Source organism: Channa argus, chromosome 11 (assembly GCF_033026475.1).
Source record: "Channa argus isolate prfri chromosome 11, Channa argus male v1.0, whole genome shotgun sequence".
NCBI lineage: Eukaryota > Metazoa > Chordata > Actinopteri > Anabantiformes > Channidae > Channa > Channa argus.
This window is the reverse complement of record NC_090207.1, coordinates 26,170,043-26,227,813: the sequence shown is the minus strand read 5'-3', so window position 1 is coordinate 26,227,813 and position 57,771 is coordinate 26,170,043. Positions and strand designations below refer to the sequence as shown.

General features: G+C 38.8%; 3 protein-coding genes across 6 annotated transcripts; 1 reads left to right on the top strand and 2 right to left on the bottom strand.

Annotated features, from left to right (window-relative positions):
* Window positions 1–2,146: 2,146 nt before the first annotated feature.
* On the bottom strand, window positions 2,147–30,934 carry zfr (zinc finger RNA binding protein). Of its 4 annotated transcripts, none has more exons than XM_067520782.1 (20): window positions 30,800–30,934; window positions 30,533–30,614; window positions 27,587–27,869; window positions 24,340–24,478; window positions 22,822–23,040; window positions 21,415–21,650; window positions 20,903–21,106; window positions 20,282–20,600; window positions 18,381–18,574; window positions 18,144–18,263; window positions 17,697–17,842; window positions 13,820–13,985; window positions 12,629–12,831; window positions 12,272–12,422; window positions 11,896–12,037; window positions 9,803–9,900; window positions 8,878–8,973; window positions 7,055–7,166; window positions 5,044–5,141; window positions 2,147–3,302 (listed from the first exon to the last, which is right to left on the bottom strand). In XM_067520782.1, the coding sequence occupies exons 1-20, from the start codon at window positions 30,834–30,836 to the stop codon at window positions 3,120–3,122; spliced, it is 3,228 nt and encodes a 1,075-aa protein (XP_067376883.1). In that variant the 5' UTR covers window positions 30,837–30,934; the 3' UTR covers window positions 2,147–3,119. The 4 variants fall into 4 exon arrangements, 3 of the variants coding, with proteins under 3 accessions (XP_067376883.1, XP_067376884.1, XP_067376885.1); XM_067520783.1 differs by having other exon boundaries at window positions 27,587–27,866; XR_010915525.1 differs by lacking the exons at window positions 2,147–3,302; window positions 5,044–5,141; window positions 9,803–9,900 and having other exon boundaries at window positions 7,150–7,166.
* Window positions 30,935–34,539: 3,605 nt separating this feature from the next.
* On the top strand, window positions 34,540–35,844 carry uqcc3 (ubiquinol-cytochrome c reductase complex assembly factor 3). Its single transcript, XM_067521750.1, has 2 exons — window positions 34,540–34,798; window positions 35,643–35,844. The coding sequence occupies exons 1-2, from the start codon at window positions 34,682–34,684 to the stop codon at window positions 35,772–35,774; spliced, it is 249 nt and encodes an 82-aa protein (XP_067377851.1). The 5' UTR covers window positions 34,540–34,681; the 3' UTR covers window positions 35,775–35,844.
* Window positions 35,845–36,662: 818 nt separating this feature from the next.
* On the bottom strand, window positions 36,663–41,893 carry sub1b (SUB1 regulator of transcription b). The gene is made up of 5 exons (XM_067521749.1): window positions 41,808–41,893; window positions 40,663–40,732; window positions 38,892–39,011; window positions 38,315–38,423; window positions 36,663–37,036 (listed from the first exon to the last, which is right to left on the bottom strand). Exons 2-5 carry the CDS (start codon window positions 40,729–40,731, stop codon window positions 36,957–36,959), a joined length of 378 nt encoding a protein of 125 aa, XP_067377850.1. The 5' UTR covers window position 40,732; window positions 41,808–41,893; the 3' UTR covers window positions 36,663–36,956.
* Window positions 41,894–57,771: the final 15,878 nt, after the last annotated feature.

Sequence of the window (57,771 nt, the reverse complement as noted above, 5' to 3'; positions counted from 1 at the left end):
TAGTGATGTAAATCAAATTTGCTTGAGTTAAGGTAAATCCTTCATAGCAACCTTGGAAAATATTGGCACTGTACTGTGCTGGTGGGTCTGTAGTTACTGCCAATGACACAATTGTTTGAAAATATAGTAAATATACTATATTTAAAATGGAAATTAATTAGATGAGTAAATAATGTTGCTCACTAGCAGTGACAGTTTTTCTTATTGACAGAAACAGGTTGCAAACTTTTTGTGTTTACTTGAAAATAAACTGAAGCAAAAATGTCTAACACCTTATTTGACCTCATTAGAATATGCAAACATCTTTATCAAATTGTTTCCAAGCCAAATCTAGATTTTATTGCGAGCTCAGCAAATGCTTGATACACTCTGAATGTAAATAACTTTGGTATCACTTCATTTTTAACTTAAATTTAACTTTCCCCATCACTTAAAACAATAGTTTGTGCCTTATACACCAAAGAATTTAGTCCAATACTTTGACTTGTTTTACTTAAAAGTTTCCCTGATGGACCAGATGCCCCAAAGCAAAAGATTTGTGGTTGTATCTGCCTACGGCTTTATTTATTTATTATCTATATAAGTATAAAGAGATGTCCAAAGACTACAAAGATTCAAGATTTGAACAACTTGTTTAATCCTAGAGGGAAATAGCTTTGCTGTGACAGCGGCTTCTACATGCAAACAACTCGATAAGAACTGTTAGTCTGTGTCAGCCACCTTCGTTTTGCTACCACCGGAAAAAAAAACTTCTCCATTCCCCGTCAGATGCAGGTTGATTAAACGGGGTTTCCTGCTCATCAGAGTCCAATGTTACAGAGAAATCTTGTTTTGGAATAGATGCACCATTTCCTTCATACATTTTTATTCTTTCAGCACTAGATTTATTGCCTCAGCAGAAGTAGGTTTTTAGAGTAACAAATCTTAAATAATGGTTCACAGCACCTTTCCTGATAGATAACCTGCACAACGAGTTGTTGCTAAATGAGAGATTCAAAAAAAGACAGGTTATTTCCTGTCTTTTATACTCTTTATTTTTGTCCCATAGACACTGAACAACATTGACTAGGTTCTGTGTTAGCAGCTCATTTATTGCAGCCTCATCGACTGCTCTCTCTAGGACAAACTGACATTTCCAATAAAATAAGTTAGTAAGTACATGATTTAGGATTTACTTAAAGTATTGAAAGTAAAAGTACTCAATTTTTTTTTGTCCTCCCGGTTCCTCTCTGTGGACCAGTGCTCCTTTATTATAAAGCAGTCATCTTAAACCAGAGGGTCTGTGATTTGACTCCTTGTCCCTCCTGACTACAAGTGTCCTTAGGGAAGATGCTGAACCCCAAGTTGTCTTTAGTGTGTAATAGGTTGCTTGGGGATAAATAAATCTACCAGTGGTTTTAATAGTTGGAATAACCCCTATAAGTATCATAATGGGAGATCATGAAATACCGGGAACATGAGCTAAAAACAAAAACCACCACATCAAATTGAATAAGCTGCCAATCAGAAACTATTTGACAAATGAAAAAGCTGTTTTCAAGCATGGTAGGACAAAGCCTCAAGTTTTTTCCCCCACCACCGACTGTAAGTGAAAAACCCACGACAGTAGAAAGTTCTGACACCGTAGCACACCCATTTGTGTAGTAGCACAAAATCCGGCATGCCTGAGCCCCTGCGTACACATTCCCCATGTTCAGTTGAGAAAAAAATAAAATAAAATAAAAGCAAAAAACAGAAGTCTCCATTACTGTTATATTGTAACAAAAATTTAATGTTGAGAAGAAGTGAATGAACAGTGATTACAAGGTAAAGGGGTCCGAGTACTGAATATTCTGAAGCCACTCTAGGTGGTGAGGTGTGCTGTGACCTCATGTGGTAGGGCCTTCTGCCAAGGACAATGTCAGAACACAATTGTAAAAACGTGGATGAATGAATGAATGAATGAATGAATGTTATCCTTGTGCAATTTTTTTTGATGGCCCAAAATCTGTCTACAGGACAATCAGCATAAAAACGCTACAATTTATTGCAGTGTTTTCTCTGAGCCAATTTCTAATATTTTTGGTAAAGCACAAGGCTGACACAGCAGAAAAGTTGACTAATATACAACTTTTATGTTAGCAAACATCAAAGAAAAAGCCAACTCTTCAATCTAAAATCGTATTTATTCTGCTACTGGAACTGTAAAGCAGAACGCAGAGAAAAAAAAAAAGCCATCATTCACAACAGAACAGAAGCTGAAGGGCAATTACATAACCATCCCTTCCATTCTCAGTCAGGGTTTTTATTTCCAGTATTTAATTTAGCACCTAGCCAAGGTAAAAGGCAAGCAATCCAATCAAGTTCTCTGTTAACCAGAAAAACAAAAAAAGTCAAAACTGCAACGTGGATATGGCCATGTTTACCACAAACAAAACCTATTATCCATTTAAAGTATATACAAATACTTTCATATATGAAAATGAAGAGACAAAACTACATTTAGGGCTGACAACTTCATTACTAACAAATATTTACCAGTTAAAGTTCTGAGTCTTTGTGCAATGCCTCATAGGTGTTTTATTTTAAATGTAGTCTAACATTGAGACATAATAATAGGACCACGGCATCAAACATCACTTGCATCGAGCATACTCAAAAAAAAAACAAACAAAAAAAACATTAAAGATTCCATTGGCCAAATTAGTGCTTCACAATAACAGTTCACACCTGAATGCAACTTTACAGATGAATGAAGGCATTGACGTTGGTCACTGCGGTTTTCTTGATCTGCAACACAGAGCAACCTTGTTCCGTTTTTTGATTCTATTTTTTCCACCTTCTCCCTCAGCTTAAAATCAAACAAACACAGGTAAGATGGGAGGAACAGCAGATTAAATAAGCCACTTCATTTAATACTTCTATTTAAGAAGCACATAAGGTAAAACAGCTTCATGTAGCACAGAGAGCTCTGAAATCTACAACTAAAACAGTACACAAATTGATGTTTGTGTAATACCAAGTGAGGCTGCAATAACAATGATACATCTGTAGCTTAAAAATAAAATAGTACACAGGAGAAAGAGCACAACATGTTAGTACATTTGTGTATGTAGATTACTTTAAATTAATGAACAAGTTTAGAAACTATCATAATCTTTCTTGTCTTTTTTGCCTTCACCCTCGAAGCTGTCTGTCCCATCACTGTTGTCTCTGCGACGCTTGCGGCTGTTGCGGATGTTGAAGCGAGCATTCATCTGCGGCAGAGGGTCCATACCCAAAACTTTATGGATCTGACGGAATGCCAGCAGCCTCAAAGCAAACTGTGGAGATACATCAAGCACATTTTAAAATAGTTACCAAACAACAAAATCTGCAATATGCACATTGCTTTTCAAAGCATTGTCAGCTATTTACATTGTTTACCAGCTGAAGCAACATCTCATTTCTTCATTTCTATAAAGTTTCAGCATTTCCCCTTTAATAGTACAATCATGGTGAGCCACCATGCTAACGAGCCCCCCTAAAAATCTAATCCTGTCCAATATACACCCATTTACAAATAATTTGCATTGGAAGCCTCTTTCAGGTGCCTTCATCTGCATTTCTGCTTCAATGAGTTTTGCTTCTAATGGTTTTGGTAAGAAAAGCGAACAAATTAAGGAACACATGAAAAAAGAGTGACCTGGGAATAGCACTTTGAATGGATTGCATGCATACAGTGTGGTTTATGGAAATGAGGTGTTATGCTCCATGATATTTCACCCAGGCTTCTCCAGGTAACAGTCATTTTTTAAAGACCTATTTTTTTTATATACTATATATTAACGACACTGAGTAATCGTCATACGCAATCTGTGCTATAATAACGTTTAAGTTTTCTTTTTCTGGACTGTTCCCTTTCAGGGGATACCACAGCGAATCCTCTGGCTTAATCTAACCCCATCCTCTTCACTTTTCTTCTCCCAACTACCTTCATGATTAATGCAAAAAGAAAAAACTGGCGAGTCCAGCGTTGTCGTACCACTTAAACACCTTTTATTTCATTCTAGCTGATAATCGTATTAAACACAACACACCTGACACTTTTCTCCACCCATTCCAACCCTGCTTGCTCCCTGCTCTCGGTACAGATCACAATGTCATCTGCAAACATCATAGTCCATGGAGATTCCTGTCTAACCTCATCTGTCAGACTGTCCATCACCAGAGCAAACAAGAAGGGGCTCAGAGCTGATCCTTGATGCAGACCCACCTCCACCTTGAACTCCTCTGTCACACCTACACCACCTCACCACAGCTCTCATACATGTCCTGCACCACTCTAACATACTTCTCTGCTGCTCCAGATCACCTCTACCTTCACCTTACGCCGCATCTCCCTGTACTCCTGTCCACTGTCTTCAGTCCTCTCAGTGTCCCACTTCTTCTTATCTAAACTCTTTCCCTGTATACACTCCTCACCAATCACCAAGTCTACTTGTCTACTTTTCTCTTTCCCGACAACACACCAAGTTAGCTCCAGTTGTCCTGTCATCTGGAAGCACCTCCTGACCACCCAGAGCCTGTTACAGCTCGTCCCTGAAAACTAAACATTTCTTTTTCAACTTCCACCACATCACCCTACCATTTCCGTTCTCTTTAGAAAGTCTACCACTATCTGTCCTTCTGTGTTCCTGTCCTGAAGACCAAACCTGCCCATCACATTCTCATCACCTCTGTTCCCTTCACCAATATGTAAATTAAAGTCTGCATCAACCATAACAACTTTTAAAGTAAACATGAGATTTCTCCATAATTCAAAATAATGTTAGTAAAATGTCAAATTTGACAAATAATTAACGTAAGCAGGGCACCATCCAATTTTTTATTTGTTCGAACTTCTACTGTTAGTTGGTTTTACTTGGCCTTTGCATTGAAATTACAAACCAAAAAGCTTGTGTTACATGATTAATAAACCATTTTACTGCGTGTATGCAAAACCATTCTCTTGCAATCGTGCCTAAAAACTTAATAGGAGAAACACTGAGTTTGATAATTTATGTATAATACAAGAGCTTGTACTTGGGCACTTGAAGTAATGTCTTCTCTCTGTTGTTCTCCCATAGGTGTCAGTGTATCCACAGGCTTCTTTTCACAAGGATCTATCAACCCTGGACCACCTATTAAAAGAAATCAAACTTCATTAGGTCACATTTCATTTGAGTTTTTTGCATCAATACACTGGAGGTCTAAAACTATTTGGCCAGTTTTGGCCAGTCCAAACATTTATCAGGATTTCACATTAAATACATCTTTTCACAAAGCTAAGCAATACTTGAAAGTTGATTCTTAGTAAGGCATAAATGAAAATTCTTGAAATGAGAACTCTTTCCTCTACTCGTCCTACAGTAGTGCAAATACCAAACAAACAAAAAAAAATAAAAAACCAAGACACACACCCACATAGTCATTCCACCACAAGATCAGAAAAGCATCGATGTTTAGATAGATTTCCCTGCAAATGCTAAACTTGTAACCATAGACTTGACATTTGTTTCATTTAAATTATACTTACAGTGCCTGAAGTCATGGATGGCATTTACTTTTTGATGAACACTTGTGAATTTAGATGTGCCTACGTCTACCGTTCTACTTTCCCATAACACCTGTGACACTCAAGGACATTAGTCAAGTTCATTTCCTCTGCAAATAACTCTTGGAAATTTATCAAGAGATTTTTTTGTCCCTTTTTTCCTCCAGGGCCAAAAAAGGCAATAAGAAAGACTCTGCATTGACCATGATTCATCAGCTTTTTGACCAGCAGAAATCTTTCTTCAAAGACTTATTGGAGAAACAAAAGAGAAAACTCCACTTTTCCTGGACTTTACTCATCTAAGGTTTGAAAGTATAACGAGAGATTCACTGCAGTTAAGAAATAGTCTACAGTCCTCATAAGGGAATCTAGATGACTTTTATAAAAAAGAGCTCTGAACATTCCATTCCATATACATTTTAAGTGAGATTGTCTCAGCTATTGAAGGGTAGTTGATGAACCATCATCTTTGAGGAAGAAATTGGGTCAGGGAAAAAAAAAAAAAAAAAAAAAAAAAAATCTTAAATTATACTGAGAACACAAACACAACTGATTTTTTTTTTCATCACTTTCTAGATGTGTTATTATCCTTTTTGTTGAGGATACCAATATCATATTGTCACATACAGATCCAAATATTTGGATAAAGAAAATACTAATGAGGAAATATAAGATTGTTTCACGTTATCAAGCTTTCAATAAACATCAAAGTCAGGCACATTCCCTAATAATTACAACAGGATAGTGGGAATCATAATAAGGTACTGGAGGAGTGCAGATTACCCAGGTTTCGTTAGAAATTAAATTGGAAAAAGCTTATTGACATCTTAAGAAAAAATGTTAAATAATTGTGAATCATCGGGAAACTATGTTAATCGGGTTTTGCAGACATTATTCATTATTGAACAATAACCAAGAATGCTGCACAACTTTGAAATCAAGCTGAATTTATTTAAATTCTTACAATAAAACGTTTAGAAGTGAAAACCTTTGCATTGCTGCAGTTCTGGTCTGTCAGCCTGACTATATGTGGATATTGACAACACCTCTCGGCATTTAAATAAGCTTTGAAATATAAAGTCAATAACAATTTCAGATCATTTGTTAGAAGCCTCTTGGTACAGGATATTGTGATATCATTTGACAGATACAGAATACTAAAGTGAATATTGCCAAAATCATTACTGCTAGAGATTTGTAAAAATAAGCCTTCAATACTTCGTTCACAATGTATCACTGGTTTGTTTCATTGATAATTTCTCTCCTTTTCTGTGAAAGCTTTGAATTATGATTAATAAACAATTTTTTTTGTTGTTTTAAACAGATGAATCCTCATTAACATAAGCCTGCAGCTTGCGACATCTTGCCATGTGGTTAAAAATGATAATAAAAACGGAAAATAAGCATTAAACGATACTTTCACAGCAATAGGTGGTTAGATTACAATGCAGTTTGTGGTCCACAGACAGAACTACATTTGTGTTAAGTCCAAACACTTACCAGGCAGTAAGATTCCAGAGGAAATACATTCAAATACACGCCTCAACGCATCACCTGGGCTGAGGGGGGCTGAGGCGCTACTGATGGCCTTCTCAACAAGCAGCTCCATGGCCTGAATTGAGTGAACAGTAAAAATTAATTAGTTGCCTGGGAAAACATGTGTGTTTTGGATTTGAAAACACAATTAAAGAGTAATTGGTTAAAAACCAAAGCTAAATAGTCCCACAAAAATACCATATTTGCACTAACATGTTTATGGTATCCCTACATGTTCATGATTAGTTAGGGCTGGGTGGTACATTGACTTTAAGATATATCCCAGTTGAAAATATAGTGACATAAGATGAGACAATACTGTTTACGTCAGTAGTTTTATGCCTTCCACAACCCCCTCTCCCCTCTTACAATCTGTGTGACACCTGCAACATCCCCCTCTGCTTGCACAGCTCTAGTCACTTGCATGTTCTCCTGCAACATGGAGAAGTACACTGAGCTGATCCTCGCACCTGATTTTGCCGGGTTGTATTCTCCTTAAGAATGCACATCTCAGTCATTCCGAAACAGAGCTTTTCATTCCAGGAATCTTAATAGCAATACATCCGTTTGGATTTTGGTTACTTTTCACAAGAGAACTTCTTCCTGCCTCTGTTCTTTGTTACATGTCTATCAAGGAGTTTAAAGAAAGTCTGCTTGTGCTCATAACTGCTTCTGACTTTGTCATACAACTACTAGGAATGATGTCAGTGGGGCACATAACATGCTTTTTCCTTTCATCCTCCTCCACTTACAACAGTTACAGAGATGGGTCACCCGCGTTGAACTTATGTGTCACCTCAACAGGGTCACATTAGCCACTATTTATTACTCTACATGTTTAGCTGGTGTGCCTTGCAGCCTGGGTAGCAGGGTTGCTGCTATGCAGAGCTACATCACATCTTTGTATTTACAACTGCATCTCTGAGATGAAGCTTTGTGACTAGTGGTATAAAAACCGTGGCTGTTTCTCCACATACATGTGTATAGAAAATAACAGCATTTTGGCCTCATGCTGATCAATGACTTTCCCTATTCACATGGACAGCAAGATGGCTACGGCTGTCTTGTTGTCCACCAACCACACATTGAATTCTCTAGATACTTGGGAAGTGGGCTATGTTGTTCATACCTCAAAAGTAGTTCCTAAAAAAGTTGTAATTTCAAGACCTAAATTAAAATTTACACTGGATTCTCTTTTAATAACCTCTTGTAATTGTCAAGCACCTGGTTCAGTCATGTGATACCAAACCCACAAGCTAGCTAAAATTAAAATCCAGGCAGAGTATCTAGTAATCCCCACAAAAGCAATGAAAACTGTTCTGTTTCCAACATTCTTTCTTTGTGAAGTGGGGTTTTCTGCAGTGACTACAACCCAAAAAAAGTTGAGTAGTACACTGGAAATGAACACATTTCGGGTGCCGAAATGTGTTCCACTAATGTACCACTAGATGGGACAGTGTTTTTACAGATTGACAGGCTCAGCGCTCCCAACGGTTTTCCTTTATTGGTCGGTGGTATTTTTATGCACTTCGTTTAGCTTAACACTTGTAACCCACCTACTGGACCTGGTTAAAATGCAGGCATTAAAAAAAAAAAAAAAAAACTAATCAAAAAGCTTCTAGTGCAAGTTCCTGTGTTTCAGACACCATCACAATTTTGCTTGACTATGTTTGGTTAACACCCTCTTTGGCACTAGAGGTTGCAGTCATTTCTTGTCAAGGACAACCTGGTGGCACAGTGCATAAAAACCTTTTAATGCTTAAATGTCATGCTAATATAACACTTACCCATCCTGGAAAGGGTGACCAGGTAGGCACTCGCTGACAGAGGTCTCGCAGGATTCTGATGATGATCACACAGGACTGAAGTCCATTGGCCCTAGCCTTTTAATGCAATAAAGTTAGGTTTATGAAGTGATCAACAGTGACAAAGAGATGGCCCAAACAAGTGAATGAGTTCTGTCATCGAGGTCCAAACACTACTGTGCTTAATGGAAGCTTGAGTTTGGTTTGACGTGCGAATGAGCCATTTCAAGTCTGCAATCAGCTGCCATTCCCAGTAGTCTTGTACCTCATAGTTAGTAAGGGAGTTCAAAGTTTGCAAGATGCACAAGAAATGAGGACTTTTCTTGTCATCTTCTAAACCCTGACCCCAGTTTTTTCCAGGTATCTCACAAACAGATACTTAAAAGTACAAGAGTCCACCTGAGGAGAGTATAGGGACTGAAAGAGCCAAGGAAATCTGCTTTACTTTGTCTGTGCTTCTGCTCAGGTAGCAGAATCACAGAAAACTACTCAGATATTCCTCTTTCCTCTCAATCCCCATTCTACCAAAAACATACAATAAAAACAATACAAATGCACACAACTTTGTGCAAGTTATTGTGCAGCCTTATGGAATCACGTGTGACTACAATGCAGTACTTTGTAAGTTAAAATGGCAATACAAGGATGCCAGATGTTTTCTAGAGTATTTGTTACCACATACGAGCTTTCAGATTAACTCAGATTTCTAATCAATGTGTACAATGGACATTAATCCGATCCTAGTAGTAATAAGCGGCATCCTTGAATATATATATATTTTTTGCTTTAAATATTAGTTTTTCTTGCTTTTTGAAAATGAAACCAAATGTGTAAAACACAAACAAATGGATAAACAAATAATGCATCTCATAAGGCTACAATAAGAAAGAAAAATGATGTTCCGAACCTGGAACCACTTAGCGTGGCGCAGAGCAGCCAGAGCGTCAAGGCATTTTTGCCTGTCCAAGACGTCCGCTGGGTCTTTCACCATACCCGAGGTTACATCTAAAAATGGATTTCAAGTGTCAAAATGGTGATGAGGAATGGGTGTTTGACCAGGTCAGCGAGGCTGGCAAAGAACAAACACATTGCCACACATACCAGTTTTTTTTTTTTTTTTCCCATAACCTACAATTGGTTGCTCATTCTTGAAAATTATTATTAAATTATTGGAAATTAAAAATCTGCCTACACAAGCCTAATAGTATCATTTCACATTGCCAAACTAAGTGAATATAAGCAGATTGACCGTGTACAACATGTTAAGCCATACTATTCTCCAAAGTGATATAAATTTACTGACTCAACACTGAAGACTAATGAATGGATGTATCTGGAAAGCAGGGATGCAACTAGTTTTCATGGGTTACTCTCAAATGTTTTGAAGCCAATACCATTTTATCAGGTAAGTGTCTTTGTATAGCTTATCGTAAACTTAGGCAGCACAACAGGGATTCAAATTGTACTGTACATTTTTCTTAACGCAAGCGTTGGGGCAAAGCTTGGTCCAGAGAGAAAGGAATGGCTAAAAGAGTGTGACCTGATAAAAACATGGCATGGCAATAGTAGGTGTGGCAAAGTTTTTGGGATGTGAGAAAACCTTGGTCAAAAATCCTTCCGAAGCTGTTGGGCCTTACTAAACCTCTGATGGGAGACAAAGTGCTGGATTTTTGTCATCTTCAAAGAGATAAGTCTTTGTGCTGGACTTTTAAATACAGCTACAAAAATAAAAAATAAAAATAAAATAGAGGAAGCAATGGGTGCTGAAGAAGAGAAAAAAACAAACATGAGAACTACCAGCAAACAAAAAGCGTTAGGATATCACTGCATGCATTCATCAGTAGGTTGGAATAAGACCGCAACAACATCATTCTATACCAAAGGCTATACTCAGGTCCAACTAAAGATTTATCTGTTGTAACCTTCTTACCTCAACTTCAAACGATACTCCCCTAAGAATCATTTATAATGGTCAGATTTCAAAATTATATGGCTCAGGGTTTATCTGCACCATTCTGTTGTAAATTGAAAAAGAGAAAAATGGTCCATCTTCAAATTATTGGTCATCTTTCCACTGCCAGTGAAAAAAAAAAAACTCAAAGGCTTTTAATTTAGCTCAATTAGGCTAATTATGTCCCGTTGAACCAAATTTCGAGACCTATAATTATGAGAGAAAATGTCAATCAACTCAGGGGAGCACTTCAGAGTAGGGGACCTCAGCATGGTGAACTTCTCACCAGTACACAAAGGAAGATTTGTTTCCTGTGGGACAAATAACATCCAATTCCCTTTGCCTTGGCCAAATCTTGATTTGAGACAGGGCTGAGAACGTTTTTGGCACAATTAACTTGAAATTAAGCTTGAGGAACACAAGTGCCTCCTGCTGTCCATTTGTTCATCTTCTGCTGATATTGCTTTATGTGCTTTTGAAAATATACAGCAATGCATCTCTCCCACTGATTGTAGCTAACAATAAAATGAAAATGAAACAGAATCTACTGGAACACAGGAAACAAAATAGAATCTCACCTGGGAATAACTAGACTTAACACAATGCAAACACTGATCATGCTTTGTTTAAAGGATAAAGATAGCATTTGAGAGGTAAGAGTTACAGAGCAAAAAGCATGAGAGCATTACTGCTGGCACTTGCCATTTCCCTTTTTTCCTCCCCATTTCTACGCAGACCAATGAAATCTAAACAATAAATTGATGCATATCGAGCTATCCTGCGAACCCTGAAATAAAGAGATCACAAGTGACATTATTTAATATGTTAAGCTTGCACTTTCTTAGTTTACCTTGTCATTTTAGATTTCAGAACCCCAAATACATTAAGTGTCAGCTGCCTAGACATGCCTAGAAACCCAACAAAACAATCAGTGGAGTGCCAGCAGGACAGTGCTCTTCAGGGTATCAACCAACATATCGAAATTGATTCTATAAAGAGAAAGACGAGAAAAGAGGTGCAATGGGAAAGACTTTGGTGGGTTTCCCAACCTCCATCCCGGCCATTTTCCTCTCGGATGACAGGTGAAGTCAGTGTGATTGTCACTTGCATCTTTGGCTCGGTACAGGATGTCAGAATGATGGCTGCTTCCTGGATAGATCCTTTGACCTCATATTTTTCTGGTGTTACCATCTGGAAAAATGGTGTAGATGCAAATACATTAACATTATAAAAAGAGAATGCAGCAAAACTCACACATATATATATGTGTGTGTGTTAAGAGGGTATATTGTTGTGCTAGGCTCGGTGTGTAAGCCATTTCATTCACACCAATCATGTACAACTAAATCCAAGGTAAAGAAGTTTGTTGAAAGAATGAGATCGGTGCTTTGGCCATTAAAGAAATGAATATTAGAAAAACAGTACTGTTAGTTGCTTGGGGAGGTGCTCCACAATGCGGGTGAGGAGGCTCTTGGTGGGCTTCTCAGAGCAAAGCAGGACTAGGTTCACATTTTTGTCCCCTCGAAGAAGCAAGCCTTTCGCCAGGACGCCGACCCTCATTACTCCCTTCAGGGCCCTGCACAGTTCCAGGAAAAATGTGAATGAGAAAGAAATGGGAAAATGAATAAATTAATGGATGACATTAAACTACAGACTGAGATAAACCATGCATGCAAGCATACACACGCACATTTTTCTATTCATTAATTTAGCCAAACCTCTGCATCCATCTAAAGCCTTGACACACTGCTGACTAGTTTTAATATGTGTAAGTGCATGTACCTGTCTTTACAAGGTTCTTTCTTTTCTTTGTCCTCTTCCTTAGACTTGTCTTGGTCTGTAATTATGTCTGAGACCAGTTTGAGGGCACGTTCTGTGATTGACACAATCTTCTGGATAGACTGAAGCTCATCTTCTGAGGGGTAGATGGCTGCATGCTTTGTCATGACGTAGCGATCGTCTGATGAATCAGGGCGACGTGGGGGCTGAAAAGCGGAAGGGTGTTCACAAGTCAATTTTGGCTGGATTATAAAGTGTCAACATTTTCCAAAGAAATTAATTCAGTAACACCCTCAAGTCTTACTGATCTTTCATTTATAATAATTTCAGCTTCTGTTTAACACAAGCACCATGCAAATTTAAACCTAGAGTACTTTAAAAATAAACCTATTCAGAGCTGTTATTTGTTCCTAAGTGCTATGAGCAATGCAACACCATGGAACTGAACAAACCAAATGTTAAAATTAGTCACTGACTTTTAAGCTTCAAGGAGTGATTTTTTTCAGAGACAGTGCTTCTATGTTTTACTTGTACACTGTATGGTGTGTTCCTTCTGTCATATTTTATATTATATTGTCAAGGGGATAAAAAGTAAAGCTGTTCAAACCATGTACAACATAACATGAAGTACCATATCATGGAAATAGAAACATGACAGTACATTTATGCTGCAAACTGAATTTGGTGACATTTTTTCTCCTAGTCAGTGAATGCTGAATGTGTATTTTTATATTTATACTTCTAATCTTTTCTTCAAAGGTCAAAGTAAATTAATCAATTCAAAATTATTCATCAGGTAAATAAATCGATTGAAAATAGCAATTTTTTGGTGGCAAAAGTATTACATAGTCACACAGCTTGTTACACTCATTTTAGCAAAATAAGCTGAAAATAGCAGCTTATTAATAGGTTACTATTATTAACAGTTCATTCTAAATAATTATAGATATGCCAGTTACTTATATTTTTGTCAACTCGGAAACTGAGAAAGACCAGCTTTAGCTAGAGACACATTTAAAGAAAGCATCTAATAGCGACTTCTCACAGGTCACTCGAGTTGAGGAAATTATTTAGGTATAAAAAATTATTAGATTAGTCAGTGTTGTTTCTGCAGATAAAGAACCTAGTATCTGTAGTCCAAAAATAATACACTGATACAATACTCAAACTGCATGGACAAAATTCAAGCCCTACCACAGGACCCTGGGGCTGCATGCCAGGCATGCCAGGCCGTACTCCAAGAAGACCAGGTGGGCCAGGGGGACCCTGTGGATACCCTCCATCTGGCATACGACGTCGTTCATCCCAGTGGTGTTGCTCCTCCTCCATACGTCTCCAGTACATGTCTTCTTCATAACGCCTGCAAAACATAAACCACAGCTTGTCACCCTCCCACACACTACATTTACTTTCTACAGGTAGCTAACAAACTCAAAGATCAACAGGGTTCGGCTTGTCGCTTCGGGGGTTGCCACAGCGAAATGTGTTCCTCGCGTTGATTTGAGTTTTACACCAGATGCCCTGCCTGCCACAACCCTCCCATTTTATCTGTGTTCTAGACCGGGGCCACATCTGGTGGGGTGAGCTTTGAACCCACGACACTCTGCATCCCAACCCAATGCTCTACCAAGTTTCTCAGCTGTTTTTCCAGTATTATTATGAAAAATTATAGCAAATCAAGCATTAACTCTCCATGTTTGGACAACTTTTGTACTAGAATGAATAACTTTCCTGTTGTTCTAGCTCATAGTAGCTCTACAATTGCTAAGTTGAACTTAAATGGACTTTGTCCAAAAGGATTCCTCAGTTACAAATAAAAAAAACTGTTCATGCTTTTCAAATGTGTGTGTCCACCAGGTTTCTAGTGGCAGATGTACAATTGTCCACAGGCAGCTCAGAAATTTATGTCTGTGTTGAACGTAAACACAGGGAGTTTCCTTACTTCATTTGCCCGACAAAAACTCGGCGATAATCATGCGCTTTAAAATGCCAAAAAAAGAAGTGATTGAACCCTCTGGAAAGACCTGATGGCACCCTCCGGCACATGGCGCCCACCGAGACAGAAGTGTTTGCTCGCTCGGCGCTCAAATGTCGAATTTTTCCGTCTTTTTTGCGTGTTTTTGTTTTTTCTGCAGTGCACAAATGCCATGCACTGCTAACATACAGACATTACTGGACATCGCCAACTCGCAACATCTTGACCTTACTAGTTTTATTCCGCTGGAGCTACAACTCATTGTTCACTCCCAGAGTCACCACCGAAACCACCCCACGAAAGACCGGGCTTGAGTGAGTTAGCTGACCCCAGGAGAGCACTTCGGAGAGCGAGGCAAGAAGGGAGGGCTCCATGCTAGGGTAAAAGCTCACGCTAGCCGACCACCGCTACCTAGCCTCCTGCTAGCAAATGTGCGGTCTCTGGAAAACAAACTGGAGAAAGCTACGAGCCAGGATTACAACTCAACGGGAAATCAGATAGTGCTGCGCCCTGATTTCCACCGAGACCTGGCTCTAAGACAAAGTCCCAGAGGACACCATTCAGCTACAGACTCACTCTGTTCACCGAGGCGATCGAACAGCCGCGTCCGGTAAGGCTAAAGGGGAAGGTGTGTGTTTGTATATCTAGACACCACGAGTTGTTTACAGACGGTTGATGAGCACTGTTCGCCAGATGTGGAGTTTTTATTGTTTAAGTGCCGTCCTTATTATCTACCGAGGGAATTTACTGCAGTGTTTTTGGCCGCTGTTTACATCCCCCCCACGAGCTAACTCCACGGCAGCACTCAACAAACTCCATGACGTCATCAGCGCGTTAGAAACGGCTCATCCTGACGCTGTTTTTATTGTTGCTGGCGACTTCAACCAGTGTAGTTTACGGACTGTACTCCCTAAATGCCACCGGCATGTGGACATTCCCACCCGTGATAAAAACACACGTGGTGCATACAGGGCTGCACCCCGCCCCCACTTCGGACACTCACATCTCTTTGTTCCTGTACCCTGCTTACAGACAAAGACTGAAACAAACACACCCTTACACCAAACAGGTTAAACTCTGGACCCCAGAGACCGAGAGCAACCCAGCAGGACTGTTTTGCTCTGACAGACTGGGATGTGTTTAAAGCTGCAGCTACTCTGGAGGACTCTTCCATCAGCGTACAGGATTATGTATGTGACTGGGTACTTCAGCACTTGTGTCGATAACATCGTGCCCACCATACAAATCAGGAAGTTTCCAAACCAGAAGCCCTGGATAAGCAGTGAGGGACGTCACATGCTGCGTGCTCGCTCTCTTGCATTTAGACCAGGCAACGAGAGAGTACAAAGCTGTGAAGTATGGACTGAGAAAAGCCATCACAGCGGCCAAGAGGCAGTACAGAGAGAAGCTGGACAGATTCTATTCTACTGCTGACTCGGGGCGGATGTGGCAAGGCCTGCAGCACATCACAGACTACAGGACCACCATCAACAACATCTCAACAGGCAGCCTGCCGGACAACCACAACACATTCTACACCCTCTTTGCAACTACACTGCAGAGAAGGGGCTCACACACACCTGGACGACCCAATCCCCCTCCCCTCCACCAACCGTCTCAACAGCCCAGGTATACAAAGCTCTGAGGAAGATCAACCCCCGCAAAGCAGCAGGACCAGACAACATTCCTGGGTGGGCCTTCAGAGCATGTGCTAATGAGCTGGCTGATGTTCTCACCTCCATCTTCAACCTCTCCCTCAGCCAGTGCACCGTTCCTTTGTGCTTTAAGACCAAGACCATTGTCCCCCTGCCTGAGAAGGGCCCACCCACCTGTTCCGAGAGAGTTGTGCTGGCCCACATTCAGAGCAGCATACCAGACACTGACAGGCCTCAGTCCGTCAGGATTGATAAAAGGACTTCAGCCAGTATCAGCACAAACATTGGCACTCCACAGGGTTGTCTACTCGGCCCCATCCTCTACACCCTGTTCACCTATGACTGACAAGGAAGCATCCTGAAATTCGCTGACTACACCGCAGTGATAGGATGCATCGCTGGCGGTGACAAGGCAGCCTACAGGAGGGATGTGGCCAGTCTGGTGTTATGGTGTGTAGACTACAACCTCACCCTCAACACGGACAAGACGAAGGACATGATAGTGGACATGAGAAAGGAGAGGAGAACGCATCAGCCACTGTTCATCCGGGAGCTTGAAGTGGAGAAGGTAAGCAACTTTAAATACCTGGGTGTCAACATCAGTGAGGACCTCACTTGGACACCTCACATCACACAGCTGGTCAAGAAGGCAAACAGCAGCTGTATTTTCTGAGGAGGCTGAGGAAGTTTTGCATTTTGCCTAAGATCCTCAGCAACTTCTACAGCTGCGTCATCGAGTGTCCTGACCAACTGCATCACTGTGTGGTACAGCAGCACCGCTGTCATGGACGACAAACGCCTGCAGAGAGTGGTGAAGACTGCACAGAACCAGGACTCCACTGCCCTCTCTGTGGAGCAGCTACCACCGCAGAGTCCACAGGAGAGCTGCGTCCATCCTCAAAGACCCCTCCCACCCCCAGCATGGACTGTTCACACGTCTACCCTCAGAACGGAGGTACAGAAGTATGAAATACAGGACTTCAACAACTCTTTCTTCCCCTCTGCCATCAAACTCCTGAACAACTGATAGGAGTTTGCAATCATGGACATAACTGTTTACATTGATTTACATTTTTGCATAGTCATTATTTCAGAACTGCACAACCTCAATGAGAACAGCACTACCTCACTTTTATTCCCTTTATTCCTCTTATGTTTATGCTCTTATTTTACTTTTTTCCATTTTTAATTTACTTTACTGTAAGACATTTATTGTGGACGGCAAAGTAAGAATTTCATTGTGGAGGGACACATGCTTTCTGTCTGTGCATATGACAATAAACACTTTGAATCTTGAATGTTCTGCATTTGAGGGTTTGATGGCCACGGTATACGCTCCATAGCATAACTGTTTCTGAGGCAATATTTTAACAGTCTAATATTGTGCTACATCATCCCCGAACATACATACATTCATAAATAAATAAATCCTTAAACATACCGCATTTCCATTCTCCATCTCTCCTCTTCCTCTCTTCTTCTCCAGTACTCCTCTTTTTGCATCTGCTTTCTCATCTTCTCTTCCTGAATCTTTCGGGCTCGGATGCTAGGCTTTACCTCTACCTGCAAATCTGGGTTCACCTTTTTCTACAAAACATGTTTGGGGGGGGGGCAACAACAACAACAAACAAAAAACTTTAATATGTACAGTAGATCTATGCGAGTAAAGCTCTCTTCAAATAGACAATGCAAGAGCAAATAGGAATCAAAAAGGTTTTTGATTACTGTCAATCACCAAGCTTGTTGTTAATGCTTTAGAGTCATCCCTGGCAATAAGTTCGACTAGAACTCATTCCTCAGAGTAGAACCCTTTAAGATAAGCTTCTTACTCTCCTCTGAGAACAAACAGCTGCAAAAATGGTATGTGCAAGACATGTTAGCTACAAACCTTGTATTGCAGGCGATGCCTACGGCCTTTTAAATGCATTTCCTTAGCATTTGGATCATTAAAACTACATTCACACAGCTTGCAGTGGAAGCGGATGACTTTGCCTTCATCATTTCGGACCTAACAATTAAACACAAATAAATGAGAAATTTCACAAATTACACTTAGGACTTAAAATGCATTTCTGCTCTACGATTGCAAGTTTGCTTTAGACCAAGTATAGGTCTGTCAGCTTACTTCCTCAACATAGTCGTGACCAACAGGCTGGACATCATTCTGCAGTGCAGCCAGGGCTGATGTAGACAGAGAATCTGGAGCTTCAGTCTTCGTATCCTGACCACCTGAACAGGGCGTTGCAGGCTTAGAAGGCTCCACTTTGGACTCCACTCTGGCCTCTTCCATCTTGGCTGTGGTTTGCAATTTATTTCCACCTGCATTTAAGAAAATACCATGTTTAACCCATTAAGAACAGATGCAGCATTTGAGCGTATTTAACTTTAAGACTGGAGAATATTTGTATGCTTCTACTTTTAAAAACTGGCATTTGTGTGCCTTTTAGACAATATCTTTTTAAGTCTTGTGAACAATAAAATGTGATTAACTGTGAATAAACTGTGATTTGCTGAAATACAGTTGGGAAATGCAAAATGCAGTGTGGGAAATGTAGTTTGTTTGAACTGAAAATCAGGAACTCCCTTTATGAGAATGGTAAAGGCTGAGCTGCCTTAAGATGCAACACCATTCCAGGTATTTTTGAAACTAAGAAATAAGTGAAACCAGGCAGCGTAGAGCTTTTTCGGAAAGCTTTCCCCGAAGCCATGACAATGGACCCAATTATAATAATCTACACTACTACTGGTACTAACTACCTCCACCAGAAATGTATAAATTTGTCGTTTTTCGGTTTGATTAAAAAAGACGAAGCCAAATGTTTATGTTTCCTTATTCTATCTGCTATAGAGACTACAAACAACCCCATAAGTTGTAGACAGCATTTTGGAGGTTGTCTTACATCTTAATGCGTTAATAAAAGAATATTTATTTGACATTAGAAGCATAACAACCTACTTGTATGCAAAATAATTCCATAATGTGCAGCTAAAACTTTTAAATGGACACAGCTAACAACTAATCTTAGGACTGACTAAAAACAATATTTTAATAACTATTAAATCCTAGTAAGATGTCCAAAACAGCAATTTACAAATTCAAACTGACATTTAGAATCAATGACAATGATAATCAGTGTTTTATCCTGCTTCTTAAACACTTCCCAAATTTGCAACTTTGTTCACTGCTTTGTTCAGCACAGTGAAATTAACTTTTACAGATGAGTAGACAGCTTGTGGCTAGGCAAAATAAAAGTAATAAAAATAAAACAGCATATCCCAACTCTTGTTAAACAAGAGTCAGACAGCAGTGCAATTTGTGGCATTATCCACACACTTTCTTGCGTGGTTTCTGCATGTCTAGGGAATTTAAAAGGTTGGCAACGAGGGAATTGACTTGGGCCTAATCATCGGATGGCTGTAGCTCAGTTGGTAAGGCTGTCCTTAGGGTCAGTAGTTCCACTCCAGGTTTCTCCCGTCTTTGCACAAGACCCTGAACCCCAAGTAAGCAGCTGCTGTTGTCACTGTGCGAGTGTGTGTGTATGGGTGAATGAGAAAATTTGAATTTAAAAAGTGCTATATAAGCAGGCCATTTAATCATCACAGGCTGGCAACAGCATTTCCTCCGTGTGAACTTCCACTTTTTTAAAAACATTAATAAATGCCTTGGAGACACTTGAGGTGATTAATGTAGAGATCATAAGGACTATGGCAACAAAAATCTAAATGGCATGTATGTAGATGGACGTAGTTGTGACAGCAAAGCTGTCCACTACCATCTTCCAAGATTTTTTAGCGTCAGTTTGAAGACGTGTGCAACCGACACTCCAAATCAAATCAACGTAGGCTACGCAGAAGAACAATTTCGTGTGGGTATAGAATAAACCACCAGAACTCCAATATCCTGTTGATTTCTGAGCAGTGACATTTTAGAAACAAAACAATGTGTCATCAAAATAACAAAATAAATGACTAATATTTCATAGAAATTAAGTGAAACAGCTGCACACTGAACACATGCTTACTTACCAACAAAATTGATCTTGGGGGTGCTAACTTTCTTCCCAGCTGAGGCAGAACTGACTGCAGAGAGGGTATTGGCTAATGTATTCTTGACACCTCCCACACCACTGTTGACCAAGTTGACAGATTTCAGATAGGGGGGGCTGGAGCTGGTAGCAGGGGAGGGCGAGGCAGTCACACACAGAGAGCTGGTGGTGCTGGAATTGCTCAGGGTGGCCGTGGTGATCTTGCTGGGGGTAGCTGTGGTGGAGGATGTGGTCTGAGTGACCATACTAGGCTCAGTAGAAGGAATGGGCTTACCAAGTTTGGTATGAAGCTTCACAACCTGGAAGGAAAGAAAAAAAACAAAAAAAACAAATAATAACTTTAGGCCAGGTGCCTGTTTAACAGACTGAGTCAACCATTTCACTTATTTAACTTAACTGTCTAACTTTATTTATAAATTCAGATATTGTGGTTTAAACATTTCCTTCCTTTCATTAAATTCCACTATCCAATTCTCTGTAGCATTGGATAAGATAGATACTAGCAGATAAAAATACTAGGTTGGCGAACTGAAATTTGAGAGTCTTAGCAAAATTACATCTTTAACTACCCCAAGACACGTTATGTTCCAATCATTCATACCTTTTGGTGCTTGGCTCCCCGGATATGAGCAGCATATGCATCAGCTCCAGTGCAGGAAACGTCACAAAGTTCACAGCGGAGCTGATTCTGAGCATTGCGGGCCAACACCCCTCCAGCACTACTATTGCTGCTGCTGCTCTGGGAAACCTTCAGTGCTGCTTCTTTCTTCTTGTGCTTCTGGCCTTCCAGATGCTCCTTATAAGTCTTAAGCAGCCAATGGTAGGAAGGAGGCAGAGCCATTAAAACACATAGCATTGTTACTGTAATATGTATGTATGTATTTAAAATATGCAAAATGTCATTTTTATTCTCCAGATCTATAAACATCAGTTAATCTACATTCATCTAAGACTCTCTCTTCTCAAAGAATACAGAGAATTTTTTCTTTTTGTTTCAAATTGCTATTAAATAATTTTTTAAATATTCATACTGAAGGCGTAAAAGGTAAAACTACTATTTGTGAGTTCTTAATTCTGACAAACCCAAGACATCGTGAGCTGAATTCAACTTACCTGAGGGCCAGCACAGCTGATTTTACAGACATCACAATAGTGAATTTGAGGGGGTTTGGGTGGCTGCTTAGGCCGAAGCTGTTTACTCTGAAAGGGAGGTTTCTTGGTGAAAGTGTTCCCAGTCCATGCTGCTGTTGCTGCTACAGCTGCTACAGCCTGCTTCTGCTGCTGTTGCTGCTGGTAATAGCTGGAGGCTGCTGAGTAAACTGCTGCCTCATAGCCCGAGTATGAGGTTCCTGGAAAAGATAAACCATAGCCAATACAGTATTAACCTTAATCCATCATTTAGCAATAACAGCCTTATTTTGCATATCACACAGAATGATAAACCTGCAAAAAAGCTTGGGTTGCAGCATGGTAAGGGAAAAAAGCCAACTAACTAAACCCAGACGTAAGAGATGGATGAGATAAATTACAATAATGAAAAAACAAAAAACAAAACAAAAACAAAACCCAAAAGAAACCCCACATACATCCCAATGGGTAGGGTGTACACAAGCTAAGGTCCTCTGCCTAGAAGCTCCGGGGTAGTATGCAGTATCCTAGCAGTTTCTAGGACAGCACTCTTCGGGACAAAGATCCCAAATACTTCTACAAATATTTATATTTCTAGAAATATAAAATATTTCTGATGTCAGAAGGGATTTTTGCCTGAATGTCTGAAGGGACCACTGCTTTATTGGAGCTGAAATTCAACAACCATAATCCACTCAGATAGTCCAACATGTTTTCTGATAGAGCAGCTTCTTGCTACTGTGAGCAGCAGCAGCTATAAGTCTAGTCTTGATCGGTGTTGAATCATTTAAAACCAAAAAAAATTATTTACATTTCAATAAAGCAAGCCACTCCAGGCTGTAAGACAAGTATGTTACCTGGCTAACTAGGGAGCAGCTTCTCAGTGTGTCATTTAGTGGTGTAAATGTGTATGAATAGAGCTATTAGTGTTACAAACTGTGACACAAATTAGGTTCCATGGCTTTTCTCCCTGTCAATTACAGTAGGTTTAAGTCCTCAATTGTGTTAGAAACCTAAGAGTTATAAACCTGGAAGAAGGTTAGGCTATTCAATAGGGTGATCGTTCCACAGTGCTTTTAGTAGTCACTAATAATAAAAAAAACAACTGGTAAACCACAGGGGCAACTGTGCGGCAGGAAGGTAGAGCAGTCGTCCACCAATCTCACAGTTGTTGGTTCAATGCCCGGCTCCTCCAGGCACATGTCAAAATGTCCTTGAGCAAGACACTAAACCCCAACTTAGTTGCTTCCTAAGTTGAGTGTTGGTCAGCTGCCCCCCATGTGATTGTGAGTGCTAATGGGTGAATAAGAAGCAGTGTAAAGTGCTTTGAGTGCAAATAGGTAGAAAAGCGCTGAAAAGCGTATCACTTCTAGTATCAGTGTAGAAACTCACCAGAATAAGTGACAGCATTGGTGCTATAGGCTGGGCTTTGTGAGTAAGAAGGGACGACAGAGGCAGCAGCAGCTACAGGCTGGACGGTGGAGGTCACGGGATAGATTGAGAAAGTGGATGAGGCTGGATTGGGAGCAGCTGGCTTTATCACAGTCACCTGCCGAGTCTGCTGGCTCTGGGTGTAGGATGTTACCCCCTGGCTATATCCTGTTTTGGGGGCTAGAAAAAACAAAAAGGGATACACAAACATCTTAGCCTTCCTCAATATAACATGCTTATTTAAAATGCATATTACCTAAAAACGATTAGGATGTGACGTGACAAACGTGGTCAGACTGTGTGGAATAATAATTGGAAATATAGATTAAAATGTTTTTACACTGGAAAAGTATGTTCATATGTATGAAAGACCATAGCATAGACAAAGATTAGGAAATATAACATCACCAAATATAATCACCAAAGCAACTGCAGAAAATGGCTCAGAAAAGGACATCTGCTGCTGATAGTGACTGTAATGAACCACCCGTGTGCACCAAAGCTGTACCACTTGTCAGTGTTTTGACTTCAACATCTCATCAACAACTGGTTACAAACTTAATTCTGTTTTTAAATGAGCAGTGTACAGGGCCATGTATGTCATTAGAGACAGGAGTGAAGGGATGTCTTTTCACCTGCTGTACACAGCTCCTGCAGGTATAAAAACTAAGCTAGCTTTGTTTCTCGTCTAGATAACAAAACTTATTGATGGCTGGGATTTGTGAAACATGAATAATATCTAGTAATGATGGTAAACAGTAAAATACTAAATAGAACTAGTGAAAACACCAGCAAATTTAGTTCCACCTCGTTAGCACTCACTACAGCATGCAGTGACAGAGGCAGTCTGTGTGATGAAGTCTGACGTGTTAAACTTTTTTGAATTTTTAAGTTTGGCAACACCAAAATAAATAAAGTTGGAACTGTATTAAATGAGAAAAAAAAAAGAGCAAATTTTTTTTTTTATGAACTTTGTGAACAAGCCTGCCTAAACCAGCTAAACAGGCTGTTTTTATAATTGTAAAAAAATCTGTAGTATACATAGTTTTTAATAAGAGGCATATGATATCATGATGACCTTATTGGAATAATTATATTGTGATCGTGTGGCTCAGCAATAAAACAAAGATAAGCTCGTTTAGACCAGGAAATCTTGTTCACTGATTTGGATAATGCATTTCAGTGACTGGATTATTGTAGGTGGTTCTAGAAAATATAGGTGGATACATCTGATAAAGGGCTAAGAAACCACAATGTTGTGAAATTAAAGACTTTGCAGTCCTAGCAAGACAGTGTGCGGGTGTTTTCTTCCATCTTATAGACTCCAACTCCAAGACCTCCAACGCCACAGACATTATTCACACGATATAAAAATAAACATAGCTTCTTCTATTTTTTTTTTTTTATGTTTTAAGTTTCAGGATTTATAATTTCAATGTTGTACGAGTAAAAAAATTATCTGTGTATGTATTGTAATACCTGTCTGGTAGTAGGATTCCGCCACGCTCGGTTGTGGCTGTGCTGCTGCAACAGCCGCTGTAGCAGTTGGCTGCTGGTAATACTGCTTACTGTCATAAGCCACAGCTGGAGCTGTGGACCGGACATAGGAATATGTGTCCTGCAACAAAAGACAATTAATCAGAGTTGCAGGTTAGGTTTGGCAATCTGATCTTTTATCACAAATTATCTTAGGAGGCGGCTGCAACTCAGTTGGGACAGCAATCATCCAAGGACCACAGAGTCAGTGGTTCGATCCCTGGTCCCAGCTATATGTCGAAGTGTCTCTGAGCAAGACAATGAACCCCCAACAGCCCTTTCCCCAACCCCGCTGTGCAGTGCCAGTCCCAAGCCTGGTAGAAGTTGGGGAGGGTTGCATCAGGAAGGGCATCCGGCGTAAAGACTGTGCCAAATCAACATGTGGACAATGATCTGCTGTGGTGACCCTGAACTCACAGGATAAGCCGAAAGAACTAACTAACTAAATACATTAACTAATTTTATGTTTTGTAATAAATGTATATGCGGATTGGACAAGCTACTTTTTCCAATAGTCTCCTTCTAGTCTGAATATCCGCTACAATACATTTAAATTTTTTTTAAGCGGACTGCAATCCAGATTGTGCATTGTGATCACAATATAGTGTTGTGATATTTTAGCCAGATAGCTCATCCCTAGTTGCAGGGTTGGCAATTCAGTAGCAAGCTGATACAGTTACCATGTCAGAGTCTTTGGAAAACACTCTGCACCCCAATAAGTTCATGGTGCTGCCATGTGTGGGGATGGATGAATACCATATAAAGAAACCATAATTATAAACCATTAAAACTAAAAAACAAAACCGTTTTCAATTGTGTTCTCTTATACCAATTCATGCTTTGGAAATGCACACTGTGCAGAAATTCTCACGTAAAACTATCAAGCAAAAGATCCACAGCTTAGCCACAGAAATTTTACATTGTAGTCCTTGTGCAAGAATAAAGCAATGCTGATCAGACTCAACTCAGGGATTTTACAAATCACACACGTGATGAGGGGCTACCACTATAGACCGAATGCACAGATTTCCCAGTGTCGGAACCAAAGTATGACTAGGGTTTGGTACCAAAAACCTATGCAAAAGGGATCAATCATACAGAATCTCAACACATTTTGGTGCCTTATTTCAGCGGTCAACATAAGTATTTTCACTGCAGTTGTCAGAAGCGCCTCTACTGCTATTGTTAGTTAACATTATAGTTGCTCTGATGAGAGCAGACACCTAATGTTAATTAGCAGTTATATTAAACAGTTAAATGCTAAAGCTAAATAGGTTAAAGTGTGGCTGTATTTTAGTGTAGAGTAAATTCTAAGGTTAATAAAGCATCTAGCGACACAAGATACTCTTGTAATCAGAGTGATGCACTATGGTTTGACAACTTGTGTAAGTAACTGCGTGCCAAGCACATCAGGCAGTTGTGCGGGTGCCAAAGGTCATGGCAATGGGAAGACAGTTGTGGATGATAAAAGCAGCTTGTCCTCAGCTAAAAATGTAACACTGACAGCAGATATTGCACTTATGAAGTACGGGACACAAATGGTCTGCACTTGGTAAATTCAATTCAACTTCATTTATATAGCACAGTCGCCCCAACATGGAGTTTTAAGTTGTAACATGCTTATTTTTTCAGCTCATGAAAACTGATGCAACTAAATGCAAATAAATTCGAGCATGTGTGATGCCATCAGCTGCTACATTTAGCTTGTGTCTGAATATGAATGTCGAAAGTTACAAACCGCTGTTGGTAAAGGTGGAGCCAATTCTCTAACTACTCTACAGGCAGTGCATTTGCATAGACTTAAGTAACCAGGTTACAGATGGTTACAGATGGTACAGATGGTCATGTAAACAGAAAAGCTGTTCCTGAAATTCTAAATCAGGGAAAAGGATTAAGTAAACCTCGAACGCTAATCTCTTTGCTACGTATATGCGTTTCTAATCAGCTTTATCCAACTGCACATGTGCATAACAAAAGGCTGCAGACAATAAAGGTGAATGAAAGGAGAGAACATTAATCATTTTTAAAACAAAGTCTGTCTAAAGTGCGTTTTTAACTATCATTTAACTCAAAGTGCGTTGTAGAAGGCCAAATAAGTCACTTTCCCCCCCAGATTTGTTTAAAAAGTCAGACCATTCCCCTTGTGGTTCAGCTGCATGTCTTCTGTTTTTTCTTTCTCTACCCTTGTGCCATCACTCTTCTGTGACACAAACACACACACACAAAATATGGCAGAAATGGTGCATGTATACACAGATTTTTCTCTCTCTCATAGTTGTGCTTTTCCCTCTCTGTCTCCCTAAAACCAAAGAAAGTCAGTCAAGTTACCTCAGGGATAGGGAATTATCAGACATCTCAGCTCCTCTTTCTTTTGCTTGCCTTTGTGTGCAGGCTTCACATAAAAGAAAGTACAACACTGTCTCCATACAAGCCGTAGCATTAGCCACCTGTTTACAACCGTGTGATGGTTTGCTGTCTGTCACTGTGCTTTTGCCTTCAGGGATAGTACAGCTAGAATGTAAACCAAAGTCCACTGGATGATTACTATAGGTTGACATTACATTCTTAATGTTGCACAGCTGCTTCTAATATTATTCTTTAAATTATTTATAATGTGTAATGTTTTTCTTCATTAATGACACAGAGGGTCCTAGTTACTGGGGAACCGCATATAGTTTAAATTAATCTATTTTCTTTTGTCTTTAATTCATATAGACAGTAAAAAAGTCAAATAAAAGCCAGAGCACTTGAGCCCTGGAGGGGAAAAGAAGAAGAAAAACTTTTTTTGGCCTCCGATACTGCACACAATAAGTTAGCCTCTGCAGGTACCTGTCGGTTGGTAACTCCTTGTGGTTTAGAACTGTTTTAAAATAAAACAACAATAGCTTGTGTTTAACTTTAACGATAAAGTTAAACACAAGCTCTGCTTTGCTAAAGTTTTATGATCTAGCTTTTAATGTAATGTACTAATATTATTGTATTAATGTACTTTTAATGAGTCTGGGAATAAATTGTTTTGGAAAACTACTTTAAAGAACATGACAGTTACTGTATATGCAGACTTATCTAGTCCAGCTCCTGATCTACTGCAGCCAGTAAGTTGTAATTCACAAACATACAGATTTAAAACATTACCCAGGGTAATGAATGAGACTCAAAAAGCACTCAGCTTCATAATGAATAAATGTACCTGGTAGTTCTGCGAGGTCACTGGTGGTGGTGGAGGAGGGACTTCAGGCTGGCGCTGAGGGTAGCCATAGTCGGTCGCAGCAGGAGTTGGCTGGTATCCTCCATAAGCTGCAGCAGTAGCAGCTGCAACAGCGATGGGTGCAGGCCTGGCTACAGCAACCGTAGCTGCAGTGGGAGCATAGGCTGCTGCCACAGTGTGTGCCGCCACAGGCGCTTGATGAACGGTGTAACTGGCCACTGTGGTGGGATGTGTGTATGCTACCCCGGCAGCTGGCTGCTGACTGCTGGGACAAAAACAAAAACAGAAAAACCAACCCACACAAATCATTTAGCAAGTCAAAACTTACGCATATGTTTGAAGAGTGCCTGTGCAATGACAAGCAGAAGTTATAGCAGAGGTTTGCATTAATAGCTCTAGTAAATTTGTGAATGGTCTGCTTGTTCCCCTTTTGTACAATCAACAGCCATAACACATCATGGGTGGATTTCTAATTGAGGATGTCATAAATGGGTTCGGAATCTTACTAATACTTATTAATCAACTGGTGTAAGCAGCATTACTGTTAAGAAAACAGGACAGTACTCTTGTACAGAGCACAGATATTTTATTTTATATATATATATATATATATATATATATATATATATATATATATATATATATATATATATATATATATATACACACACACATTTTAGAAAGTTAACATTGAAAGCATTTGGAAAGCAGGTAACAGTCTTGAGAACAATTAGTAAAAAAAAAACCTGGGTCAACAATAAAAGGTGGGTCACCAAATCCAAATTCATTATTCAATTCTGATTTGTCTGGTGATTCTGGATGTTGGCTGAAAAAAAAGTAGCTTGCTGTCATTTAGCTTTACTATGCAACCACCAAATATAAAATATTTATAATTACATAAACATTAATAATTTCTCATATCTGCATAAAAAAAACCCTAACAACTTCACTATTCTGCTCAGAGTCGAAATACCCAGATTAATTTATTTTCAGGGTCAAACAAATATTATTTTAATAACTTTGTGTAATTTAATGGGTCTTCTTTAGCTTTCTCCGAAATGACAGAAAGAAAAAACAAAACAAAGAATCTCTGAGGATGTATACAAATGTGGCAGTATTGCCCTCACATTTGGCTGTAAAGCCACTTGTCAAACATGTAGTGTCAGTTACGTGTTCTGCTCACCATGATCACAACAATGTAGTTATTGCACCAATAATCTACTTGCTTTCTATAGCTTTAGTTTAGGGTGTAAATGTACATTAATGCTTTTAAACTTTCCTCTGACTTCCATGTATGAAAATGTGTCTCTGCTTCTAGCTGATGACATCACCTGGAGGAGTATTTTTTTTATTTTTATTTTTTTTAAAATATAATTAGGTGTTCAGGTTTTGCCATCTGGAGGAGCTCTGGAAGAAAGGTTCACCATGATTACAACCTCCATAGTACAAGTAACAAGATGACAATCTAAATTAAAGTTTCCTCCGAGTGATGTCATCTGGAGGGATTTTTACAGCTAAACATATGGAGATATTTTAATATAGGAAAGTCAGAGGGAAGTGTAATAGCATTTATTTACATGTAATACCCAAACTAGATCCAAAAGAAGAGTGTTAAATATTCACTGAATTGTACATTTTAAATATTTCGCTACAAATGCCCTTCTCTCTCACAGCAAAGGGGAAAACAATTGTAAAATCGCTGTTAACCAACTAAGACACGTTATCTTTTCACAAAAAAAAAAAAATGTCAATAATGGATTTGAAAATGATTTGAAATTGGATTTAGATTCTGTATAATGCAATCAAACCCGATCCCTAGTGTTGAATGGAGAAATGCGATGCTCTCTGCAACACAGCATTAGCATGCAAAATACAGCGCTTTGAAAAAAATTGCCCTATGCTGCCTGCTAAGGGCCTTAGTTTGCTGATAATGGGGCATAGTATTTACAAAATCTTCTATCATTGCCACAAGAGTTGTTATCAAGCAATCTCACAATTTTGCTTTAAAGAGGTAGAGATGTCAAAAAGCTAACCAGAGTGGTGTTGCATGCTATTCCATATTTGCACAGACTTCCTCTGATAATCCAACTTTGTGAGCACATCAAAAATTACCATGTTACCATGTAATCACATCATTTTTGGCCGGTTCAAATGTAAGTTTTTGATCATTTTTAAAACTGCAGAAAGGATGATATTCACAAAAAACAAAACAAAAATCCAATTTCACAGCCTTCATTGTGGCTTTCACTTCTAAAATACTTAAAAATACTCAAAGCTTTAAAAACTACTTGTATAGCCAATGTTGATCATGAGCACCGTAAAAGAGCAGTGTTTCTACTGTAGTTTTAGATCTGAAAATAACACAAACAGTGATTGAGAGATGCTGTTGTGAGAACAATGACAGAGGTTAATGACAGCAAAATGTCTGCTGTCAACACAGTTAATTAGCAATTGCTGACGTTAGCCCCTCTAGCTGGATCCTTCAGGTTATGTTTACAACCCACACTGTTTTTTCTTCCCTCTCCTGGTTTTCGGTACAACATGGGAGAAATATTTTCTAGGCAGTTAGAAAAGGTTAGCTGCGACTGTGTCTTCAGAGGGAAGCATGTCCTAAACACACCGGTAAAATGGCAATATATCTGTCGTTTAAATAAGTTCATGGGCTTTCTTTTCAAATGCATAGAGCCAATGCAGCCTCTTGGGCTTTTTAAGACCGTCTCATTTTCAGCCGGAATTCGCGTTTGCCGTAACATCTAACTGCAGCAGCGGAGCTGGAGAGCAGCCCCCCCTCCCCCAGCTTACACAATGGAGCAATTGGAAACGTACAGCTACAGAACGTTACCTACACAACATCAATTTAGCCACAACTACATGCACAGAAACCACTGCAAGGATGACGCAGAAAACGATTATGTCGGGTCTGCTTACCTGTACTGGGCGGCAGCACCATGGGTAAATCCAAAGTAATTGCCGGTAGCCATTTTGGCATCTTCACCAACCCGGCTGGGCACTGCGGAGGACAGACATAACAGTTACAGGATAACGCTAAGCTAACCGTTAGCAGCAGGCTAAAGAGAGCGGTCCAAGGACTACTGATTATCGTCAGGCTCTTCGTTTTACTTGCACGTTTGTAAAGTTTCTCCACGCCTTCTATGTAAAAATAAAGTACTGTCCACATTATTTTGTGATACTCACCATAGGTGAAGGAGACTACTGGACATATAGGAATCATTGGTTTCGTAGCTTCTACCGACGTCTAAGTAGTAGATGAGCTTGTAGATTACATGTCGTACCCGGAAAGGCTGTCCTTGCGCCTGCGCAGAAAGTGGCGAAAGTGGGAATTTAGGGTGCGGTCCAATTATGGATATTATGTAAACAAGTGGTTACATTTTTTAAAAAAACGTATTTTATGTTGAATAGTTATGTTTCTTATTTATATGTAATTATTTCTACATTGAAGAATAAAAATGAGAAAACGTGTTGCGATGCTTCAAAGTAGCCATTTTCTGCTTTGATCACACCACCAGCTTCAGGAAGTTGTTCTTGGGCACCTGCTTCATCTACAATCCAAACAACTTCATGGGATCGGACTATGTGATTGAGGAGGTCAGCATAACTGATGCACACGGATGTATTAGTGAATTTGTCTACCAGGCACTGGCTCAGGGGCCCAAGAAGTCAGGAGCCCTTTGGACCAGAGCCTCTGAATGAGTGAATGAGAAGCAGTGTAAAGTGCTTAAAGTACCAATAGGTAGAAAAGCATTCTATCAGTATTGACTTTTCATAGTGGGAAACACAGTGGTGGAGTGGTTAGGGCTGCAGCCTCACAGTTTAAAGGTCCCTGGTTAAAAATCCACCTGCATATTCTCTCCATGCTTGTGTTTTCCTCCCAGAGTTCAAAGACATGCATGTTAGGTTTTTTTTTTTTTTTTTTTTGTCCTTTCGGCTTATCCTGTGAGTTCAGGGTCACCACAGCGGATCATAATTAGCATATTGATTTGGCACAGTTTTTACGCTGGATGCCCTTCCTGACACAAACCTCCACAATTTCTACCTGGCTTGTTACAGGCACTGCACAGCTGGGGATTGGGAATGGACTGTTGGCGGTTCAGTGTGTTGCCCACAGGGACTTCGGCATGTTGGCCCTGAGATTGACTGGTGACCTGTCTAGGATGTTTGAGGTGTTCCCCAGATGTTGTTGGAATACCATCTCTTTGTTAATGGTTCAGGTGTTGAAGAGAGATAGAGCAAGATTATGGCAGAGGTTAACGGAACAGTCTCAGGCTCCCATAGAGAGGGTTATGCAAACATTCACAGAATGCTTCATCTCAGGCTACACACAGCAATTTGGCTGCACTCTAAATGAACTACTTCATCACCAGCTTTGGCTGGACACTTCAGGCTGAACCAGGCATGCTGCAAAGTGCCAGTTCTTCTGAAATTGGCATTATGCACCATTTCAGAAAACTATCAACAATAAAATTCTAAAAAGATCTCAGGATGAAACAGTTGGAGTCAAACAAGGCAGGCTTATTAATAAAAATACAGCTGTTGTTGAATCTTTCATTTCATGCAGGCAATGTGTAATTACAGATAACTTTAATTGGGTTTTACACACTGTGCTGAATAGATGTGCCCCATTCTAGCTGATGTCTTCAACCAGTGCCTGACTGAAAGTATTGTATCTCCTGTTGCTCCAACATTTGCAATCATGTAGTGAGATAATCATCCTACAGCACTGGAAATCTACAACTGACTAACTCCAGAACCTGATGGGCTGTGTACTCTCTCCTCTACTTGCTCTAAACCTGTGACTGCACCTACTGAGTGACTCGGTTAAACTCTTTAGGTTTGCTGATGGCCACCTTTGTCATGGTTGACCTTGATCGGCCTCATCACCAACATTCATTATGATTGTGATTATGATGAAAAAGAAGACAAAGATGATGATGATTAGTCTGTTGTGCTTTTTTTTTTTGAGACAGAATCATTCCCTTTACTTGGTACTTGGTGAATAACTATGATTCAGATTCTGTACAGTAAAATAAACAGCAAAATGGTGTCACTTAAAATACTCGTACTTCAAGTTTCCATTTTAGGTTACTATTACTCAACTACACATCACTGTGAAATACATTACATTTACTTATATACTTTAGTTACTTTTTGCTGTGCTTGTGTGGTTTTCCTCTGGGTATCCCAGTTTCCTCCCACTCCCCAAAGACGTGCATGTTATGTCAATTGGTGGCTCTAAATTGCCCTTAGGTGTCAATGTGAATTGTTGTCTGTCTGTGTATGTGTCTCTGTGTTGACCATGAGACAGACTGGTAACCTGTCCAGGGTCGACCTCGCCTCTCACCCAATGACAGCTTTGGTAAATAACAGCCCAGTGTGACGCTAAATAGGTTAAGCTGTTACAGATAACGGATGGATAGTTACTTTCGCAGATTCACATTCACACATATTGTGCTAGATGAAGCAGCCACCAACAGAACATAAAGTTGTTAGAATCAGTACCTGCTTCTGTTTTTGTTCCACACCAGATTGAAATAGAGTAAGAGACATTTTTTAATTAATTACTAGAATTGTTGTTTTTTTTTGGTGCCAGTCCCAAGTCTGGATAAATGAAGAGGGTTGTGTCAGGAAGGGCATCCGACATAAAACACAGGACAAATTAAAAATGCGAATCATGATTTTCACGCCAAAAATGACTTCCATACCGGATCGGTTGGGGCCGGGTTATGTAGTGAGCGAGGACATGAAGTTAGTTGGTGTGAGTGAAGAGGATGCAGAGGACAGGGTAAAATGGAGGCACATGATTCGCTGTGGCGACCCCTGAAATGGAACAGCCGAAAGGAAAAGAAGTTTTTTTGTATCACATTCACATTGTAATTTTTTTCAGACAAATATGGAATATTGAATTTAATTCAATCATGTATAAAGTGCACTGTTTTCTTAGTGGAGTATGTATAATTGTGTACTTTGTTAGGTGAGTACTTTCACTTTTACATAAGTGATTTAGAGTAGCCAACTTCTACCACCTCTGAAAAAAGCAATTTTCTTAAAAGGTATGCAAATGTAGATATATTAGAAAATTATTTTTGATTGATCACATTGTAAGTGTGACAGGTCAAAATTCAATTTTAGATGTTTGAAGTGCATTGCTTGGTTGTAGTGTACTACATGCAACTAGTTTAACTACATTTGGCTCTAGTTTCCTGGAAGATTAACTCACTTCATTTTTGCATAGTGATTCATATAGTTCTATTAATTTGTTTTTACATTTTTTGTAGTTATAATAATGAAACCACAAACTGTGGACCGGAGAATGAAAACTGAGAGAGACTGCTATTTTAGTTGTTAAGGTTTTCAGACGCTAAGGAAGTCAAAACTAGTAAATAACTAGTAAGACTACTAGTTAATTTTTTGCCATTTTGTCATTAATTTTGTCCACTCTAAATAAAAATTTCTTTGCAGTTTATGTTGTGGTTAGAAATTAAGTCAAAACTATAACACTGTTTGTAATACTGTCCTTATGAAAAGACCACATTGTTTAGAACTGGTTCAGGACTCAAGGGGCATTCCAGGAAATTATTATTACCTCTTGTGTTGAATCTGAATTTGTAAAAAACTAAACTGGAATGCATTACATGACATCATAAATCAACTGCTTATAATAATTTGTCTTTTTTATGGATTACCTGTTTGTAAAAAACACTTTTAATTGGTAAAAAAATGTGATTGGCATGTAAATGTTTGTATTCGTATATATTTTACATATCATATGTCAATTGTTCATTAGATTATCCATAGAGTAGCTTGTTGATGTTCTTCCAATGTGACGAAGTAGTAAAGCTCTGTAACTCGCCTATAGACGCTCCGGCCTGAACCCTGCTCCACCCTCCAATAGGGGGCGGTAACGCACCTACCTACAGGAAACAACCCACCATAAAAAAGACGACGAACTCAGCGCTGGGAGTTCGCTTTCAGTTACGTTACGGTGGTAATTAAACAGTCTACCAGGTGTAGGTGAGTCTTTCTGGGGAACCACTCACCAACATATATCACCTCTCCAGGATGAGCGGCCTGCGAACCGTACTGAGCTCTGCTGCGATGGTTGCCGTATTAGGGGTCGGCATTGGGATGTGGTGTGTGGTACCTCCGGGGGACGACAGGCGAAGAGAGCTCGTGAAGGTGATTTCTCTGAACGGTTTTCAGTCAACACAAATAATAACAACACGAAAAGCACGTGTGTACTTTTACTGTGGTCTCGGGTTGTGTCTCGAGTGTGACACGCTGTATATCTTAAAAACGTTGCTCGGTTCAGTTAAAAATGTTTTATACAAGCCATTATTATCAGATCTGTTGATTGTTAAGTTTCTATATCTGTACAGATGTTAAGACTCATTTATCACTTATCCTGCTTATTAAACGTTGGGGTAACAAGTAAATGTTGCTTGATACTATGAAAATGAATTAATATTGTTTGCAGGTCATGAGAACTATCGGTAATAAAAGTTGACTGGATCCAGCCTTTTTGAACACTCTAGAGGAAATAAAAAATGAATTATTAATAATTTTCCCAAAAGCATCATCTTGTAACATCTAAAATGATCCTGAGATCTTGCAGGTGGTAGAGAGCCACTGCAGTTTGTGGCTCCAAACCCTGCAGATTCATTTCATCCAGTGTTAAAATAAATGAGATGCAACTAGAGCCTAATGGATTATTTACTGTCTGGGGCCTTCTATGCTCAGCTTATAGTACTGAGCAAAGATCATCGGGACCAGCGGACTTGATAAATGTGAGGTGGATGGTGACTTCATCAGTCAGAGAGGCTGAATCCACTCAGTGCCTTTTATTACAGTTCTCTTGATACCTACTGCATGGACAGATGATTTGGATTCAAGTCACACAAATAAGGACTTTTAACTGGAATTCACTTTTGTCATAGTGTATAAAGGTACAAAGGCTATTCTGCCATATTGTATTTAATATAATTCATTCCATGTATCTGCGTCTTGCTCTGCCGCCCACCAGAATCTGCCTGAATCGGACCCAATGAGGCTGGAAGATTCGAGGAAGAGGAATGCTCTTGTGATGCAGGCACTTAAGGAGGCTGGTGAAACAAATGACAATATCGCAAGAGAACTGAGAAGACCGGTGAAGTAGACAGACCCACTGTTTGTGGACAGCATGCAGTGCCACAACCTCTTCAAATAAACATGGACGTTACATTTTACTGAGATTAATGCCTTGGGTCACTGCTCTGATGTCTGATTTGTATGTGGAAATTTACCATCAGATGCTAAATGTATTGTATACACAGATGCATATGTGTACAAATGTGTATAAACCGATTCCTGAAAGCAGACAGCCCACTGCAGGTGTAAGTAAAAGTTAAAACATCCATCCAACTATCGAAGTTTGAATTGTTGATTGCCATAGTGACAACCAGCAACTAGAAGAAAAAATGGGGGTAATGGGCAGGTGTTACTTTAGAGTTGACAGCTGCCCCAGAGGGGCAAAACAGGGCCCTTGAGAAGAAGCTGGAGAATACGGAAGATTTAATGAAAATGGTCAGGGGGTCTGTTTGGCCAGGAAAAAAGGGATTTGCACATGACGTTTATATCTATAGTACCAAACATAGTCTAAGATCTAGTGAGGAAAATTCAGATATGTTTCTGCAAAATACAGTAAGTAACCAGTAAGAACCTTTAGAGGCTGCAGCAAACCATTCACTTAGCCTAGATCAATGGTGCAATTGCACCAGCCTAGATGCTTTATGGTTTTACTTGCCTCATAAAACAGACAAATTCTGGTAAAAAATGTGTAATTTTAGAACAACACTTAATATATCATTTTAAAAGGGTTTTTATTTTTAAACTGTAACCTATGGTTCGGCATGAGTCTAATCACCTGCAGCTACAACATGACAGACATGAAAAGCGCCATTATGACATACTCAACATTTCCAAGGCCTGAATAATCTAAATCTTGGTATTTATGTTTATGATAGTCAAACTGTGAAAGTGAAATTACACATTAATCGAACAACAATGACAAGCTAGTGCCTCTTTATTATTCAATACAAAAACATCACTGTGTTGATGTACTTTACCCAATAACCACCTACTCATCCACTCACATAACCTCTACTACAGCAGCTTCAAAATGAGTTTCACACAGAAAACAAGAGTAGAGGAAACTCTACATTTTATAGAACTACAAACTAAACAAGTCCTTTAGAAAACAATCCCAGTTTTTTCTTTTTTTCTTCATTTTTTTTTTTTATTACAAAACTGGTAAGCTGACAGGTTTACTTAGCTTAACACTCAACATTAAAAGGAACGCTTATATTCTCTTAATGGCATCATCGATTTCTGAAATCTGGTCCTTCAGTTGGTTCCACTGTTCAGGATTCAGGGAGATACCTACAAGACATTTAAGGAGGTCAGACTATATTTCAAGGTCCAGGTGTAATTTTTGCCAAACACAGTAAAAGTAACAAAGATCTTAAAAAAAAAAAAAAAAAAAAAAAACAGAAAAACATTAGACTTCTAAAGTCCTAAAACAAACAAACAAAAAAAAAGTAGGAACATAATTAAACAAATTAGATTAAAAAATATTGTGGTAAATGATCTAATCTTCGGTATTCGTGTTTAATGAAATGGTGTGAAAATATGCCTTCAGCAACTGGTGTGAACGATCCAGAAGTCATGTACACTGTTTCAATAGGATGTTGTCAGAGGCAACATTGACATTACCCACTGGAAAATTAAACATTGCCGAACATTAAAATTAAAAAGTTATTATATTAATTGAAACTGTGACTCCCACCTTGACGGTAAACTTAACATGAAAAAGAGCAATTCCTGTGAATGACAGATAACGCAAAACTATGCGCTATGCAGTCCATACCTGCCACGGCAACGTCACATTGGACACATTGGATCCCTGGATTTTAACTGACTAACTAACTTCAACAAATAACAGCAGAAAGATAAAAGGTTTAAAAGCATCTCTCAACTCCCTAACAAGTATAAATTTGTGCAAAGTTATGCTGTTTTAAAACTAGTGTTCAAATCGTGAGTAAAATTAAGCCATTGCCTGATCATTAAACTTGCTGGGAACCTGAAAAAAAAAAAATACAGTGTTGACGTCTATATTTTCAGTCCAGCACCTGCAGAAATTTGCTGGTCGACCAGTGGGGAGGGCAACATTGGTGCTGAACATTGTCCATTTGTTAACAATCTGCCTGACAGTAGAGTCCAAACTCTTTGGAAATTCTTTTATTGCTCTTTCCAGCCTGGTGAGCATCCACATCTTTTCTCCACAAGTCTGTGTTGTCAGGTCCTAGATTTCTCTTTTCGAACAACTCAGTGCCTTCCCTTTGATTGCAACACCTGGCTACAATGTCCCCTTCAAATAAACCCAAAATCCTAGAGGTCCACATAGTTTTGACCAAATATATTTAAGATTGGATCCTTTTCTGCAATTAATAAACTACTAAGGGGAATGTTTTGGTCTAATTAGTTTAATTGGGTTCCCTGAATCTGCTTTTATCTGATTTTGTATTAGGTCATATCTATGCAAAAGTACATTAACTTCAAAAAGGTTTACAAACTTCAAAAACAGCAGTATAAATATGTCAGTATGTACAGTAAAGTAAAAGTCTCTATATCATTTCCATGGCTTTCTGATGCGATTACCTTTTTTCCCCGGCTTCATCTCCCCATCTTGGTTCATCCAGTACTCTCTGATGTCAATCAGGACTTTACCTTTGAAGTCCCTGACGCTGACATATCTCATCTTTCCAATCTGTAAGAAGTAAACTGTTACTTGTTGCTCTTTCCAAGTTCTCTTCATTGTTTAAAAGCTTTTAGGGGGTTTTCCTTAACCTACGTAATTGATGGTAAAAGAAGTGGTCTATGTTCCATAAGAACGAGGATGCAGGAGTAAAGTGACCAAAGTGGACAGTATGTTGTACTGATTTCAAATCCTCTTTACAAGAAAGTGTGATTTGTGATAACAGATTACATAAATAAATGTACTACGACACTATCCAATGAGTACTCCCTCTACACGGAAAGTGAAGATGCAAACTTGAAGGTGTTAAAAGTATTCTATGCCAAGGTAAAACACAACTGCTCAATGAGCATTTGCATAAGAAAAATAAAATTTAAAAATAGCTTAAAATGTAGGCAATGAGAGTAGTAAGAGATGTTGTTTATTGTACTTGCAGTAGTAGCTACACAATTGAAACTACAGTAAAACTGTGATAGTCACCTGGAACATGTTGTCGTCGCCATTACTGTTGCCCTTGGATGAGCCACCTGGCTTGGAACTCTCTCCACCCTTTGGCCTCTTGGCAGGTTTCTCTGGAGCACTTGGCTTCTTTCTCTTTGCCTAAAAACAGACAAAAACGTCTACAACTCTTGCTCTTTAATGTGTTTTCGCTAAAGCTGGCAATTCTATGAAATTTACAGCCTAAGATTTAGTAGTAGAATATACATAGAGTAGCAATAAATGGCAAAACAAATTATCAGCACATTGGTTAAAAAAAATAAAATAAAAAAATGGAGCACTATCAGTTAATTCTTAGCACCATCCAACCCGACTCTAACCTAGCATCTATCCTTAGATGTGCATGTCTTCAGGTCTACACCTTTGACTTTTCCTTCTTCAAAGAACTATATGTTCTAAAACAGTTGTTCATGTGTGAGAGATTCCATCTTGCCATGTAGACATGAATTGTGTCAGCAGTTAGTCCCCAACATCAAATATTGTACCATCTCATTTCTGCTGAGAAGCTTTTTCGTGCACCTAAGTAACCAAGTAAGATAACTTTCTCAGAAATGGTGATTTCTTAACCGTCATATAAATACATGTGGTTTCCAAAATACCCGGTGATCACCAGGTAGATTTTTTTGTGAAAAATTGCCTTTTTCTCTGCCATGTATACACATATCCAGGTTTCTAATCAGTTTTGATCAATAGCATGTTTGCATAACAAAAAGCTACAGACAGATCAGTGAAAGTATGAACAAGGGAGAGGTTTTTAAATCAACCTGTCCGCGCAAAGTCTGACTGATGAAATGAAACACAAAGTGCCTAGAGAAGTCTAAATACGTTCAACTGTGTCTCTGTCCCGCTACACCTATCACTCTGCAGAGACATGAGCAAAGCAAATAACAGAATAAAGAATGTTGTTCTGTCACTGTCCATTGAAAATCTGTGAGTCACCCTTCATAAAAAGTCTGGAGGAGGTGAAATTGATTTCTTGTCTGCTGCATGTCTTCAGATATTTCTTGTCCCAATCTTGACGTTTCAACTTATGTGTCTTGTTCAGAGGTGGTCGGGTTTCAGCCTTTCTTACCTTGGCCATGTCTCTGAGAACTGAACACCTCGTACTTCTTGACACTCCAGGTAGGTTGCAGTCATGGAATATGGCAGCACTGGAGGATAATGGCTTCCTGGTAGCGTCATGTTTGATTCTTGTCAAATCTTTGGCGGTTAATTTGCGTCTTTTCTTCTCGACACGTTTCTTGCCACCCTGTTGACTTTTGCTACAAAACGTTTGATGGTTCTGTGATCACGCCCCAATATCTTAGATATTTCAAGAGTGCTGCCTCCCTGTGAAAGACTTTTTACAATTTTTGACTTTTCAGAGTCAGTTAAATCTCTTTTTTGGCCCATTTTCCCTGAGGAGAAGAATCTGCCTAATAATTACGCACACCTTGATATAGGGTGTTGATCTCCTTAGGCCACACCGTCCCTCCTTACACCTGATATGCATTATATCCAATAAGCATTCAAGTTTATACAGCTTGGACTTGGATAAAATGATGATATGGTCAAAATAACCACTTGCCTAATAATTGTGCACACAGTGTACATGTTTTTCCAGTAACCAGGTTACTTAAAGTGCATGTGAACTCTGTTAGCCGACTATCGAGAAAGCTGATTTCTCTGAATAACCTGCATTGCTTATGATGTCTTAACATTTCGTTAATGTATGGACAAAGTAAAAGTTTCAAGTTTTAGTTAAAAGACAAACCTTGGTCTCTGCTTCACTGTCGGAGTCACTTCCGGATGTGGAAGACAGCACTTCCTTGGATTTAGGCATTCTGCTTAGACAGGGATAACGTATCATAACTCTGATTAAGTGCAAACTAAACAGACAGTACAGTAATGGGTCAGACTTTGGCCCTTTTGTATTGGGTATTGATTTTAAACGTTTGCCATGCATTAAGACAATTTGTAGCCATTACCACAGGGCATGACCTGATTCTGTAACAGATAATGACAATGCGTGTGGAAAAACGCCAAATAGTAAATCCCAGTGTTTTATATTTGTAAATTTGTTTTTTTTGCTTAATTCATATCAATGAATATGCTAGTATTGGATTATAATAACTGATATATTAATGCATTCATTACTTGGATGTTATGTGAATTTCAACAATACAAACAATACACCGTATAGAGTTTCAATAATCATGGTTTATGAATTTCACAATTACACTGATTATTCTATGCAATGTTGGGCAGCTGATGAATTTCATACTAAGAAAGTTTGTATTCTTACAGATTATGTGTTTTATTAATCTGATTCTGGAAAGTGTCTAGTAATTATAACTTAGATAGCAACTAAAATAAGATAATATGAAATTATGAAACCGATGAATGAAGCAGCAGAAAACGGAAAAACCACTGTATTTTATTGATTACATTTATTAAATAGAGAACCGCCGACACCATGAGATAACGTTAAAGCTACGCAGTTCATTTAGCATTAGGCCTGTGTGATGCATTAAAACATTGGCGTCGTTTGATTCCTTACTAGGTTTTGATGCGTTTTAACGCTTCAAAATGCCAGTTCCCGAAGTTTTTCCTACATTTGACTTGAGTTTTTAAAGTTGAACAACATCTTGTGCAGCATCGTACGAAGTGATACACCATAGTTCGCGACTGATCGACTGTTGCAAGACTGCGATTACACAGGCATGACTGTTAGCTAGCGAGGGGCTTAGCAACTGGAGCTAACGTTAGCATGTAGCTATGCAGTAGGTAGACGGCATGAGCTTTCTTTGTACTGTTCACTGTACGATAATAGGCAAACAACGAACTGATCTTGTATTGGCCCACAAATGACCGCAAAGATACGTTTTAGCATGTTATTTTTAAAATGTTAATACTTACATGATGTGTGTAACAGCGCGAATCTACAAACAGGAAGCGGAAACACAACCGATTTTCCGGTTGACGCTTTTTGTTTCGTTTTTGTGTTTTAATTTTTTTAATTAATTAAATGAATGTTTTAAAGTATTACTAATATGAGTTGTTAGTTTGTTTTGCCGTAAATATGTCCACATAATATATTATATATATAATTTTTAACAGCAATATATTTAAAATTGTAAATATAGTTTTTCACAATATATTCAACATAATCAAATTGTATGAGATACTTTTGAGTGCTACATTGTGGCGACAAACAGGAACATAAGCATGCTCACCATTCAGAGCAACACGAGGGGCAGCGAAGGATCACTAATGTGCAGAGAAAAAAGAAGGAGAAGTTTTAACTCTTATCATTCTTTTCATTTTCTTGAATAAATTCAGCACATACACAAGCTATTTAAGATGCAACTTGCTAGCAGTCATTACAAGTTTTTGTATAAGTATATTAATGTCTTGTATTACGGGGCAGCTGTAGTTCAGTTGGTAAGGGTAGTTGTCCACGGACCACAAGGTGAGTGGTTCGATCCCTGGCCCTGGCTATATGTCGAAGCAAGATACTGAACCCCTAGCAGCCCATCCCCCTCCCCAGATGTGCAATGTCGGTCCAAGCCCTGTAGAAATTGGGAAGGGTTGCATCAGGAAGGGCATCCGGCGTAAAATCTGTGCCAAATCAACACGTGGACAAATGATCCACTGTTGCAACCCTGAACCCACGGGATAAGCCGAAAGGACAAAAAAAAAAAGTCTTGTATTACAAACAATTAAGGTCCTCAAGGAAAGAATTTTAGTTACTCCATCCAATAAAACTATATGGTTGTTAGTTTAGAAGAAAGGTTGTGCTTAACAAACTAAAATCTGCCAATACTAGTGGCACCATCTGTTATCGAGTGTTGCAGCATATCCGTCCATTTTCAGTGATACTGCGCTGTAAATGTAAATGTGTGATGAGGCTATGTTTGAAGACCATGTTGACCATTAGGGTACAAGGAATGAAAGTACTTTTTTAGCAATCAAACTGACTCTAAAAGTCAAATTGAGTAAAAGCAATCTTTAGTACTGCAGTTAATAACATTTGCATCTTACTGACTGGAGTTGGCAAGAGAAAAGTGTTTCCTTTTAAAGTCACTGTAAATAGATAACCTGAAATTGATTATCATTTTCAGAAAGTACAATTATAAGTTCCATTGACTACACGTCTAGTTCGTTGCTTAGTTAACTCAACAAATTGTTAAAAACATATTCTTCCCAGCATGACTTTCATCAAGGTTAAAATTCTTTTTAGAATAACAAAAAATTTTTCCTCATAAAAGAAAATGACATGAACCAATTGATGTTTTGTAAAGCCACACAATGTTCAACAAGGTTATATTTACCTATTCCATCTTATTAGTAAATCAAGAATTTTCATTGTATACAACATTGGAGTTACTTTATCTTTATTTGTGATCAACTTGGAATAAATTAGCTTAAGTATAACTATTAAGTTAATCACTGTTTTTCAGCATGTTGCCTCTTAATTTCTCTCTTGTTCTTTGCAGTGTGCTTTAGAATGCAGAGCAGCCTTTGTCGCAGACAAATTGCAGGATTGCCAGGAAAGCTTTTTGTGAAGGGGCCATTTCCCTGAACCACTAAGATGCCCTTCCTCTAGGTAAAGTTCACATCATCTTGATGGCTATTGGCAAGAAAAGTGCAATGGGAGCTGTTTGAACAGCATTTACTGGTGACTGGTGGCCAGTCAAGGGGAGCGAGGGACTTGTTGACATTTCCCAGGCATTTGCTGTGGTGGGAGCGTATGTTTCCAACGAGGACTGACAGCTAGAACAAAGTCAAGCTGAAAAACACTCTCCCAACATGACATCTTTTTGTCACTGTTGACTCAGGCTTGTCTGCACTGCTCGCTCCTTTCTTCATTGTTTAAATCGACTCCACAATACTGAAGAGTTGGAGGGATCAAAGCTAAACTGGATGTGACATAACAAATTGTATATCCTTTTACATTTTCATGTCATATGCGTCCTGTGTATAGTTTACAACTGATTGATCATTTATGATGATCAGTTATTTTCTGCCTGCTCTGTGCTGCACAGACAGTTTACTCCTAGCAAATATTAAGCTCCTGCATCACAGCATACGTTACATGAATGTCAAGAGAAACTGAATCAAACTCCAGAAGCTTTTTGGATTGGTGCCACCTCAAATTCTACTCACTAACACATTTATTTAAAGACCTACAAAGACTTACAGAGACAGAGACTATTTTTAATGTTGTTAGCATATTTTGCATTTGCGGTGTAATTGTCAAGAGTTAAGCTGATAAGCTATATTTTATCTATATTATGTCTTTATTATTAAAGTAATTCTACATGACCCGTGACTACGATGGTCTCACGGTCTAGTTTGTCTTCTTTTTTGTGCCAATTTGATGCAATTCCACCTTTTAGGTTTGTTTTGAAACAATTTTCTCATCATGTTTTCCTTATAGTCATACATATAAAATTACATATATTCTTTAAACATTTGAATAATTTAATAAGGGGCAGCTGTAGGGGCAGTTCAGTTGGTAAGGCAGGATTCACAGACCACAGGATCAGCCGTTCAGTGTCCTTGGACAATGAACAGATACAAGTCAATGCACCGTATAAAATGTCAATAACAAGAGAATGTGTTGATTAAAAAATAATTTGAAAGCTAAATGTGGTGTTTTTTTAAAAATATTTAGTCATTTTTAATTTAATTATCTGACACCTGCATCTTTCCACTATGTAACATCACCTCTTCTTTTCACTACACTCATTTTCCCCTATTCTTGCTTAACATAGGATTTTAGCTGCTCAACTGTTCAGCACATGGAGATTACAGTCATTCAGTCTTGGTTTTTTGGCCTTGTCTCTTGTTTACAGAGATTTCTCCACATCTTTTATGGTGTTATGTACTGCACATGATGATGAAATGCCCAGATTCTTTGCAATTTTATGTTGAGAAACATTATTCTTATTGAACATCTTGCCCAACTGCAACTGGGACTGGCTTCAGCAAAAACTTCAAGTGGTTGTTAAATGTCAGTGTAGGCCAGCAGAGAGCAGTACAGACTAAACAAAACCATTCAACACTAAGCACTGTCATTATTTTTCATGTGAAGGTGACAGGGAGCCTTTTACAGCAAACAAACCTTATACTAAGTTTAATTTGCTCACAATTAACTGCTTCAAGTTGCTTTGATTAAAAAGTTCAGCAAGTTAAATCTTCTGGCCCTGGACATATTGTTGGTGTCCTTAACGCTGAGCTGTGATTTCTTTGAACTCTGCTAGACAAAACTGAAATGCAATGTCTTTACTTTAATAGTAATATTATATTATTTTAATGTGTAATATTAACATCACATTTGATACAACAGCAAACAAAGACAGTAAACATAAATAGCAACATGAATAGTGTTTGACTTGTGCTATTCAGGTTTAAAAATCTTCCATATGCACAAAGTACTGTAAAAGCTCTGTGACTGATAACCAGTTTGCAGCACCATCAGCCGCAATAAATGTGTGGGATCCTTAACTATTTATTTCTTCCACACATTTAAAAAGGAAGTTTATTACAATTACTTAATTAGTTAAGATTGTGTTTGCTCTTGCTCAATCAATATCATTTAGCATTAAAACCACTGATTCATCAACATGTACTTTGGTTTGACTGGGTAATGATAATAATAAAGAAAAAAGTACAAATGACAGTTTCAAACCTTTATTAAATTGTAAATAATACAAAGGCAACAAATTAAATGTTGAAACTGAGAAACCTTGTTTTATTTTTGCTATATTTTGCAACAGGTTGAAACGGGAGCAAACAAAAAAGGGAAAAATTGTGTTATGTAAAAAACAAACACTTGGTGGAACATCCCACAACTACTGACGTTAAGTGGCTACACATCACTTATACCTCACATCCTCTGATCATATCTATCGGAAATTCATCTATTCACCTCCACAGCGTGTCTTTGGATAGTAGAAGGAAACCTGAATACCTGGATAGAACCCACATAGGCAAAGGGAAAACATGAGAACTCCACATAGGGTCCATTCCAACAAGTATGTTCACTTCTGCACTACTGTTGTCTTCACTATATATTGTCACTGATATTGAAGGAACATTTGTACAAGCTGAATGTGCAAAAATATTGTGTTGATTCTTTTTCAATCTTTCAAACTTTTTCAATTATCTGCTGAATAATATGTCCTTTTCATTCTGTGTGGTCATTTGCTGATACAAATGTTGTTGCCATGGTTTTAATTACATTAATGTAGCTATTGTTTCTTGGTAGTATAACAAACACATGCGAAACATATTTTCTTGCTAAACAGCTTAACTTTATTTTTTCCTGTGAGTTGTATATTTTGTGTTGTTGTAAAATGCTGCCTTTAAGAAAGCAGCATGTAAACTTATTACCTGCTATATATACTGCATATGGTCCACATTCCATTCCTGTGCAGAATCTCCAGGAGGCATCATGTTTGGATTTTCTCCGAGATGTGGCAAACATATAAGAAGTCATGTGGACTTAAATTCCAAAACACAAGTGAGACTCAAAATTGTGTTTTTATCAACAGAAGAGCCAATTCCTAACATTCATATATATATATATATATATATATATATATATATATATATATATATATATATATATATATATATATATAAATCCTCACATGGGGGAAAGAAGAAAAACAGGGCTCACATTCCTCACTCCAACCCTCTTTGAATTTCATTTTTAATCAACATTGATCTCATCTTTATGTGTACTCTGCTGAATAAGTTTGTGATGTTTAAAACAGTGAAAAGGTGGTTATAAAAAAAGGAAAGAGAAAGCCATAGAATGCAGCACAGAGACTCTTCACCTCCTGGTTTTGATTCAATGTTTTGCTGCTTTAATGCTTATCCATACTCCACACACCAGAGATGCAGCTGACTCTCAAAACTATCTTATGTTAATATTTATGTTCTCTAAGCTCGACCTCGACCTTCTTGCAAGCATTGACCGGTGTGGTGAGTGCACAATACTTTTTAACCCAAGAGTCACTTTCACCCTATTGAAAACGATTATGTCATCCTCACAGATCTCAACCACTTGTCCACCTTGTAATCTAGATCTGTGCAATTTTACATGTTGATCACATTCTAAAAGTACTGAATCAATCAATCAAGTCTGAAGACATTTGGTTTTAACATCAACAGATAAAATTAAAGTTCAGAAATTCAGCTTTTATTTGATGGCGCTTGTCTTTTGCTGCCGGAATTTCCCCATTGTGGGATCAATAAAGTCTTATCTTATCTTATCTTATCTTATGTTATTTAGACCTAAAAATGTGCTTTTTTAATATCAGATCACCTAAATTTTATGTAATGTATATTTGGTTGCAAACTGCTTGTTTGCAATAACTGTATCAAGCCAATGACACACTGACATCACCATTTTGAATTGCTTTGCCAGCCTCCTTCAATTGTTTGTCCCTTCAGTCTCCTCTTAAACAGGTAAAATGCATGTTTGCTTTCATCAGTCCAAAACCTTTCTCTTTATCCCTCTGATAAATTCCTTTGTTGAGTTGAAAGTGTGATCATGGTCTTGCTACGTGATGAAGCTCCTCACAGTTAGTTTGGATATATCCAACTCGTTAACCCTCTTTAAATTTCCAGGCAAAATGTTTCTGTTCACCTCTAAATACCTTCTGCTGCTACCACCCAGGGCTTGACAACAACCACCAACCTGCCAAATGCAAGTGGGTTTCAATAGTGGCCTGCACCCAATGGGAGTGAATCATTTAGTGTACAAAGTTTTGCTCAATGACAGTGACAAAAGGAGCTGAGAATCAAACCAACAACCCTAGAATTGGTGGACAAATGCTTTACCTCCTGAGCCCCAGTCTCTCTAGTGACTTTGCGTGAGCACCAGGAAAACAATTTCAAGATGTGTGCCACTCATTGTTCAAACACGACAAAGTACATCATGAATTTTAGAATGAAGCAGAAGGATGATTTTAAAATCTCATGGAAAACAAACTGTAATTGGAGCCAAGTCTGAGGTGGAAACGGTTTAAAATAAATAATTGCAGGCATAATCAGCACCAATTCATTGAGTGATTTTAATGAAAACATGCAAAGTGCCAAGGGAGCTGAGTGAGTGGTGCGGTGTATAAAAAAAAACAACTTACTCACTCACACTTTTGTTTAACATCACTGAAACATTGCCAAACCAAATGATGCTGCAGTCAAAAGGCAAGATTTTTGAATCTACTTTACACTAATTTTTATGATAACCTATTAGGGCGACTGTGGCGCGGGAAGGTAGAGCGGTTGTCCACCATCTCACAGTTGTTGGTTCAATCCCCGACTCCTCTGGTCACATGTCAAAGTGTCCTTGAGCAAGACGCTGAACCCCAACTTAGTTGCTCCCGGTGAGTGTTGGCCAGCTGCATAGCTCCATCGGTGTGTGTGTGTGATTGTGAGTGTGAATGGGTAAATAGGAAGCAGTGTAAAGCGCTTTGAGTGCTAATAGGTAGAAAAGCGCTACATAAGTGCAGACCATTTACCATTAGCATTATGTTGGTGGCTCTTTGTTTGCTCCTAGCCTCTTTTTTGATCCTACCCAGCCACATTTATCCTAAGTCTCCTGAATATGACATTTCAGGTCACTGACTCGGCCTCCTATTCCTATTCCTTTGTTCCATTTTCCCTCCACACACACCTGCAAAGGAGCCGCAGGCAGAAGAAACATACACATTAGTTGCACACACACAAATCCCTCGTGTGGTTGTTTATTTGCAACGTAACCACTGTGAAACAATCAGACAGTACATTTATTTCTCCCTAATGCTACTCCGTCTCTTTATTTACCCACTATGTCACTGGACCACCACTGCTCTGAGCCACAAATGAAGGAGCAACTGAATGGTGCGTTCAGGGACAGCAAAGGAAAAATGATACCATTATGTTTAAATGCTTTGTTTTAGTTGAGTGGATGACAGGCAGTAAATTTTGTCCACATCATTAAAAAGAAAAGCTCTAAATTAGGATTTGGATTCCTTTATCCTAACAACTGGGTTGTTTGTGAGCATCCTTTCACAACCACCCTGTAATTAGGCTTAGTATATAAGCCAGTCCAGTTGGTAGGGTGGCTGCCTACTGACCATAAGGTCAGAGGTTCATGCCCTGCTCTGCCAAACCATGTGTGGAAGTGTCCCTGGGCAACACACTGAACCCCCAACAGCCCATTCCCAATCCCCAGCTGTGAGGTGCCTGTAACAAGATGGTAGAAATTGTGAAAAACTGTGCCAAAACCACATGGTGACTTATGATCCGCTGTAGCGACCCTGGACGTAGGGGATAAGGCAAAAGGACAAAAAGGACCAGAATAAAAAACAAAAATAAGCCAGTCAATCTGCCAGCCAGGTTATTTTTTCTGTTAGTCTGCTTGTCAATTGTTCCTGAATTTTAGGATTTTATATTTGGGACTTTTTGGTGTTGCTTGATCATCTTGATGAACTCTGCTCCCTCGCTGGCTGACCTTGTCTTTCCCCAGGCTGCTTTGTTTTCTCCTCAACTGAAATAATAACTAGATAATAACCCAGACATAACCGTGAACATGGCTTTGCTTTGAGTTGAAAGTGTGATCATGGTCTTGCTACATGATGAAGCTCCTCACAGTTAGTTTGGATGCATCTAACCCGCTAACCCTCTTTAAATTTGCAGGCAAAATGTTTCTGTTCGACTCTAAATACCTTCTGCTGCTACCACCCAGGGCTTGACAACAACCACCAACCTGCCAAATGCAAGTGGATTTCAACAGTGGCAAATAAAACATTTACTCCCTCTAGCCACTTTGGCAAGTTAAATTTTAAACAGATATATGTTATTGCATTCTCAAAAGCCAACCAAATGTGTGAGTATGATAATAAAACTCCCATGAGCACTACCTTCACACAAGGTTTACTCACTGGCCCTTTGAGAAGCCTGGGGCCTTGTGCTTCTGGGCTAGTGACTGATGACACACAACCCTGTAAAGCACATGCTTCTGTGGAGAACTTCAACTGTAAATGTAACTAGTCAGTAACATTTGACACCCCGATGTCTTCACAGAACAAAAGATTCCTCAGGTCTAAACAACAGTATGTTGCCAGTTCTTGAAAAAGTCACATAAGCCAAAAAAATGTGCAATTTTCTCTTGTCTTTCAAAGTGGGCCATTTATGTTGCAACCCTATCACCAATCACAACACTGCGCTATAATTAATAATCATACAAGCATTTTGTGGAATCAATTTAGACTTTTTTTTTTGTAATGAACTTAATTTAAATGTATACGTTAATTCAAGTTAAAATTTCCAGTTGTTTTGGTCAGAAGAGTTCTGACTTGAAGTCTTCATATAATCAGCTGAATGTAGGGAAGTGGATTGTTATTTTCACTCAACTCGTTAAATCAATTTAAAAAAGAAAAGAGAAACTTTACTTATCCTTTACTTTTGTTAGTACAACTCACAGAGTGCATTGCTAGAGATTCGATCAAACGGGTACGATAGAAAATCCCCTTTATAGCATATAATGATAAGTCATAGGCGAGGCACTAAACCCCAAGTTGGTTTTGGTGCTGACAAAATAAAAAAAAGAACAACATAACTCCAGATAATTTACTACTTGTCATATGAATGAAACAGTATAAACCAGAAAGAAGGTTGCTGTTGAATTCAATACAGTATGAATACCATGTATAATGTTAAATGAAGAGCCATTGTCCCCTCTTTTAGTTTGAAGAGATCACTCTTCAAATCACAAATTTTAACATAACTGCAAAGAGTGTTAAAAAAAAATGAATTCAAATAACATAAAGGTTTATACAACAAACCGTTCAAATTCTATACTGACATAAATAAAACAACCCGTTGTATTTTACAGTGTGATATTGGATGGATGAGATGGATTAAAGTCAATGCGGGGCAACAGTTAGGAACGGTTGTTTATATGGTTAAATAAATTCAACATGTATTGTTGGGCCATAGCAGCAATTTACTGTTGTTGACTGCAAATCAGCAATATATGCTCATCCTTCACTACTGACCTCCACCATCCCCTATTTTTAATGCACGAACTACACTCAGATTGTAAGTCTTAGACTCTGCTGGCCGGCTGACAACTTTTTATTAAGCATGCTTGTATGCTTTGCTCGTTGTCCACCTGTGGACTGAGCATGCTGTGGGCTCTGCGGAGCTGCTATCAATAGAGAGGCAAAGGCAATTTGACAAAGGAATGTAATCTCACTGAGGACAAAGGCATGTGAAGTACTAAAGTTGTTTAAAGCCTCCAGCTTTGAGTGAGTATCTGTAAATCACATAACCTGAGACAGCTGGAATATCATCTGTTTCATATTGAGAAGCATTCCCCTGTGGTTTTAAGGGTAAATGTTACAATATGATAAACTTTACTCTACCTTTCGGGTTCTGCACTTTGTAGACTCATTGGTGTTAAGAGGGGATACCAGCAGAATGCATCCATGCAGTAAAGACCTAAAGAGCAGACGTGCAAAGGTGTTGTAGCATCAGGTTGGAATGCATGTCTAAAGGGGCTGGTTAAAGCGCGTTAATGAGAAGCCATGTTGATTTATAGCAACTGTTACTGCTTTCAGTTATTGCAGCTCCAATAAGCCTTAGAACTTAGGCGGGCAAACAAAGCCAGGTCAAACTTTTTCTTTTCAAGCACATCTAATTGGCATTCCTGTTGTCAAAGTAACAAGTCAAGAGGAAGCTGCTAAGCTAGTAAGCGTAATACACTGTTCCCTTGGTAACCATTGTGTGGCGGAAGCTTCAGGCGATTCTCAACGATGTCCATTTGACAATTCTCCTCAAACTGGTTATGAGTCAGCTATTTTTACGCCGAGCCTGACCCAGCCCACCATTTTACTCGCTTTAGTCCTAAGTGCCAGAACTAAAATCACATATTTGAATTGTTTTTGCAGTCTTACGAGTTGAGGGACCTCGCTCTCTGCTCTCCGAGTGTGCGTGTGTGCGTTTGTGAGAAAGAAAGAGAGCGAGGAGTCTAAAAATGTAAAAAGACAATGAATAACACATACACTGTCATCATGTTTCCATCACACTAGATTGGTTGTTATTAAAAACACAGTCACTGTGTACTTATTAGAATCCTTTGTGGAGTGTATGCATTCAGTTCTGCTTCAAGCACATGCTGGGTGAGGGGTGGCTATGTCCTACTAAAATTATACAGATAACTACACACTAATTAATTAATAATTTATTGATAAAAGCAGTGTTTCGAGCATGAATGGTCTTTCTTGGCTCTTACATTTCACATCTGGTATCGACAGCATCACCAAGAATCCTTACAGGTGCATCAGGGTTAATCACAACGTATGAAACTAGAAAAAGATTGACTTTCTGGAATATGAAGCAGATAATCACTAATTAACTAGTACTCCTTCCAGAGCCTGCTGCCTAAATGTTTAAATAATGTCAGATTATGATGAATTATAGAACCACTAAAAACCCTTTTAAATTGTTTGCATTTTCCAGCTTTTCTGTACCGAAAGTGGTTTACACTGCTTCTCATTCTCTCTCTCTCTCACACACACACACACACAGACACACACACAAACGTTCATATTTCTACTCTTGTTAAGTATGTAATTGATATATTGCATTCCCTAGCCCCTCACCCTGACCCAAACCAAATTTGTACCCTAATTCTGAAACTTAGTCTTAGTGTATTTGTTAGGAGCAGCTAATAGTCCTAACTTCACCAAAAGGTTCTAACTTAGTTACAGAAACTTTTTGTGGACCTGACACAGACACGGTAACAAGTTAGTTGCTCCCAATGGCCTGCACCCAATGGGAGTGAATCATTTAGTGTACAAAGTTTTGCTCAAGGACAGGATTTTAAAATCTCATGGAAAACAAACTGTAATTGGAGCCAAGTCTGAGGTGGAAACGGTTTTAAAATAAATAATTGCAGACATAATCAGCACCAATTCATTGAGTGATTTTAATGAAAACATGCAAAGTGGCAAGGGAGCTGAGTGAGTGGTGCGGTGTATAAAAAAAATAAAAACTTACTCACTCACACTTTTGTTTAACTAACATCACTGAAACATTGCCAAACCAAATGATGCTGCAGTCAAAAGGCAAGATTTTTGAATCTACTTTACACTAATTTTTCATGATAACCTATTAGGGTGACTGTAGAGCTCGTGACCAGCCCTTGGTGGCCCTTGGTGGCTGGGCGGGACCACACCTGGGATTTGACCCTGCAGCCTTCTGCATCCCAACCCAATCACTGAGCCACCAGGCGACAAAAAATGAAGAAAGCATCTTCTCCTTACACACTGTCCAAATAAAAATTTGAACACTTACTGAGAATTACACCACGCCCAGCTGGAATTTGTGGCACCATGCTGGGCCAGTTTTGGCCTGAACATATTGGGATTCATCTTAAGACAAGCCAACAAGTCCTCTTATTTTAATGCCAATATAGGTTGTTGGTCCCCATCTATTTGCACAACTAACAGGACTGCTGTATATCCTCTCCTTCTGTCTGTGCACATGGCAGGTCAAACTCAGTACTATGTGAGATGTGCTGGTATGCAAGAATAAGTCCTGATATGCCAACGAAAAAATCTTGGAGTTCATACTTTTCTGTACTGGAACAATTCAAGCACTGTCTTAAATGGCTCTTTAAAAACTCGATTCACATGACGCAGAAGGATTCTTTATTTGATGTAACTTCCTGACTGCAGTTTAATGTTAACTCCAACTCTTCTTATTTGAACTTAATAAATACGAAGAGTTGCAACTGTGGCACAGGAGTTAGAACTGTCATCCACCAATGCCCCAGTTGCTGGTTTAAAACCTGGCTCCTCCGGTCACATATTGAAATGTTCTTGATCAAGATGCTGCCACCTTCAGAAGTTTACTAATGATTCTTCGGGTGTTGGAAGTATCCAGGGTGGAGTATCCCTTTCTTCAAAAAGGACGAGGGACTAAATGGACAAATAATATTGTTTTATTTCATTTATTTTTACTACTCCAGCTGGGTTTTTTTCTTACTTATTGAGCAGTAGTTTGTACTTGCACTTGTTTATTGTCTTGGTTTGGAAGTTTTTTCCTTTCTTTACAACTTTTCACACAATATAGAATCAATAAAGTTGTTTGAATCTTGAATCTAATCTACATTGTATAATAGTAATGATTTTATAACAGCATTAGGAAACTATAATAAGTAATAATAATCCATTCAAATAAATTATCTACCAATCAAAAACAAAACAAACAGCGTGATGCAAATTGAGAATTTCCTTCTCTTAGAAAACCACCAGCAAACAGATTCCAGTGCTGAAGGTGTTTATTTCTAACGGTTCTTTATAAATAATCAAGGTGGGTCCAGCAAAAATAACAAAATGAAGCTAAAATCCGAAGAGCTAACCCCACCTCTATGGAACATTTCCTACATCTTAGGGCTCCAATACATGCAATGCTACATGTTGGACAAACAGATAGGAACACAGCAATGTCTGGTGGACTGGCAGCAATGAAGAAGGGAACCTGCTGCAACTGGAAGGAGTTGTTTTTTAAAACTTCTGGCTGGTGACTGCAACCAATCAATTCCTAAAAAACGCACAGTCAATCACACTGATGAGTCACGTGGAGCTTATTTTATAGCACAACACACATATATTCACACACCCATACACACAGGGAAAGAAAGAGAATGATCCACAAGAATATACACATTGTCCAAATGACAGCAAAAAACACAAACTAAATAGGGTAATAACAGAACAAATGTCCCAGATCTTCACACACAGTGAATGACAGCAGACTGAGGCTTCTATATGTTAATCAGAATATAACAAAGGGAAATGTGATTAGAAGTCTGTTTGGTCCTTTGTTAACATTCAGTCTTCCTGAGAGTTATTCTGAGGTGCATGATAAATACAGGAGCTGTCCTTCAGTACATCATGATGGAGACAGGAGTTTTCTGCAAAGCTGGGACTGTTACATAGAGTCTTCTTACAACCACAATTCCAAAAAAGTTGGGAAGATGTAAATAAATACTGAATGCAATGGTTTGCAAACCTCACCAACCCATATTTTATTCACAATAGACCATAAACAACATATCAGATATTGACACTGAGACATTTTACCATTTCTTGGAAAATAGCTAAATTTGAATTTGATGGCAGCAACACATCTCCAAAAAGTCTGAACAGGGGCAACAAAAGGCTGGAAAAGTAATTGCTGCAAATTAAAAAAAAAAATGGAAGAGCATTTAACAACTAATTAGCAACAAGTCAGTAACATGACTGGGTATAAAAGGAGCATTTCAGAGAGGTAGAGCCTCTCGAATGTAAAGATGGACAGAGGTTCACCAATCTGCATCTAAAAATTGCGGAACAATTTCAGAAAAATGTTCCTCAATTTAAAATAGTGAAGCCTTTGAAGATCCCACCATCTACAGTATATAATATCATTAAAGTAACCAGACAATCAAGAAGAATTTCTGTGTGCAAGGGACAAGGCCGAAAGTAAAAAATGGATGCATCTGATCTTCGGGACCTCAGGTGGCACTGTATTAAAAACAGGCATGATTCTTTTCTGGTCATCACTGCATGTGCTCAGGAAGACTTCTGCATCATGTTGCATCATGCAAAGAAGAAGCCATATGTGAACACGATCTACAAATGCCGCCCAAGCTCATTTGAATCTGTCTGAGGCAAAATGGAAAACTGTTCTGTGGTCAGACGAAACAAAATTTGAGATGCTTTTGGAAACCATGGACACCGTGTCCTGCAGTCTAAGGAGGAGAAGGACCATCCAGCTTGTTATCAGTGGACAGTTCATAAGCCTGCATCTCTGATGGTATAGGGGTTCATTAGTGCCTATGGTGTGGCCAGCTTACACATCTGGAAAGACTCCAACAATGCTGAAAACTACTTAGAGTTTTTAGAGCAACATATGCTCCCATCACGACAATGTCTCTTTCAAGGAAGGCCTTGAATATTCAAGCAAGACAATGCTAAACCACATACTGCATCCATCGCAACAGCCTGGCTTAACAGGAGAAGAGTCTGGGTGCTGATCTGGCCTGGCTGCAGTCCAGACCTTTCACCAATACAATCAACTAGTCTCCTACACCATGTTAAACATCGCCCTGTTTCAACTTCTGTGAGATGTATTGCTGCCATCAAATTCAAAATGAGCTAAACATTTTCCATGAAATTTTAAAATTTCTCAGTTTCAACATCTGATGGGTTTAGGGTTGTTTATGTTTTACTGTGAATAAAATATAGGTTAATGAGATTTGCAAATTATTGCATTCTGTTTTTATTTATGTTTTACACATCTTCCCAACTTTTTTGGAATTGGGGTTGTACTTCTACTCCTACAATTAGGATTAATACATGCATCATTCTGAAATGTTTCAGCCAGCCAGGAGAGTTTCCCTACTCAGACACACTTGACAGTGCCCATGCTACACTGAGTCAGTGTCCCCTGCTGTCTTATAGATCCGTTTCATTTTGAACTATGCTGATAGAGAGGCTTCTTGCAGATTTGAGGATATAGGTATCCCTAAAAATGCCGCAATCACCAATTGTGTTTTGAGGTTGCATAATAAGTGCTATAGTTGCAATGGAAATGCAATATGATTTGTATTGTGTGTCATCTCAATAATACATCAAAGCCGCATGCACTCAAGTGTTTACTGTGTTAATCTTGGAGTGTATCAAAGACAAAACGCTCCCTCATGTTCTCCACATCTGAACATCAACATAGTGCTGCTCGCGACTCATTTCCCTGCATTCAAAATCCCATGAGAGAATTAAGGAAAGAGAAAACAAGCAGTGCTCTGCAGGCTTATCAGCGGTCGTCTGACTAAAGCAGGCAGTAAATAGGCACAGTGCGGCATGGAAAATACTGCAAAGACCTGCAGTCAGTGGTATTCAAACTTCCTCAGCCTTTCCCGTTAATTCATCCACGTTGTTTGAAATAAAATGAAAAACAAAGTATTTTGAATCTTAAAAATGTCTCTGTCTCGGTGTTAACATTCTTTCAGCTGCACGGTTAGACATCCCTTAAAATGTGACATTTGGACAAGCAGGAGAAAGATCCAAAATGAATGTACTACCAACGGGGTGATGCATAGCAAGTGTAGTGAATATACCACTGTTGCCTAGTATTTAAGCACAGAAAAGTTTGCCAGGATTAGGGGGTAACAACACTTATCTTGAAGATTAGGCAAGGTCCTTCCAAACATGTCAAAATTAAAGCCGTTTTGAACAGGAAGTCATGAATTGTCTATTTATGTTAAAGAATAGAGAATGAACAAATGCAAACCTGGTCTCTGAAGACAATTGTGCACAAAATACATCTTTAGAGAAGAATATGGATAAATGTTGCTTAGCAGTTTATTGCCCTTATTTAAGTTGTATCCTTGTATGTCTTACATGGCAAGGAAAGTATTTGTGGTATGTTATCTTATCCAGCAGACTGTTAGACTTGGATAAGGCACCCATGTATTTCACAAACCACTATCATATGTTAGTCCCTCACACATACACCTATGAATTCAAAAGCTTAAAAGACTGTTGCATTGCTAACTTCACAAATATTCAAAGGCTTACATTGATCATGTTGCTTCAGGTCAAAGGTTTGGTGAAAGTATTAATACTGTAGGCGGCAGTTAAGGGATGACAGTTATGTATGACTAAAATACGTTTTTAAATCCTAGTTAAATTTGTTGCAGCAGTTTTTTTTTTTTTTTTTGGTACATTTTCAGCATCACCAGATAAAAATCTCTTGACTTGCCTGTTGACAATTCAGTTTTCTTTGCTTTGATACAAACCCAACCACCTTGACCTCATCCCTACAAAAT

Excerpts from the sequence above, each read along its gene's own strand:
- sub1b (XM_067521749.1), bottom strand. The coding sequence starts at position 40,731 with ATGCCTAAATCCAAGGAAGTGCTGTCTTCCACATCCGGAAGTGACTCC. Across the intron at positions 39,012-40,662 it reads ACAGTGAAGCAGAGACCAAG|GCAAAGAGAAAGAAGCCAAG; the intron begins GTTTGTCTTTTA and ends GTCTGTTTTTAG. Across the intron at positions 38,424-38,891 it reads GCGACGACAACATGTTCCAG|ATTGGAAAGATGAGATATGT; the intron begins GTGACTATCACA and ends TACTTCTTACAG.
- zfr (XM_067520782.1), bottom strand. The coding sequence starts at position 30,836 with ATGATTCCTATATGTCCAGTAGTCTCCTTCACCTATG. Across the intron at positions 17,843-18,143 it reads GGCATCGCCTGCAATACAAG|AAAAAGGTGAACCCAGATTT; the intron begins GTTTGTAGCTAA and ends CATGTTTTGTAG. Across the intron at positions 13,986-17,696 it reads AGATGGAGAATGGAAATGCG|GCGTTATGAAGAAGACATGT; the intron begins GTATGTTTAAGG and ends TATGTTTTGCAG.
- uqcc3 (XM_067521750.1), top strand. The coding sequence starts at position 34,682 with ATGAGCGGCCTGCGAACCGTACTGAGCTCTGCTGCGATGGTTGCCGTA. Across the intron at positions 34,799-35,642 it reads GGCGAAGAGAGCTCGTGAAG|AATCTGCCTGAATCGGACCC; the intron begins GTGATTTCTCTG and ends GCCGCCCACCAG.